This window comes from Arachis ipaensis, chromosome B1 (genome assembly GCF_059453495.1).
Source record: "Arachis ipaensis isolate K30076 ecotype BB chromosome B1, ASM5945349v1, whole genome shotgun sequence".
Taxonomy (NCBI): domain Eukaryota; kingdom Viridiplantae; phylum Streptophyta; class Magnoliopsida; order Fabales; family Fabaceae; genus Arachis; species Arachis ipaensis.
Window position 1 is genome coordinate 129,181,136 of NC_142436.1, and position 72,089 is coordinate 129,253,224.

The 72,089-nt window shown below is 35.8% G+C and overlaps 4 protein-coding genes across 5 annotated transcripts; 2 read left to right on the forward strand and 2 right to left on the reverse strand.

The window, feature by feature from the left end:
• Positions 1 to 36,257: 36,257 nt before the first annotated feature.
• On the forward strand, positions 36,258 to 42,600 carry LOC107611315 (U11/U12 small nuclear ribonucleoprotein 65 kDa protein-like). Its single transcript, XM_021111248.2, has 11 exons — positions 36,258 to 36,549; positions 37,663 to 37,734; positions 38,476 to 38,703; positions 39,451 to 39,532; positions 39,672 to 39,845; positions 40,054 to 40,215; positions 40,299 to 40,427; positions 41,289 to 41,376; positions 41,599 to 41,657; positions 41,792 to 41,857; positions 42,044 to 42,600. The coding sequence occupies exons 1-11, from the start codon at positions 36,398 to 36,400 to the stop codon at positions 42,125 to 42,127; spliced, it is 1,296 nt and encodes a 431-aa protein (XP_020966907.1). The 5' UTR covers positions 36,258 to 36,397; the 3' UTR covers positions 42,128 to 42,600.
• Positions 42,601 to 43,784: 1,184 nt separating this feature from the next.
• LOC107634036 (SUN domain-containing protein 1) lies at positions 43,785 to 48,508 on the reverse strand. 2 transcript variants are annotated; one of them, XM_021123888.2, is made up of 3 exons: positions 47,282 to 48,478; positions 47,093 to 47,154; positions 43,791 to 44,380 (listed from the first exon to the last, which is right to left on the reverse strand). In XM_021123888.2, the coding sequence occupies exons 1-3, from the start codon at positions 48,353 to 48,355 to the stop codon at positions 44,128 to 44,130; spliced, it is 1,389 nt and encodes a 462-aa protein (XP_020979547.1). In that variant the 5' UTR covers positions 48,356 to 48,478; the 3' UTR covers positions 43,791 to 44,127. The 2 variants fall into 2 exon arrangements, with proteins under 2 accessions (XP_016193109.1, XP_020979547.1); XM_016337623.3 differs by lacking the exon at positions 47,093 to 47,154 and having other exon boundaries at positions 43,785 to 44,380; positions 47,282 to 48,508.
• Positions 48,509 to 51,564: 3,056 nt separating this feature from the next.
• Positions 51,565 to 52,581, forward strand: LOC107611323 (uncharacterized). Its single transcript, XM_016313265.1, has 2 exons — positions 51,565 to 51,874; positions 52,232 to 52,581. The coding sequence occupies exons 1-2, from the start codon at positions 51,565 to 51,567 to the stop codon at positions 52,579 to 52,581; spliced, it is 660 nt and encodes a 219-aa protein (XP_016168751.1).
• Positions 52,582 to 64,780: 12,199 nt separating this feature from the next.
• LOC148578354 (uncharacterized) lies at positions 64,781 to 65,518 on the reverse strand. The gene is made up of 2 exons (XM_088503017.1): positions 65,450 to 65,518; positions 64,781 to 65,248 (listed from the first exon to the last, which is right to left on the reverse strand). The coding sequence occupies exons 1-2, from the start codon at positions 65,516 to 65,518 to the stop codon at positions 64,781 to 64,783; spliced, it is 537 nt and encodes a 178-aa protein (XP_088359143.1).
• Between the last annotated feature and the right edge of the window lie 6,571 nt (positions 65,519 to 72,089).

Consider the following 72,089-nt stretch of genomic DNA (forward strand, 5'->3'; position numbering starts at 1 on the left):
CGCCTCCGTCATCCGCGACGGTGTCCCCCAAACATCAGTGGTGACCCAAGAAAAAAGGTCAGGGACACCCCCCGCCGGGGCCACCGGAGCCCTCACACCCTCCGTCCGTCGGCGAGCCATACCTAAAATATCGACGAGCACCACCGTCAGCCAAACCTCACGGCAGAAAACGACGGCGGATATAAAACCAAAAACAAACACCGCCACCGCACACCACCAATCATACGGTGGCACTCGCCCCAGCCCTTTTCTAAAAACCCAACAGAACTATCTAACCACCATACAAACGCCACAAAACTACTCTAAAATTACACTTAGCAAAAACAAAAAACTGCAAAAAACAAAGCAAAAGAAGCAAAAAAAGAAACGAGAGAAATGCTAACCTGATAAATCAAAGGAAGAAAATCCGAAGGAAAGATGCCGCAGAAGAAGACCAACCGAAACCACAGAAAGCGAAAATGGAGAATGGGAAATGCTCTGGTTAGAAAAAGAGGCAATAGAGAAGTAAAAGCAGAACGATGGAACTGAAGGAGGAAAACCAAAACGGTTTTTGAAAAAAATAAAACGACGAAAATACCCTTAGAAAGCAAAGCAAACGCAAGGGCAAAGAAGAAAAAGCACAAGCCTGCAATAAATACCCCCTCGAAAAAGGTAACGCCTCGAAGAACGCAACAGACGCGACTAATACGGAAGAGTCACGTCAGACCTAAACGGTCAGACGAATCTTCCACGATACGAAGACCGAGGCACCGACCTCATCTCAAAGAAATCAGACGGGCACCCGAGGAAAAATCGAGCCCATAACAAACGTCTCCCAGCGACAGACCGACCTCGCTTGCTTTCCCGCTGCGGGGGCAACTGTTACGGATCCGACCCACGGATCCCGCATACCCGGTTACCCGGGGACAACCCGCTTCAACCCGAAGGCCCAAAAACCGGCCCTTCTAAGCCTCTAACCAACTTTCGAACCCAAATATCTCTCTTATCTTAGCCAAATAAGATAAGATAAGATATTCACCATCGCCTATAAATAAGAGGACCCAGGTCCCTCCAGGTATTCATTCATTCCTCATACCTCATACCTCTCAGATCCATTCTGACTTGAGCGTCGGAGTGTCTTTGCAGGTACCACCCCCCATCGCTCCAGTCAAGCAATCCGGTTCCAGCCTTGCCCGCGGATTCCCGATCCATCCTCCAAACCGTACCAAAGACATCTCGTACAGTTTCTAAATTAGTATAATTATGTATTATTCATTAAATATTAATTATAATATAATTATAATAAAAAAAATTTTATAAAATAATTTAGAATAGAGAATAGGAAAGTTCATTTTGGAGGGAAAACGGAGTCACAAGAGATCGACACCTCACATTCATTCGTTAGGAAAAACCCAGTTTTAGTATATTATAAGTAGATAAGTAGATAAATAGATAAGTAGATATTGTAATGTGTGTTGGCACAATTTTCTAATAGGTATTCTATTAATAGAGCTTTTATTATATATTGATAATGTAACACCCTACCATACAGAGTCTTATGCTTAAGTCATAATTCAGAGATGGCAAGGTATTACGACCTCTAAAACAAAAATTTAGTACGTATAGTGTTATGAATGATTGATTATAACTAGGAGCCTTTGAAGAAAAAGGGGTAAACAAAAACCGTAACTCGAAAACGCAACACTCCGAATGATAACGTAACGAGCAAAGGATAAGCTAGCGCAAGATCATATATATAAAGAGTGTCAAAAACGGGAATATCAAGACTCAAAACCCGGTTGCGAAGATAACCGGTCCGAGCATAGCAATATATACATATAATAAAATAAGGAAAACCCCAAGGAAAACCCAAAGGGACATAAATACCGAAAACCTAATCTCCAAAATCCCCTCTAGAAGGAGTAATCACAGTTTGTATTATTTAATGGAGATAAAAGTATCTAAACAAAATATATATCCCAAAACAGAGTCCCGAGAACAAAGGATCTTCGCTAATCCAGAAGTCTCCAGCATGCCTCAACGAGAAGCCTCGCGTCCTGCATCTGAAAACCACAAAATCCGCATGGGTGAGAACCAGAGGTCCCCAGTACGGTAACAGCTTCCACATATATAATACATAATAATAGAGGAAAGCCGAAGGCAATCCTAGAACTTCCTTCAGATAATATCAAAGCTTATAAACAAGCTAAACCGTAAGTGGCAACTGACTAAAGATTCTTCAGTCTAACTAATACTTCCCTTTCCAATTCCTTCAGACCTCCCAACCACCAGCAGGAGTATAATATAGCAAACACAGTTATATCAGACAAGAGATTTACAAATAGGAACAGATAAGGCATTTAGGCAATTAGCAAGTAATATGCAGTCAAATAGGCAATCTCAAACAATTCATGTAGTATGCTTATGATGCATGCCTGTCCCTAGTGGCTGATGATATCATCTGTCGGTTATAGAGCCAACCCGACAAGTCCTGGTAGCTAGCCATTGGACTGTCCCTCTGTCGTGCATCCCCAACTCGAGTTATACTCATCATAAACTTGATCATAATCATGATCCATATCCATCACCCTCACTGGTGAATATTTATCCATCACCATCACTGGTGAATATTTATGGGGGCGAGCTCATCCGGGCCTTTCACAGTGCCCGGCCACACTTACGACATAGGGTCAAAAGAGCTTCGAGTCTCAACCTGGAGCACATGGTGGCTAGCCATTGCTACTACCCAGGGAAACCCTCATCTCCAATGGTGGAAGTGCAAACCTTCACAATTCAATCAACATCATATATGCATTTATACTTGGCCATAAACATGGCTCCGCCGTAACACGGCAATAATCTAGCCATCCGGCTCACGGTTAAATCCATAACCAGCCAATTCATTAACAATTACGGCCCTTCGGCCCATGGCACAACAAGCACTTCCACCGCCATTCTCCGCATCTCACATAATCATCTTTGATCCTCAATGATCATTCATTTTTCCCTTGCTTCACTCGCAAGTTACCACATTCACTAGCCCTTTTTCTCATGCTAGGCATATCATAATGATTTAAGACATAAGTGGTGAGATCGGAGGCTTAGAAGTATGAAATTTGGCTTTTAAAACTCAAAAATCAACTTTGGGATGAAAACAGGTCCACGCGTACGCGCACTCCACGCGCACGCGTGGATGGCGCTTTCTCGAAGAACGGCGCGTACGCACCAAGTGCGCCTATGCGCGAGGGGTCATTCTGCTAAAAATTTTCTAAGTTAAAAGCTGCAGAATTTATAGATTCAAACCCCAATCTTCCGACGGACATAACTTCCTCATTTTAAATCGTTTTTCACTCGTTCTTCGAACGGCATGGACATCCCGGATCCAATTTCATTTCTAAACAGATTTGGCACAAATCAGAGATCCGTAGTCCAAGTTATGTCCCATCAAAGTATGCCCAAAAACCATGTTTTCATACAAAACCACAAGGTGCCATTTTCAAAACAAGCCACTTTCAACTCTTTTCAAAATCAATCAAACATGCCAATTTTAATCCTTCTCTTTGAAATCATTCAAAATGTACCAAAATCAACAACAAGCCATCCTCAACTCACACATTGACACTTTACCAAGGTTTCCAAAACCACATCCAACCATTTTAACACTTCTCAATCAAATGGCTAAAGGACAAACACAATATCATGTCATACATCCTTCCTCATCCCAATTTCCAATAATACCATTTCCAATTAACCATCATTATACATAATCAACATCATACTCACCATCAACATGGTACCACCCATCAATTCAACCTCAATCATCCATCAAGCATATATCACAACACGCATTTCTCATATTTCACACAATCAAGGCATCAATATTCATAATCACATATATGAACACATCATATATTTCAACCATTCAACAACACCAACAATTCAATGCCTATCTTAGGGCCTCTAGCCTAAGTATTTCCTACCACATTACATATTAGATACGGGAAACTAAAACCATACCTTAGCCGATTCCCCAAGCTCAACCGGAGCACTTCCAAACCACTTGTCCACAAGCTCTCAAGGTATCAACACCTCCAAGAACAGATTTTATCACACAAAACCCTCTTCCAAGCTTTCCAAAATCACCAATCAAGCTCCAATATTCACATATACACAACCTAAGCCACAATCATCATACCCATACACAACATCTCAATACCCAAACATCATAGAACAACAAATTATACTAGGGTTGAGAATCTTACCACACCCAAGGTCCAAGGAGACAAGATTAACCTTCTCCTTCAAGAGAGTTGGGTCCTATAACATCAAAGAACCCAAAATCTCAACATTTTTGCTCATGAAACTCGAAATCAAGGGCTGGAATTTCGAACAGTAAAACGTGGCTTACCTCAAGATTGATTGTATGGGTTTTGTAGAGCTCTCCGCGGTGAACGCGTGGCCGCAAACGGAGCGGCAATCGGAGCTCTAGATCAAAAGTTATGGTGGTTTGAAGATTAAGTGAGAGAAAGAACTTGAGAGAGTGTTCTTCCCTCCATAGCCTCCATTTTCAGCGTGTTTAGTGTGTTGTGAGGAGAGAGAGTGCTGAAAACTAGGGTTTTGGTTTAGTTATGTTGGGCCAAGGGCCCATTTTGGGTCCGGTTGGTCCGGTTTGGCCCGTTCGGTCCAATCTTGGTCCGATTTCTATAAAATTGGTACCGAAATTCTCGTCTCAATTTCCTCTATCACATTTAGCCATAAAAATAACATTTTTGGCTTTCTAGAATAAATTCTCATTTATGGGTTAATTAGCCATTAATTAACCGGGTCTTACATTCTACCCACCTAATTGGGAATTTTGCCCACAAAATTCAAATTCAATTACCTGAGAATAAGTGCGGATAATCCGTTCGTATCTCCGACTCAAGTTCCCAAGTGTGTTCTTCAACACCGCCTCGACTCCAAGCCACTTTAACTAATGAAACCTCTTTTCCACGCAATCGTTTGATACTAGTATCGTCAATTCTAACTGGAGCCACTGGAAGCGTCAAATCTTCCCTTAACTGAACCGATTCGGGTTCTAACACATGGCTAGCATCAGGGGTGTACTTCCGAAGCTGCGACACGTGAAACACGTCGTGCAGGTTCGAAGGATGAGGTGGTAGAGCCACGCGATACGCCACCGGCCCAATCCTCTCCAGGATCTGAAATGGATCAATGTATCGAGGATTCAACTTCTTTGCTTTAATCGCTCTACCTATTCCTGTGGTCGGAGTAACCTTAAGGAAAACATGATCTCCTTCCTCAAATTCCAAGGGCTTCCGCCTCTGATCGGCGTAACTCTTTTGGCGACTCTGCGCCGTAAGCATCCTATCTCAGATTTTCTTAACTTGTTCAGTAGTCTCAGCTATCATTTCCGGCCCCAACAAGCCTTTCTCTCCAGTTTCATACCAACATAGCGGAGATTGACATTTTCTCCCATACAATGCCTCATACGGAGCCATTCCGATGCTCATATGGTAACTATTATTGTATGCAAACTCCACTAACAGCATATACCAATCCCAACTTGCCGGTTGATCCAAAACACAAGCTCTCAACATATCCTCTAGTGTTTGGATCGTCTTCTCAGATTGACCATCTGTTTGAGGATGGTAAGCTGTACTCAAGCTTAATCGGGTTCCAAAAGCTTTCTGAAATGCACCCCAGAATCTCGAAGTGAAATGAGGATCTCTATCAGAGATTATAGTAGCAGGTACACCATGGAGTCTCACAATCTCCTTTATGTATAACCGAGCTAGCTCCTCAAGGGTGTAAGTCATCCGAATGGGCAAAAAGTGAGCTGACTTTGTCAGTCGGTCCACAATCACCCAGATAGCATCAAAACCAGTCCTTGGCAATCCCGACACAAAGTCCATTGCAATACTTTCCCACTTCCATTGCGGAATCTCTAAAGGTTGCAACATCCCGGAAGGTCTTTGATGTTCAATCTTTACCTTTTGACAAGTTAAGCACTTTGAAACATATTCCGCCATATCATTCTTCATACCCAGCCACCAAAACATCGCCTTTAAATCATGGTACATCTTAGTACTTCCCGGGTGAATGGAGAATCCGCTTTTGTGTGCCTCCTTTAAGATATCTTGCCTCAAAGTACCAACATCCGGCACAATGATCCTACCCTTGAATCTCCATAACCCATCTTTTTCTTCCGACACTCTCCACTATTTTCCTTGCTCGATAGCCGGTAACACCTTCCATAACGCTTCATCATTTTCATGAGCCTTTAGGAGTTCGGACTTAAAGTCACTTGAGATTTCTAATCGGCTTAAACACAAGGTTCCAGATACTTCTCGAGCACCAATTTTTAGACTCTCGAATCCCTTGAGCAACTTCTCCTCTTGAAGCATCATTCAAGACGCATATAACGACTTCCGACTTAACGCATCCGCCACTACATTTGCCTTTCCCGGATGGTAATTCAACTCAAAGTCGTAGTCCTTCAATAATTCCATCCACCTCCTTTGCCTCATATTAAGCTCTTTCTGATCAAAGAGGTATTTCAAACTCTTGTGATCGGAAAAGACTTGGAACTTAACCCCATAGAGATAATGCCTCCACACCTTCAAGGCAAATACGACCGCAGCGAGTTCCAGATCGTGCGTAGGGTAACTAACTTCATGAGGTCTCAACTGTCGTGAGGCATACGCCACCACATTATGATGCTGCATCAGCACGCACCCTAGACCCTTCAACGATGCATCACAGTACACCTCAAAAGACTCGTTCGGCTCAGGTAACACTAACACAGGTGCAGTGGTCAACTTTTTCTTCAATGCCTGAAAGCTCTCCTCGCACTCAGGAGTCCAAACAAACATAGTGTCTTTGCGAGTTAACTTTGTCAACGGCAAAGCTAATTGCGAAAAGCCTTTGATGAACCTTCGGTAATAGCCAGCTAAACCCAGAAAACTCCTTATTTCAGTTACTGTGGTTGGTTGCTTCCATTCCATCACAGCCTCCACCTTAGTTGGATCTACGGCTATTCCCCTCTTACTCACCACGTGACCCAAAAACTTTACCTCATCCTTCCAAAACTCACACTTAGACAATTTCGCATAGAGTTTCTTCTCCTTTAAAATTTGCAACACGGTCCGCAAGTGTTCCGCATGCTCTTCTTCGGTCTTGGAGTAAATCAGTATGTCGTCAATGAAGACAACAACGAATTTATCCAGAAACGGACGGAATACTCTATTCATGTAATCCATAAACACTGCAGGAGCATTCGTCAACCCAAAAGACATCATAGTATACTCGTAATGACCATAACGAGTCCTGAAAGCGGTCTTAGGGATATCCTCACCCCTTACCCTTATTTGGTGATAACCGGATCGCAAATCGATCTTAGAGAAAACCCCAGCTCCTTGTAACTGATCCATGAGATCATCAATCCTTGGCAATGGGTACTTATTCTTTATAGTGACCTTGTTCAGCTACCTGTAATCCACACAGAGCCGCATACTTCCATCTTTTTTTTTCTTTACCAGTAACACTGGAGCACCCCACGGGGAAACACTTGGTCGGATAAAGTTCTTACCCAACAATTCCTCTAACTGAGACTTTAGCTCGGCCATCTCTAACGGTGACATCCTATAAGGAGCACTTGAGATTGGTCCCGCCCCAGGCACCAACTCAATAGCAAACTCGACCTCTCGGTTAGGTGGAAATTCCTCAATATCATCGGGAAACACTTCCGGAAACTCACACACTACCGGAATCTGATCCAACTTTTGATCATCACCCGAAACACCAGCGGTTAACAACAGGATACCCTGACATTCGATTCCAGAACAGTTCACCATCATCGAATTCAAGTAATAATTATTCACCACGACCGGCCCTTCTGTATCTTCCGGCATAAAGTACACCGACTTTGTAGAACAATCAAGCAGGACATGGTTCTCAGATAACCAGTCCAATCCCAAGATAAGATCAAGACCGATCATCGGTAAGCAGATTAAATTATGGACAAAATCACGCTGCTTGAACCTGAACGAAACTTTCGGGCATCCTAGCCTAGTTACCATGGCCTCATAGGTAGCATTATACACTTTTAAGTCATAACCTAAGGTTACGATCTTCAATCCTAACTCATGGGCTTTCTCAAATGCAATAAATGAATGTGATGCTCCCGAATCAAATAAAGCATTTAAAGTTTGACCATCCATTTCACAGTTACCTCGAATGAGTGTCTCAGATCCCTCTGCACCCACAGCTGAGGTGGTGAACATCCGACCAGTCTGTTGTGCTTTTCCAGCACCTTGCTTTTGCTTCTCCGGACAACTTGTGGCTTTATGCCCCGCTTTTCCACAATTGTAGCACAAACCCCATCCGGCTTTGCATGGTGCTCCCGGATGGTGACTTCCACACCTAGTACAAGCTTGATCATTCTGAGGCTGCTTCCCAAACCTTTTCCATTGGGAGTGGTTGTTGTTGGGCCTCCTAAAAGAACCTCCCCTCTTGAAGGGCGGACCTCTAGGTGCAAAGCTCTTCCCTCGATTTTGTGAAAATGATCCTTTGTGACTCCCTTTCTCAGTGGCTGCCCTCTTCACACACTCTTCAGCAACCCTACACTTGTTCACCAACTCGGAGAAAGTCCTAATCTCCATTGACCCCACCGAACCGAAAATATCACTCCGGAGTCCTCCTTCGTACTTAACACACTTCCATTCCTCATATTCCACCGGAGTCCCTTGACACATACGAGAGAATCTGAACAGCTCCTCAAACTTGTCAGTATACTCAGATACGAACATAGTACCCTGCTTCAGCTGCAACAATTCAAGCTCCTTGGCCGTCCTAGCAGAAGTCGGAAAGTACTTCTTATAGAACTCCTCTTGGAAGACATTCCAGGTGATATAATCATCACCCTGCTGCAGGAGGCGTCGGATTCCTTGCCACCAATGCGACGCTTCCCCAGTGAGCAAATAGGTAGCGAACTCTACACGCTGCCCTTCAGGTACCACCTGCGCTTGCAGTGCTCGTTCCATGGCTTGAAACCACGTATCGGCTTTAGTCGGGCTAGTAGTTCCCTTGAACTTAGGGGGATTAACCTTCAAAAAGTTTGCCAGTGTCATCGGGCCCTGAACTCTACCTCCGTCATTACCATGGTTGTTCATCTGTTGACCAAGAGCCTCAGCAGTGGCTTGCATAGTAGCAGTCATGTTCTCCAACGCAGTCATAAAGTTCACCGGGTCATTAGGATTAGTCTCCGGCGCACGAGCATTAGTACGACCTCTCTCACGACCTCTACCGCGTCCACGAGGCGCCATTTGGTTCCTATACACACCAAACAATCGATATTAAGTTGATCAGTCTCAATATCGGAAGTTCAGTGCTTCAAAGTCCCAAATGCATGCTCATGAACGTTTATGCCAATTATATCAAGCAGATATACTAGTAGCACATAACACACACACAGAGAATGCACAGAAGCATAGTCAGTCCATTCCTCAGGCTCTACAGGAACGAACTGCTCTGATACCATAATGTAACACCCTACCATACAGAGTCTTATGCTTAAGTCATAATTCAGAGATGGCAAGGTATTACGACCTCTAAAACAAAAATTTAGTACGTATAGTGTTATGAATGATTGATTATAACTAGGAGCCTTTGAAGAAAAAGGGGTAAACAAAAACCGTAACTCGAAAACGCAACACTCCGAATGATAACGTAACGAGCAAAGGATAAGCTAGCGCAAGATCATATATATAAAGAGTGTCAAAAACGGGAATATCAAGACTCAAAACCCGGTTGCGAAGATAACCGGTCCGAGCATAGCAATATATACATATAATAAAATAAGGAAAACCCCAAGGAAAACCCAAAGGGACATAAATACCGAAAACCTAATCTCCAAAATCCCCTCTAGAAGGAGTAATCACAGTTTGTATTATTTAATGGAGATAAAAGTATCTAAACAAAATATATATCCCAAAACAGAGTCCCGAGAACAAAGGATCTTCGCTAATCCAGAAGTCTCCAGCATGCCTCAACGAGAAGCCTCGCGTCCTGCATCTGAAAACCACAAAATCCGCATGGGTGAGAACCAGAGGTCCCCAGTACGGTAACAGCTTCCACATATATAATACATAATAATAGAGGAAAGCCGAAGGCAATCCTAGAACTTCCTTCAGATAATATCAAAGCTTATAAACAAGCTAAACCGTAAGTGGCAACTGACTAAAGATTCTTCAGTCTAACTAATACTTCCCTTTCCAATTCCTTCAGACCTCCCAACCACCAGCAGGAGTATAATATAGCAAACACAGTTATATCAGACAAGAGATTTACAAATAGGAACAGATAAGGCATTTAGGCAATTAGCAAGTAATATGCAGTCAAATAGGCAATCTCAAACAATTCATGTAGTATGCTTATGATGCATGCCTGTCCCTAGTGGCTGATGATATCATCTGTCGGTTATAGAGCCAACCCGACAAGTCCTGGTAGCTAGCCATTGGACTGTCCCTCTGTCGTGCATCCCCAACTCGAGTTATACTCATCATAAACTTGATCATAATCATGATCCATATCCATCACCCTCACTGGTGAATATTTATCCATCACCATCACTGGTGAATATTTATGGGGGCGAGCTCATCCGGGCCTTTCACAGTGCCCGGCCACACTTACGACATAGGGTCAAAAGAGCTTCGAGTCTCAACCTGGAGCACATGGTGGCTAGCCATTGCTACTACCCAGGGAAACCCTCATCTCCAATGGTGGAAGTGCAAACCTTCACAATTCAATCAACATCATATATGCATTTATACTTGGCCATAAACATGGCTCCGCCGTAACACGGCAATAATCTAGCCATCCGGCTCACGGTTAAATCCATAACCAGCCAATTCATTAACAATTACGGCCCTTCGGCCCATGGCACAACAAGCACTTCCACCGCCATTCTCCGCATCTCACATAATCATCTTTGATCCTCAATGATCATTCATTTTTCCCTTGCTTCACTCGCAAGTTACCACATTCACTAGCCCTTTTTCTCATGCTAGGCATATCATAATGATTTAAGACATAAGTGGTGAGATCGGAGGCTTAGAAGTATGAAATTTGGCTTTTAAAACTCAAAAATCAACTTTGGGATGAAAACAGGTCCACGCGTACGCGCACTCCACGCGCACGCGTGGATGGCGCTTTCTCGAAGAACGGCGCGTACGCACCAAGTGCGCCTATGCGCGAGGGGTCATTCTGCTAAAAATTTTCTAAGTTAAAAGCTGCAGAATTTATAGATTCAAACCCCAATCTTCCGACGGACATAACTTCCTCATTTTAAATCGTTTTTCACTCGTTCTTCGAACGGCATGGACATCCCGGATCCAATTTCATTTCTAAACAGATTTGGCACAAATCAGAGATCCGTAGTCCAAGTTATGTCCCATCAAAGTATGCCCAAAAACCATGTTTTCATACAAAACCACAAGGTGCCATTTTCAAAACAAGCCACTTTCAACTCTTTTCAAAATCAATCAAACATGCCAATTTTAATCCTTCTCTTTGAAATCATTCAAAATGTACCAAAATCAACAACAAGCCATCCTCAACTCACACATTGACACTTTACCAAGGTTTCCAAAACCACATCCAACCATTTTAACACTTCTCAATCAAATGGCTAAAGGACAAACACAATATCATGTCATACATCCTTCCTCATCCCAATTTCCAATAATACCATTTCCAATTAACCATCATTATACATAATCAACATCATACTCACCATCAACATGGTACCACCCATCAATTCAACCTCAATCATCCATCAAGCATATATCACAACACGCATTTCTCATATTTCACACAATCAAGGCATCAATATTCATAATCACATATATGAACACATCATATATTTCAACCATTCAACAACACCAACAATTCAATGCCTATCTTAGGGCCTCTAGCCTAAGTATTTCCTACCACATTACATATTAGATACGGGAAACTAAAACCATACCTTAGCCGATTCCCCAAGCTCAACCGGAGCACTTCCAAACCACTTGTCCACAAGCTCTCAAGGTATCAACACCTCCAAGAACAGATTTTATCACACAAAACCCTCTTCCAAGCTTTCCAAAATCACCAATCAAGCTCCAATATTCACATATACACAACCTAAGCCACAATCATCATACCCATACACAACATCTCAATACCCAAACATCATAGAACAACAAATTATACTAGGGTTGAGAATCTTACCACACCCAAGGTCCAAAGAGACAAGATTAACCTTCTCCTTCAAGAGAGTTGGGTCCTATAACATCAAAGAACCCAAAATCTCAACATTTTTGCTCATGAAACTCGAAATCAAGGGCTGGAATTTCGAATAGTAAAACGTGGCTTACCTCAAGATTGATTGTATGGGTTTTGTAGAGCTCTCCGCGGTGAACGCGTGGCCGCAAACGGAGCGGCAATCGGAGCTCTAGATCAAAAGTTATGGTGGTTTGAAGATTAAGTGAGAGAAAGAACTTGAGAGAGTGTTCTTCCCTCCATAGCCTCCATTTTCAGCGTGTTTAGTGTGTTGTGAGGAGAGAGAGTGCTGAAAACTAGGGTTTTGGTTTAGTTATGTTGGGCCAAGGGCCCATTTTGGGTCCGGTTGGTCCGGTTTGGCCCGTTCGGTCCAATCTTGGTCCGATTTCTATAAAATTGGTACCGAAATTCTCGTCTCAATTTCCTCTATCACATTTAGCCATAAAAATAACATTTTTGGCTTTCTAGAATAAATTCTCATTTATGGGTTAATTAGCCATTAATTAACCGGGTCTTACAGATAACATCATCAAACAATTAATGCCAACAAATTATATTTTTTTAAAAAGTTAATATTTAAAAAATTAACACTAACATAAAATTATACTTTAAAATAAAAACCATAAAATAATCATAAAATATTAACCTCCCATCTTTACTTATTAAGCAAGTTTTTTTTAATTAGAGTTTTATTAGTGTTAATTTTTTTATTGAAATAAAATAAAAAATTATTGTTTTCCATAACAATTTTTTTATTTTTATCTTTTAAGATTTATTTTATTTTAGAATTTCATAAACTCATTATAGTACCACCTAAATCGTAGTGGTATATTTTTATTTTTATTTAATTTAATTTAATAAAAATAAACGTATTCATATTATTATATTTATATGATTAATTATATTTATTCGATTTAAAAAAATAACTATTTAAAATTATTAATTATAAATTAAAAAATTTATATAGTCATATTATTTTTAATACGATTACGTTCACAATACTTCCTAATAGGTTGGTGGATTAATCGTGTATAAAATTTTTAATTATTTAATTAATTAATACTCCGTATATTTTTATTTTTAAATTAGTTTTTTGCAGTTAAAATTTTTATTATTTTCTTTATATTTATTTTACCTCTTCTGCTTTAAATTAAAAAATTCTTTATATTTATTTTAAAATATCATATTTAAGTCCATAACGTTTTAAAATTGGCTCAATGTTGTCCTGCCGTCAAGGATCATTTAACAGAATTGACGACGAGACAAAATTGAAATTATTTTGAAAAGTTAGGGACGTAAATAGGACGAAGTTTGTAAGTTTAACCTTAAAATGAATACTAAATAATGTATTTGGATCTATTAAAACCAAATACAAATTTCTTCTTTTAAATTAATAAAACAGCCTTGATTGTATAACTAATATTTTTGTCATTTTAAAATGATCTAAAAGTATATCGTAATCTTTTTTAAATTAAATTTGAATTTTAACATTATAATTTAATTAAACAACAATAATCTTAAAAGGATATTTTAATCTTTTCAAGATTAATCTTAAATAGTATATTTTTATTTTTTTTTAATATTTAGGACAATTTTCTAATTTTTAAAGCATTTGAAAAGACCATTACTACTAAATAAATATTTTAGACTTTTAAATTTTAATGTTACTCTTTAAAAAGAGTACTTTTATCTTTTTAAATTCAATATAAATTTTTTATTTTTAAAATAATTAAATAACTTTAATCTTAAAAGAGTATTTTACTATTTTTGTCTTTTAAAAGTTATTACAAACTTATTTTACTTTTTTTGAAATTAAATTAAATTTTCAGCTACTTTTAAATGATATTTTAGTCTTTTCATATTAATTCTAAAAAAATTTTTTTTTTTCATTTTTTTTATAATTTTATGTTAATCTAATATCAAATTAAAGTAAAATAATATAATCTGATTTAATAATGGCCCAGATTTTTTTTATCGCACAAAAAGATGAAAAATCCCGTAGCTCAAATGGATTTGTTTTTAGTATACTAGCCCAGTAGTCCAACACAAAAATAAATGCAAATAATAATGATAAAAACAAATAAAATACAACTTTATTACTTACTTTATTTATAGAGTTTCATACTCCAAAAGTTGTAAGGAGCATTTAATCGGGTCCCTACCTTAAATAGGTTATTCGAATCTCTAATAAAAGTTATAAAACAATTATCTTTTTAAGACTTTAGGTTTAGACAATGAGAGAGCATAAGTTTAGACAGTGAGTAGCCTGTCCATGGTTTGGTTAATTTAAAAATCAAACTAGTTTTTTGGTTAATCAAAAATATAGTATTGGTTAATTAATTAAATTGGTTTTATATGATAAAATTGGTTATTAACCAGTTAGTGAAATTTAAAATCGATTTTTAACCGGTTATTAAAATAAAAATAAATTTTTAAAAAAATAACCGGTTTTATATAAAAAAAATAGTTTTTGTATCAAAAAATCGGTTTTTGTACCAAAAAATCAGTTTTTATACTAAAAAAATTAGTTTTTACATGTAAAAATCCAAATTTTTATACAAAAAACCGGTTTTTGTACCAAAAAATAGTTTTTTATACTAAAAAATTAGTTTTTATACCATAAAATTGGTTTTTACATGTAAAAATAGATTTTTACACAAAAATTAATATTTTTACATATATAAACCCAAATTTTTAAACCTTTTTTAATTGAATTTTTTAATCTAATTTTTTTCTTTCTAAATGATACAAGTAACATTTGTAAATAATGAAGTCCCTTCCATTGCTTTCGTTAATTTTTCTTTCTTATTTCTTTTCAGTATTTTTTATAAATAATTTTTTCTAATATAAATAATTTTCTTTCTAAATGATACGAGTAACTTTTTCTTATCTCCTTCTTTCCATCTCTCTCCTTTTCTCCTCTTCTCTCTTCCTTCTCTCTCTTTCTTTCTCCCCTTCCCCTTTTTCTCCCCTCCCCTCCCCTCTCTTTCTCTTCCCCTCTCTCTCTCTCCTTTTCTCTTTCTTTTCTCTCTCTTTCTCTCTCTCCCATTTTTCTCTCTCCTCCTCTCTTTCTTTTCTCTCTTTCCCTCTCCTCTCTATCTATCTCTCTCTCTCTCCCCTTCCCCTCTTTCTCCCCCTCCCCTTTCTTTCTCTCTATCCTTCTCTCCCTCTCCCTCCCCATGCTCTTTCTCTCCCCCCTCCTTTCCCTCTCTCCTTCTCTCTCCCCTCCTCTCTTTTCTCTCTCCTTCTTTTTTTCTGTCTCTCTCTCCTTCTCTCTCCCCATCCTCTCTCTCCCCTCTCTCTTTCTCCCTCTTTGTCCTCTTTCTCTTCTTCTTTCTCTCTCTTCTTCTCTCTCTCTCTCTCTCCTATCCTTCTTCTCTCTTCTTATCTCTCTCTTTTTTTTTCTCCTCCTCTATCTTCGCCTCCTCTCTCTTCTCTCTTGCTTTAGAGAGAAGAGGAGAAAAGAGATAGAAGATGGATATAGATTGAGAGAAGGTTGAGAAAGAAAGAGAAAAGAGAGAGTAAGAAAAGAAAGAGGAGAAGGAGAGAAAAAGGAAGAGAGGAAGAAGAGGAGAGAGAAAGAAAAAAAGGAAAGAGAGATGAGCGAGAGAGAGAGAAAGAGAGAAAAGAAAAAAAAGAGAGAGAAAAAGAGAGGGGAGGTAAAGGAGAGAGAGAGGAAGGAGAGGGGAGAGAGAGAAGGAAAAAGAGAAGAGAAAGGAGAGAGATATGGGAGAGAGAGAGAGAAGGAGAGGATATGAGAGAGATAGGAGGGGAGAGAGAGAAGGAGGAGAGATATAAAAAGGGGAGAGATGATTAGAGAGAGAAAAGGGAGGAGAGAGAGGAAGAGAGAGAAGGGAGGGGGAGAAAGAGGGCAAGGAGAGAGAGAATGAGAGAAAGAGAGAGGGAGAGAGAGAAAGAGGGAAGGGGAGAGAGAGGGAAAGAAGAATAGAGAGACAAGGGAGAGAGAAAGAAAGACGAGGTGGAGAGAGAGAGAGAGAGAGAGAGAGAGAGAGAGAGAGAGAAAGAGAGAAGGGAGGGAGAGAGAGAAAGAGAGAGGAAGGAGGAGAGGGAGGGAGAGAGAAAGGGAGAGAAAGAGAGAGAGAGAGAGAGAGAGAGAGAGAGAGAGAGAGAGAGAGAGAAAGAGTATGTAATTTGGTTTTGAAATTAGCTTTTGATTTTAATTTAGTTTTGGTTTTGGTTAACCGGTTAAAAACTAGTTTTTTTTTTTAATTTGGTTTTGGTTAACCAATTCTAAAAAATATGGATATCATTTTTAAATTATTTTATTAAACTGGTTAACCAAAATGTGGTTATTGTTTTTTAACCGGTTAACCACATTTTAGTTTTTTTATGAACACCCCTACTATTCAAGGGGGCCTAAGGTGGCCATGGTCCCCCCATTTCTTTTTTTATAAAAAAGTAGTATTATTAGTTTATTATTATTATAATATATATATATATATATTATAGATTAAGTATGTTTTAATATATTACATACTAAAAAAATTACATGTTAATAACTTAATATGTATAAATTATAATGTGTATTATAATATATTAGTAGCAAATAGAAAATAAGTTTAAAAAATAATAAAAGCTTATGAATATATAAATAATTGAAAAGTTATTGAAATATATAGGTTTGGATTAATGTAAAAAATCAACAACTATAAAAAAAATTTTATTTTGATTTTTTCTATGACAACAATAACAATTGAATAGACTTTTTAAACAATAAAAATTATTAAAACAAGATAAAAAAACAAATTTTTAGTAGATTATTATATGATTGTATATATTGAAAAAGAGAATACTTCAAAATTTATTCCAAATAATAAATTGATAATTTTAGTTATATGAAATATCGCTGAACAAATTTAAAAATACCAAAACTTAAAGTATGTAGTTGAATGTTAATTTTTATATAATATAATTATTAAATTTGACCTGTATACTATAAATTATATTTTGTTGACTTTTTGTTATATTATATTTTAATTTATTTTATATTTAATTTGATCCCCTCTTATAAAAGCTTAATTTCACTTAACAACAGTAAGACAGGTAATTAATTTTACAATCCAAAAGCTTTTACAAAAGAATATACAAAATTTAAGTTTTTTAATACATTTATAATGTATTTGTTAAAGAAAAAGATTAAACTTTGATTAATAATAACTTAAAACACATTAGTTAAATTCTTAACTTTTTATTTGACTTCATTTTTTGTTGTACATTATGCACATCATTTTTCCACCTTATATTGTTATAGGTAGATGCATTCTTTCACGATGAGAATAAATATCACTTCTTGTTTGGAACACCAAAACAAAAACCTAAAGTTAGGTACTTGGACATTACTTTACTGTTTTGTATATCGTATTCAAATACAATATACAAAGAACAATTTTTAATGTCTCTGTTCTATTGTTTCTGTTTTAATGTTATATTCTGTTCTGTCTCTAAAAACAAAAGCTACTAATAGAATTTTAAATATTTATATAATAATAATAATAATTGCACTAACCAATAATTACAAACAATAATCACAAACAACAATAACGTAGCCACTGGACTAATACCTAGCTTCTGTTTTAAGTTTTGTCTTGGTGTTCCAAACAAGAAATAATATTTATTCTCACTTAGCTTCTGTTTTAGGTTTTTGTCTTAGTGTTTCAAACAAGAAGTGATATTTATTCTCATAATGGAAGAATGCATCTACCTATAACAATATAAGGTAGAAAAATTATGTGCATAATGTACAACAAAAAATGAATTCAAATAAAAAACTAAGAATTTAACTAATGTGTTTTAAGTTATTATTAATCAAATTAAAGTTTAATCTTTTTCTTTAACAAATACATTATAAATGTATTAAAAAACTTAAATTTTGTATATTCTTTTGTAAAAGTTTTTGGATTGTAAAATTAATCACTGTGTCTTACTGTTGTTAAGTGAAATTTATATTGACTAGTATTTGTCACTTTCAAGATATGGATTGATGATTAAAACGTGAATAAAAGATTATATATGTCAATTTGGTATTTGAAATATCATACGTTACAAATTAATTCTTTAAAAAAATACAATAATAAATAAAGTTAATCTTTTTATCCGTTAAATAATGATGCATCACAAAATAATTTACGTCATGTGTCGTCAACTAATTGATAAAGAATTAATCTGGTTCAATGTTGTATTTCTAAGGATCAATCTAAAATATTTAATTTTTCAAAGACCAAATTAAATACAGATGATATTTTAGAAATTATTTTATCTATATACTCTCCAAATTTGATTTAGTTAATAATGCAACAAATATTTTTCATGACATAATTCATTTTATTATTTTGGTATATCTATCTACTTTTTCTTATCCTATACAGCAAGGTTGCGAAAACAGGACCGGTCATTGAAACGGTCAGGTGACAAGTTTAATGGTTTAATAGTTCAACCGAGATTGAACTGAAATTGAACCGGTTTTATTAAATATATAATAAAATTATTAATAAAACTCCAACTCTCCAGTATGTGAATTTCTGTAATTTCTGTAAGTCAATAAGTTTTTGCAAAACATCCAAAACATGTACCCAATCTAAGAATCATAAACATAATTCAACCAAATCATATGAAGCTATATAGCAAATTTAATACAGAATTGTGGCAATGCTTTTATTTTGAATCAATAACATCAAAACAACAATTCACCAAAACAAATATAACAGGTTGGATTTAAAAATCAATCTCAGTCGACTTAATAAATTAAACAATTGAATTTGTGACTCAATCTCAGCAGAATTGACTCAATATGAACAAACTGAATTCAAATAAAAATTCAAACATTAATATCTCAAAATTCAGCAGCATCATCAATAATACATCATATGCATGTTCAGAATAAATTTCAAATTTCAGAGGGATAGAGTCAGGAAAACAGAATCAGGGAGTGTTAGAGACTGAGACTTGAGACCTGAGAGGGTTGAAGGCTTGAATCAGAGAAGAAGAAACTTGAGAACTGAGAACTGAGATCTGAGACCTGAGAGGGTTGAAGCAGAGACTAAGACATGAGACACGATGAAAGGTAGTCGCTTTGACTTCGAGACTCCACACGAAGAAGAGAAGCAACGACGATGAGACACGATTCGGAGCATAGAAGCAGAAACAACGCCAACGAGGAAGGGCGAAGGAGGAACGACGAGGAGGGGAGAGCGACGACGACCCACGGCGAGGAGCAGCGAAGCGGCGCGACCCACGGCGACAAAGCGAGCTCGGACAGAGAGGGCGACAAGTAGAGAAGGGGTCGGCGATGAGTTTAAGCTCTGAAATGGGATGGTGGGTGGTGGCTATTCTTGGAATTCGAAGAGAGGAGAGGATTATGGGTGGGACTAGGGTTTTCTGGTGGGTATGAGTGAGAGAGAGACAGAAACGGGTGGGGTGGGGATTGGGGCCTTTCTTTTGGTTCAGCTTTACGTTCGTTTGGCCTTTTTTTTTTTCACCTTCAAAACGACGCCGTTTAGTAGTTTAATTTTCAAACCAGAAACCGCTAAAAAATCGGACGGTTCTCCCGATTCATCGGTTAACCGCCGGTTTGATCGGTTTTCTCACCGGTTTTTTACTAGGCGGTTTCTGACCTTACCCGGATTGGTTAGGTGATCGGTTCCTGGTTTTTTCGGTTGAACCGGTCGGTCCGGTTTGGTTTTCAAAACCATGCTATACAGTAATTTGTAGGGCCTAAACGATTTTTTTGGTGACTTAAAAGAAAATAAACAAAAACTAAGAAAGAAAAAAAAACAAGAAACTGCTTAAGAAAGGCAGTCCTGCTGAATACTACTCTCAAACTCCTTCCAAGGCAATGGAAGCTCCACTTGGGGAGAAATAGTCCTCATTGCAGTCTTTGCCATGATGTCTGCTACTGTATTTGCGTCTCTCAAGATCAACCGAAGATCAGCACGCCATTTCCAAGACATGATATCTCAAATTTTTAACACCAAAGGATCAATAAAACCAGAGCAATCTTGTAAATTATTGACAATAGTAAAAGCCTCCACACAGTCTGTCTCACATATATGTCTCTTTGTCCCGAGTCCCATGCTAAAAGAAAGCCTCTCCAAATAGCAAACAACTCTCCTTGCAAAATGATACGACTCTCAATTGTTCCCAGACAGCCTCGTTGCCGCCTTCCCTTCCAATCTCTTCTAACACAAGCAAAACCAACTCGAGCACCACTGCCAGGATAGCTAGCATCACAATTAATCTTAAAGGTACCCATTGAGGGGGGAATCCAAGAGCCACTAATGGTTGAGGGGATAGATAGTCGTTGCAACTCAAAAATATTTCAGAGCTCCTTTTCTAAGGACAAAGCCATACCAATCACCTTGTCTGTGGTCCAATGCTCGTGAGGATGAAAGATCTCGTTATTTCTCGAACACCAAATCCACCAGAGACCAGAAAAGAATCTAAAGGGGCGCTGTTTGCTATTATGTAAGAACCAACTCATCAAATCCACTGGTTGATCGGAGATCCCTAAAGCTTGCCAAACAAGTTGGGCTTTTGGACAATCCCGAATACAATGTAAAACCGATTCCTGACCTGAGAAACATCGTGGACAGCTATTCGTGTGCGAAATGCCCCTCCTAAAACGAAATGCAGCAGTAGGAAGAGCCTCCCGAAGACATAGCCAGGCCAAAAATTTGTGCTTTTCCGGAACATGTTGACGCCAAAGCCAAAGCCAAAGCCAATTACTCCTATCCTCCCAACTAAACATCTTCTTACTGAGACACAAATAACCACTATGAGCATCATAAACCTTTGAAGCCGCACCAGTCCAACACCAACCGACCTCTTAACCAGCTTGAACATCTGGGTTGTAAGAGTTAATGTTGCTCTGCAGAGACTGATTCAGAGGAGAATAGATATTCTCAAGGTTTCACTGTCCAGATGACCAAAGGTCCAAGATCCTGAGATCCGAATCAGAAATGTGAACATAATCCATCTCCTGACACAGTCGCCCCTCTCTTCTCCATTTAGAAAACCAAAAGTTCTGTTTCAAATCCCCAATGCACCAACTAAAACCTTCTTTCAGGATATCCCAAGCTCGACATATACTCTTCCAAACATAAGATCCCCTTCTTCGAGACCGACTAAAATAATCATCCTTAAAAGAATGGTATTTCTCCGTCAACAGTTGAACTCATAACTTGTCGGGATGGTGAAAAAGTTGCCAAACTAGTTTTCCAAGAAGAGCAATATTGGCACAAAAAGGATCTCTAATTCCCAGACCTCCAAACTTCTTAGGAGTGACCAACACTTTCCAGTTAACTAGATTCAGGCCTCTACCATCAGCTTGACCCTTCCATAGAAAGTTTCGCATCATGGATTCTATCTTATTAGTTATCCCTTTAGGGAAGAGAGATACTTGCATGCGATAAGTAGGAATCGCAGTCACTATCGAGTTGAGCAAACAGAGTCTGCCTGCCTTATTAAGCAATCTTCCTTTCCAGCTGGCTAGCCTTCCCCGAATCTTGTCCAAAACATCGTTGAAAGTTGCGCGTGTCACCCAGAGTGATTAAGGTTCACCCCTAAACGATTAATTTGAATATATAGGGCCTAAACCATAAGAGCCATATTATTATTTCCCAGCAGCTGCATGATTGGACCACAGCATGACTTTATTGTACCGAAATTGATGTCTCGTACTAAAACACACATTTACATTATCAATCGAACTGATAAAAAGAAGTTGCAGAAAAAAAGTGCTCTTTTGCTTTCACGTGGAAGGATTTTCCACCGGATAATAATAATAATAATAATAATGAGCAGGTATAACTTTGCTGACTTATGTCTACTTGAGATTTGAAGTTAACGGAACTTGGATCCATAAAAGTAATAGATTTAGAATAAGAAGTGAATAAAATGAAAAATTCTTACATGGAAACAAGCTGAAGTTAGGGTGGATTATATTTGCATCATTACAAAGTGTAAAAATTAAACAAGAGTTTGTGTAACATCTTTTGTTTTGGTTGGTACAGGTTAAATCAATCAAGAGGAATGCAGAGAATGTTACTCAATTGAGAATGGTTGGAAAGGGTCATGGTATGCACATAACCTATATAGATAGCTCCACTCACTTTTAAATTGCTTCTAAACATTTTCATACCAAACATTCTAAGAAGAAAGAAAAAGTCTAATGTAAAATATGCTATGGTGTTGGCCTGTTGGGTTTCTGACTGAAAATATGACTTCGTTTTTGGTGCTTGCAGGTGTGTGGCACTTTGATCAAGTTCTTCTCCATGAAGAAGCTCATGTATAACCTTGAACAGCCTGCTCTCTACAACTTGGCACTGTCTAAACTTAAAAGAGCATTGCAACTTTTATTTTTTTAATCAATGTCTTTGTTGCCATCACAATATAGAACTAGAAATTCCATCAGTGTATTACCTATTAGGGGTAGTTATTTTATTAAAGGAAAAAGATAGTTATTTTTCTTAACGGAAAAAGAAAAGAAATGATAAAAACTAAAGACAATTCCAAATGCTGAAGCCAAAACCACATTATGTTGCAAGAAATTCATATCTAATATCATTCTTCTATCACGATCGAAAAGTTGAAAGGAACAAATATGTTCTTTACACCAAGTCTTGAACAACTTAGATTCAACATAAACACCAAAGAAAAACCAAGTGCATTAAATGAGTCCATTCATGCATTGCACATCCTAAATGAAACAAGGAAAAAAAAAATACTTCAAAACACTACATTGGAAGTGAATTAGCAACGTAACTACTGCCAACAAACTACCCTTTGAGAGCCCTGACAACGGAGAAACAACGTAACTGGCAGCCTTGGAGGCATACCTATTCCAAATTGATAGGATGTTAGAAGCCATATACTTGTCTGTGAAAATCTTTTCAATTTTTCCAGAAACCAAAATAGAAGGTACATATCCTCCTCCAGGAAAAAAAAAAAAAGAATCAGTTAGAAAATTGGAAGATATAGAAGGTACTCTAATGATGGCTTCAAAAGAAAAAATTGAGATATTACAATTTGAAAATTCATAATAAAAGCATTTCAAATTGGGGAACAATTAAATAAAAAAATAGTTCTAAATGTCAAAAGAGTAGCTATTGGTTTAATTGTTCCCAAACGGAAAATTCTTTCCTTTTTATTGATAAGATAAGAATTCAATTAGGATGAGAAACCTAAATCATATCATTTTCCCAAAATAAAACTAAAGGCTGGCCATCAAATTACACTAATTACAAAAATCACACCAATACTATAATAATTAAAATCACAGAAATCAAAGGGAGAAAATTATCGGAAGGGAGAAGCTGACGATGTTGATGAAGAACGAGGAAGACGGCGACGCTCTATGGAACCAGGAAGACGGCGACACTCTCTAGAGTGCACAACACGGCGACGCTCTCCGGAACGCACAACACGGCGACGCTCTCTGACGCGACGACGTTCTCCTCGGCTGGGTGAGGTGCTCGCGAAAGCTGTGGAGACCTTGGCAAGACGTCGTTCTTCTTTGTCTTCGGGGAGAAGAGACAGATTGAAGAGAAGAGAGGGAGATATAAACACAGAGGAGAGATATGAAGGTTGGGGAGTTAAACCCCAAAATGGTTCCTGAGATTGGCGTCGTGCACTAAAATCGTCCCTGAGATCCCAATTGCACCAATTACGTCCCTGAGATTGAGAAAAGTGCACCATATTAGTCCCCGACCCATTTTTCCTTCACGACGTGATGACATGGCTGGATGACGTGGATGGTAAGTGACACGTGTCACTCCATGATTTGGCCACGTGTAATGATGATGTGGTGATCAGTGACACGTGGCATGCTGACGTGGATAGTTGTGCCACGTGTCACAATGTTATTTGGCCACGTGTCCATTTGTGCCACGTGTCACAACCGTATTCGTCCACGTGTCATCCATTATGTCATCGTTGTAGATGCACCAAATTAGTCCCCCACTTTGCATTAATTGACTCATTTTAGTCCCTGGAATTGAATGTCGTGCACCAAACTAGTCCCTTCACCAATTTTTTCTCATTTTTTTTAAATCTAAAATTTTCAATATCTTAGATGCACTAATTTCAATTCTATTTTTTCATATATCATTTAAATACAAGTGCTTTCATAAAAATTTTTAAGATTTTAGTTTTAATTATATAATTTTTTTAATAATTTAACATTGATAATTTTTGTAATATATATGTTATTATAAAAAAATAATTATATGATTGATTGGATACTTTTTGTTTTCATAAAAAATATGTGCTTTTAACAAGAAATCAATAATTAAAAAATATATATTTTTTATTCTTATGAAATATACATTTTTGTTATGTGTAAATGAGCTAGATTGAAGGTACTTCAAGCACTCTCACTATCATCTCCGACCTCTGCAGTATAAACGAAAGAGGTCGGAGATAGTAATGAGGGAAACTTGAAATGCCTTCACGTCAACTCCAAGACGTCAGTTAGAGGTATCCGCAAGAGAAAAAAATATTTTATAAAAGTACTGAAAGAGGTTGGAGATAGTAGTGAAGGTGCTTGAAATACCTTCAGGTAAACTCCAAGTCGACGGTTAGGATATTCGCAAGAGAAAAAATATTTTATAAAAGCATTTTTATTTGAATAACATGTGAAAAAATAGAATTGAAATTAATGCATTCAAAAATATTGAGAATTTTGAATTTATAGAAAAAAAATGAGAAAAAATTGGTGAAGGGACTAGTTTAGTGCACGACATTCAATTTCAGGGACTAAAATGAGTCACTTAATGCAAAGTGAGGGACTAATTTGGTGCATCTACAACGATGACCTATGGATGACACGTGGACGAATACTGTTGTAACACGTGGCACAAATGGACACGTGTCCAAATAACATTGTGACACGTGGCACAACTATCCACGTCAGCATGCCACGTGTCACTGATCACCACATCATCATATCATTACACGTGGCCAAATCATGGAGTGACACGTGTCACTTACCATCCACATCATCTAGCCATGTCATCACGTCGTGAAGGAAAAATGGGTCAGGGACTAATATGGTGCACTTTTCTCAATCTCAGGGACGTAATTGGTGCAATTAGAATCTTAGGGACGATTTTAGTGCACGACGCCAATCTCAGGGACCATTTTGGAGTTTAACTCGAAGGTTGGGTGATAAAGTGAGCAAAACAAAGAATAAAGTAATTTTTTTTAGTATTTTTTAGATTTGTTTAATTTTTGTATGAATGATTGATTAGTGTTTATGAAGAGATACATAATTTTGTTAATTGTGTTTTTGTTTTTTTCTTTAGATTATTTAAATTTTGAAACGGTAAAATTAAATAATTTGATTAATCTAAAAGAGTAATTTTTGCCTAACATATAAAAAAAGATATTTAAGTCTTTTTGTAAAAATAAAATAAAAATTATTTTTTATTTTTATTAAATTATAAAGATATTTTAGTAAAATTAGTGATATGATATATATTTTTAAAAAAGAAATTTGATGCTGACGTGAAAAATAAATTTCACATATTTTATTATTATTTGTCCATATTTTTTATGTATCAGTACATATAAATTTATCATTGTATCGAAATAAACACCTATATATTATCAATCCTATGTGAAACCTCCATTTCATACTCATTAGTTATTATGAGATTATATATCAATAATGAAAGTCAATAAGTGAAGTTGAATTATTGTTTAGACATACACTATAACAAATATTGTCTAAATTCTAATTAAGGCACAATTTTTTGGTTCTTCTTTTTTAAAACCTAAGTGAAATAAAAAAAAAAAAGAGAAAAGGATAAATAGGTCCCTGACCATTGAAAAATACCTTTAAGTTCCTGACCTTCACAAAACTTGGACGGATTAGTCCCTCCATCCATATGCCTCCGTTAGGGACTGATCCGTCCAAAAAAAAATTATAAAAGATTAGTTATAAATTTTATTTTTTTTTTCATTATTTTATGGTAGGGGTGGCAAAGCGGGTCGGTCCGCTCCAACCCGCCCCGCCAATTAAAGTGGGTTCAAAATGCTAGCTCGTCCCACTTTATGGCGAATTAGCAGGCCAACCGGTTAGCCTACTTGACTCTTTTTTTTTTAAAAAAAAATAAAATTCATTAAAAATAATAAAAAGTAATAATTAAAAATTAAATACAAATAAAAAATAGTCAAATTATAATATAAATTTGCTTACCATCTTTTTTTTTATTTTTAACTTCAATAAAATGATTTAAAATAATATTTATCAATAGAACCATCGTTATTTTAAAAAATAAGTAACATAATTTAAGCATATATACGAAATTGTAAAATAAAATAAATAAAGTTAATAGCTAAAAGAAGAATGAAAAAAAGTGTTTGAAAGTTATATAATTATTAATTTTGTAATAGTAATCACTCTTTTATTTAATAAAAAAAATAAAAATCTTTGTCCCGCTGGGTCAACCCGTCACGCCGCCAAAACCCGCAAATTTGGCAGTTTTTTTTTAAATTTGACGGGTTCCAAAATCTAACTCGAACTGCCTTTTTTAGCGGGTTCGACGGTTCGACCCGTTTTGCCACCCCTAATTTATGGTATTGTCTTCAACAACAAAAAGAATTAGCATTATTTATTCACTCTTTGTAATTTCTAAATGAAAATATAATAACCACTGCAATTTTTGACGCCTTATTCTAAAAAGTTTTTTTTTTAATTTCTTTTTCGTCATATATTCCAAACAATAGCAAAGAAGTTTATCAACTACTTCTTACGAAAATCCTTTTTTATTGTCATTTTTGTCCAACTTTTAAAGTTTTCATTTATAATACCTGGTATAACTCAAAAACGACCACTATCACAAGCCTAAATATATCACAGCGGTCAAGAATACTCAAAATCAACAAATAAGTAGTGAACACTTTCAACATCCTTACCACACAACACACACAAATATACTAAACTTACTCAAACGGTCTTTAGTATTAACTCTATTGACTAATACAAATCAAGTAAAAACTTCACTCGAAATGGAACCACCCCCTTTCAAATAGCTTTAGCAAAACTATAGCAGGATATATCCTTCAATAATCTTTCTTTCTACAAAACCTGCACAAAAGAAATTAGTAATAAAAAAATTATTTTTATCAAACTTTCACATAAGTGTCTTCTCTTTCTTTTGTTAATTTGGCAACTTGTAGAACACCATGTATAGTTGACTCATTAGATCTAATTTCTATTGATAAAGATCTCGTCTTTCCAAACTCACTCTAACCCATCCCAAAGCTCAGATTCTCGTATGGTGGATCCTTTTTGGTTTGATACCGAAAAAAGTCCTGGAAAAAAAGACTTTAGAATTGTTGGGCCAACTGTGGGGAGCTCTCAACCACCGGAGAGACTTCAGGGAGGAATCAAGCGAGAGAACATAAGATGAGATGACACCACATCCAACACAAAACCTTAAGGTAAGTTAATGGGTCTCTCATCTTATAAACTCGTCACTCTTCCTTCCTTTCTTTGATGTGGGACTAACTTCAACACTCCTCACACTTGCAATATTAACAAGAATATCACAATGTAATCAATTATCTTCCCAAAATCTAATCATCCTCCCATCTCATAATTTTGTATATAGGCCATTAATCATCTTTTCTTTCACTTGTTGCTCCTTGATGATCTGCAGTTAACATATATCTTTTCATGGACTACCGTCAGTAAAAAGCATCTAAGTGTAAAACATTCAATTCAAATCCAGGTTATTACATGAGCAAACAATTCTTTTTTAAAACGGACAATCTTTTTTAAAAAACCTATACCACCATTTAAATAAGAGAGTCGTATTCCAAACAACTGCATCACCCACTCCAATTCTCCTAACTTCTTAGGTGCCCATACCATTTTTTACTTAACTTGAGCAATTTTAAGTTTACCATCCTCTTTTCTCTAGAAAAATCTTCTATGTAAAAAAATTTACTTCTTTCTAACCGTCTTTGACATCTTGTTTAATTCGACATTGTTTATATCAATATCTTTAGACATAATAATTACCATCCTCCTCCTTATTTTTATGCACAGAAGATTGTTTATATCTATATGTTTAAATATTATTGTCTAAAAAATGTTATTTAAAATTATAATTAAAGACAACAATTATAAATATTGGTATATATTCTTAGTTATCTCTTCAAAAATTAACTCGTTCAAGATTTGAATTGCATACATACACAAAATAAAAAATTTTGAGCATCTAATATTTGTTTAAATAAATGAATAACTCGATCAACTCAAATTGACCATTGATATCTATATTAAAAAAAATATTATATATTTTCTCAAACATGGCCTAAAATATCATTGTCAAAAGTCAAAATGGTTGTGAAAGTCCAATATAATTTTTTTCCTTGACCTTAATAGTTTGATAATATATGATTCTTGTATTGAGGAGTAAAACTGAAAATATATTATGAATTTAGAATAAATATTTATTCCGACTCTATTTATTTTCACGAAAGACTATATAGCCTCAAATTAAAAATGAACGACTAAATAACTTTTTAATTATTTATCCTTTTGTAACCCAAAAATGACGTTATCCTTTGTAAAGAGTAAAGACTATCCAATCTCTTAAAATGACTTCGTGGCCGAGAGATCCCTTCTTCGCAAGTAAAAAGTTATTTTGGAGGCTAATAAAATCCTACACAAAACCAAAAGAAATGTAATAGGCTTTTTCTTTTATTTTTTGTCTTTATTTTATTTTTTCTTGAATAAAGTTTCTTTTATTTAAAATGCAACAGCGTACATACAATAGATTGATCTAATTAGTCTTATCACCTTTGGACTTTTGAAAACAGAATCCATAAAAAAACATCACAACAGAATAATCTAACGACACCAATCCAAAGGAAAATAAAATAATTCAATGACCAACGCTAGTATATTGGGATTTGTTGGCCTCCAAAAGAGCTGTGCGAATTCAAATATTGGATTAAACTCATAAAGTAGAATATAGAGCTCATAATAGGTATAGTGTAAGTGAGAGAGTGAGCGTGTGTGTTACAAAAGAATTAAAAAAAAAAAAATCTCTCTTACTTGTCAAATCCACCCAACATTTTACTAGTTCTATGATAAATTCAAATATGATTTTTAGATTGAAAAGAGTAAATTTTATCAACTTAATTTACACATATTCTTTGTAAATATATGTTTTTATAATTTTTTTTAATTATACTTAATTGATTGAAACATATTTTTTAGGCTTTTAAATTTGTCAAATTAATTTCACTTTTATTTCATTCGATGTCTTGATATATTTATTGAAGTTATTCGAGGTTTAGAAGGTAAGGATGACTTGGGAAGATGGATAAAAAACATACAAAAGCGGAGATTTTGCGAAAAAAACAAAGAAAAAAAATCCTGTGTTGTGCGCACACACCAGTTTAATCGCGTGTCTTATTTAAAATGACACGGGACTCGCGATGCGATTTGGGGTGGTCATTTTGGCCAATTTCAGATCACTTTGGAACCAGTATGAATCAAGATTTGAGGAAGGATTAAACAAAGCTCATCATATACTCATTTTTACAATGTTTTTAGGTTTTTAGTTGGATTATAGAGAGAGAAGCTTCAAATTCTCTTGTTCTAGATTTTAGTTTTGTTTAATTATAGTTTTTCTTATAATTTCTTGTTTTGTTACTCTAACTTTCTTAGAATTTTTTGTTACTTCCTCTATTATGCTATTTTAGTTTATGAAGTTTTATTCTTATGCCTTCCAAGTATTTAATAAAATGTTTTACTTAGTTATAGAATAGATTTTACATTCTTGGCTTGGGTTGGGAACTTAGGTAATCTTGAGTTACTAATGTTCAAGTTGATTGATAATTTAGAAATGTTAATTAATTTTATTTTTATTAATGCTAATCTTTTACTAATTTCAATTAGTAAGTTGGTTACAACTTATGGTTATGGTTAATTAAGTCTAATTGACTTTCCTCAATTTATAGAGGTTGACAAATTGAGTTTGCTCTTTGTAATTATTATATTGTGGTTAGTAATAAGAATAGTGACCCTTAACCCTCATCCCTTGCTAAGATCTTTTAGCATTTGAATTTACTTCTCCTCTAGTTAATTGTCTTTATTAATTTTTTTCTATTTAAATTTTTGTCAATTACAAACAAACTCACGATTCCCTCATAGCCAATGATCATGCATAATATTGTGATTCCAATAAAAAATAATTCAGGTCTAAACTCTCAGTTATTGATTTGAATTATAACATTTTTAAACTAAATGTGCATAATATTGTGATTCCAATAAAAAATAACTCAGGTCTAAACTCTCAGTTATTGATTTGAATTGTAACATTTTTAAACTAAACTATAACATTGTTAATTATCGGTTTAGAACTACAACGAACTTTAGCTTTACAACTTGAAGATTTTTAAACTGATATTTAGCACCCATTATGCTACAATTGTGAAAGAAATTATAATATCACCAAGGTTGACAAAATAAGGATATACTTATTTTAATTTCCTGCATTGTCTTATTCTCATGTTCTACAACTAGTCATTATTAGTAACCGTTTTCTTTTCTCTCCATACGAGTTTTTCTTTTTATTTGTGAAAATACCACCACCATAGTCCTCAATCGGCCTTATAACTGAAGTAGAGTCATCAGAAGGAGCCCGAAATAAACAAGACCCCTCTGAGCAAGAGAGGGACCTTTTGCAAAAAAGTGTCAAGAAGGTACGTAAAAGAGATGAAGGCTTTATTGGAACAAAAGCACTTGTACCAAAGTTTGAAGACTGGATGTAGCATGAAGAAAGTGGAGCAAATAACAAGACCTATGCAACACATAGTGATAGGAAAAGACTAAGAGTTTGAAGATGATCCTTCGAGTTCTGATGAAGATGGTATAAACAATGATGAAAAAACTATACCTGAAATAGAGAAATCAAATAAGGGAATGGAAGAACCTAAAAGAAAGAATAACAAGTCAGAGATAATAGTCGAAGATATGGAAAAAGGGCTCTTCAACATTGTTATCGATGAGGAAGCTAAAAAGGAACTATAGAAGCTTTGGTGGAGATCCCTCACAATCAAGCTATTAGGGAGGAAAATAGGCTACACAACCATGAAGAGAAGAATATAAAACATGTGGAAAAATGTTAAGGAAGTGGCCGTGACGAAAGGTGACTTGACAAATTCTTAGATTAGTGAACGGTTTTTCCAGATCGACTTGGTGCTTGCTAACTTTGAGAGCATGTCGGCTCTTGCATTCTTTTCTTTGAGGATGTGCAAATAGACACCTCGGTAGTCAGCTCCTTAACCTTGGATAAGTACTGTTGTAGTAAGGGATCCTGTATTTGGCAGTCCCCATTTATTTAAGAACTAACTACTTAGGAGTCACTGCAAACATCTAGTATTTTTGTGCCGACTACCTTAGCCAGTGTTAATCTGGTCAAGAAAGCTTCGTATTCTACCTAATTGTTGGAGGTTGGGAATTCGTATCGAATTGACTGTTCGATAGTAATCCTGTTTTCATTTACTAATATTATTGCCACTCCGCCAGAACTGTTGTTCGACAAGCCGTCAACATGGAGTTTCCATAGTTCGGTAGCTTCACTTCATGGGTCATTTCGACGATGAAATCCATCATGGCTTGAACCTTGATTGCGTTTCTGGGCTCAAACCGTATTTTATAATGGGAAAGCTCAACCGACCAAGAAAGAATTCACCTTGCTAAGTCTAGCTTCTGAAGTACTTGCTTAACGGCCTAGTCTATTTGGACTACGATAGGGTAGCTCTAGAAGTATTGTCAGAGCCGTCGGGACGCTGTGAGTAGTGCATAGGCGAGTTACTATGCATCTTGGCGTTCTGGAGAACTTTACTTATGAATTATATTGTCCCTTGTGTTTTTTGTTCGTCTTCTCGGATTAACGCTTCTTCTGTTATAGAGAGGTAAAGGTACAATGTTTCTCTCGCTTTGGGCTTTGAGAGTACGAGAGGTTCTGCTAACACTTTTTTGAAGTGTTGGAAGCCTTTTCGCATTCGGTTTCCCACTTAAAACTTATACCTTTTTCATAAGTTTGAAGAAGGGGATAGCCTTCTGAGCCGAGGCTCCGAGAGGAAGCGCGAGAGAACGGCTAGTCGTCCAGTTAGCCTTTAGACGTCCTTGAGACTTGTGGGACTTCTCTTCTCGAGGATGGCCCGACACTTTTCCAGGTTTGCCTCCACTCCTCGTTGTGTGATCATGAAACCCAGGAATTTCTCTACCTCCATTAAGGCGCATCTGGTGTTTCCTCAAGGTACCCAATATAAGTTTGAGATCATCAATAAGCTCTTTGCTCGTTTCTGTTTTGGCTAGCATGTCGTCAATGTAAACCTCCAATTTTGTTCCTAAGAGGTCTTTGAAGATATTCATGACGAGTCTTTGGTAGGTAGCACCTATATTTTTTCCCAAAGGGCATGACTGTATAGCAATATGTACATTCGAGGGTTACGAACACCATTTTTTTCCGCCCGGTTTGTGCATGGGTATCTGGTTGTACCCTGAGTATGCGTCCATGAAACTGAGGTACTGGTGTCCTGAGGCGAGGTCTACCAACCCATTGATATTTGGCACGGGAGAGGCGTCTTTTGGACAAGCTTTGTTCAAGTCCGTGTAGTCGACGCACATTTGCCACTTGCTGTTTGCTTTCTTTACCAACATAACGTTTGCTAGCCAGGTCGTGGAGATTCTTGTTCTCGAGTCTAGTAGGAAGTGGAAGAGTCCAGTTGAGGGGAGCAGTGGAGAGAACTTTGAGGAGGAGGTGTCTGTTCCTTCTGTGATTATTTGACTTTTTAAGGTCTGCACTCGTTGGTGTAGCTCTTGAATTATTCAGTTCGCTTGTTCTCCCAGGCCATCGATTGCTCTAGCCTCGCCATATCGGTGGTCGTCAGCTCAAGGCTGTTGCTTATTGTGGGGTTGGCTGTGCATGGACGATGTTGATTATTCTCCCGTGGGTTGGAGGGTAGTTGTCGTTTCGCAGTTCATGTGCTGGGGTGGGATGTAACACCCCATTGCCCTAAGCCTTACCTCATGCCGTAAAGCAAATGATGACAAAGTGCTATGACAGTTCTAAAGCTCATACGGTAATATATATATATATAAAATAAAATACTAGAAACCCGATGAAGAAATATAGCTCAAAACAGAGATACAAAAGCGTGAAGCATTCACACGATAACTAAAGCGCAAAGGATAAGATACACAAAATAAAGATACAAGATCACAAGGTGTGTGTATATATATATATAAATAATAACCAAAAGAGTACTAGCTGCAGCCTATGAAATTTAGGCCGACTAGTTAATATAGACACAACAGAGTTTTTGAAATAAAACAACAACATCCTAGCTTTCAAAGTAAGCTTCTAAGGCAACAAGATACAATAAACAAAAGTGAGAGAATTTACATAAAAAAAACCAAAATGTAAAAGATAAAAGCGAATCCTCCACTCTGTCACCATCCCACAAACTCACCAAGGTGGGTTGTGACCTGCATCTGATAAACAACAACATATGGTATGAGAACCGGAGGTTCTCAGTATGGTAACAATGCCCAATATATAAGATATAAGGTTTCGGGACACCAAAGGCAATCTTTTAACTTCACATCAAGCATAAGATTCAAACTTAAAGTAAACCTAAACCATAAAAAGGTTATCTATCTTAAGGGATTTGTAACTAATATAAACACCGCTGTCCCACAGCCTTCGCTAGCCTAACCTCCATGCGATCTCATCGCCACCGTCTACCAAGCCTCCTCGATCCCAGTAGAAAGCACAAGTAATTGCAAACAAGTAAAACACAGGTAATATACATATATAGCAAGTAATTCATGAAGCAAGTAAGCATGTTATACATCTAGGCAAAAGATGCAATTAGGCAAAGCAAACAAACAAATAGAAGATGCACATGATGAATGTCTGTCCTATTGGCCGTGATATCACTTGTCGGTTCAACTGCCAACCCGACACATCCCCTTGGGATGTCACCTTTTGGTCACGAATAAAAATGGTACCCCATGGATATAGTGTCTGGCTCATTGTCCATGGATATAATGACTAACACACTCTTGTGACTTGAAAGGATGCGAGCGGGATACTCAACCTCAGATCTCACATCTCAACGTAAGTGGGATTAACCACCGTCCTTGCCAGGAGAATAGCGACTCATCAATCTCAATATATCAATAGTATAGAATTAGTCACAGTGATCACTACTCATAGCACAAGTTTAGTAATACTTATCTCATCAATCTCATCGGCCTCAATCATTCACTTGTCTCAATACACCATCATCTCAACACTCCACCAGTTCACTCAAGTTATTCCACCCATAGTTCATCCCAAGCCTAAGTCAATGTCTCTAAACTCGTAACAAAAATATCTAATCTTAAGTCATCTAATTTATTCTCATTAGTCTCAAAGTCTAATTACCAGTCAGGAGTCTTAAACAATAATTAAAGAAGTTTAGAAAACTAAAGAACCAGTTAAAATTGCAAGAAAACAAGTTTTCAGCTAATTAAACCTTCACTTCAAGAGCCAATAGTAACCGTCCTTGGTATAATAAGTTTTTGAAGGAGTTGAATGCTAGAACTATCCAGGATTGATTCCAAAATGAGAAGTAATACCAAAAATAAAACTCTTAACAATAGAGATTAAAGGAGTCGCTAAACCCTCTAATTACCAAGTAGAATTAACACAAATATCTTTAAGATGGAGGTATAAGTTAGAAATATGAATATAGGGTAGACCAATCTTACCAATAGGACTTCAAGAGTCATGCCAAACTGATTGGTTAAGGGAGCCAAAACACTAAAAAAATCCTTCTTTCAAATGGTTAAAAGCCGCAACAATATTGCGCAAATAGTTAGAGACATTTTCAGGATTTTAAAATCCAAACCGTAACAATGCCTTAGATACTTGCCCACCAAAAGTTGAATCCAAAGCTTATCTTTGCAATTAAGAATTTGTCAAATCAATTTACCAATTAAAGCCAGATTCACACAATGAGCATCTTTAAAGCTAAGACCCCTAGCTTTTTTTAGGAACAATTAAAGTTTTCCATTTCACAAGAGAAAGGCCTCTTCCATTACTTTGGCCCTTCTATAAGAATTGACGAGTAATGGAGTTGATTTTCTCACAAGTATAAGCAAGAAATAAAGAAATTTGCATCTAATAGATGAGAATAAATAAAATAACTGACTTTATCAAATAAATCTTTCCTCCTTTATTTAATAATCTATCTTTCCAACTCGTCAACCGCCTTTGAATCTTTTTAATAACATCTTAAGCCCCTCGTTTAGAGATACAAGAGTGACTCAAATTTATACCAAGATACTTTTTCAGATTCTGAGTGAAACGAATACTAAACATACAAGTAAATATTTGTTTACGAACAGAAAAAACATTTTTAAAACAAAGTGCTTTAGATTTTTGGAGGTTTACCTTCATTTTAGAGGCTCTATAAAAAGTATGAGAACATTCATCACCAACTCAACTTGAGACTTTCTAATCTTACAAAAGAGAAATAAATCGTTTGCAACACATTTGATGTGATATTTTTGATCCGTCTCTAGACACAGAAATAAGAGTCCAATCCCTTTTAAACACTTTGTAAGCAATCAAACAAACAAGCTAATCTCTCTATGCATAAAACGAAAAGGTAGAGACACATTAGTAGCCTTACATATTCAAAATAATAAATTATCACATATTACATGTTTTAATAAATATCATATTTTATTTTATTTAAATTAAAAATCCATACAAAATCACGCTTTATCAAATAATTGAAAAATAAAGTCAGCAAAAAAAAAATAATTGAAAAATAAAAAAGAAATTGGAGGATCATTAGTCATTACTTCATTAGTGCAATGCTGCTACGTTTCTCTTCTCCCCTTCTCTGCTCTCTAAGCCAGAGCTGGTGCCGCCGGCGTCGCTGCTTCGTTCTCTCTCGATCACTACTCCGCTGAGTCCGTTCAACTCCTGCGCCGCCTCCATTCTCCATTTGAAGCTGGTAATCCCCTCTTAAACATTTCTTGGGTAGCCACATGTATCACTCTGCAGATTCAAAGCCTCCAGCTATGGATTCACCAGTGACCCTTTTGATTAAGCACCTTCTCGAAGCTATACCTCATGACACCCTTTCTCGCCTCTTATCTCATTATGGTGCTTCCTCTCTTCGTCCTTGCTCTACTGGAAGGTAATTTAACTGCCACTGCTTTTATATATTTATTTAAAGCTTCTCCATCTTATAATTCACTAATATCACTCTTTGGCAATAAGTTTGTAATGCAAGGATTTGTGCCATCATTAGGTTCCATTGATTTGCATTGGCGAGTTTTGACCCTTTGTTTTGCCACCAGTCTATTCTTTGTAAGACATGGAAGAACATAGTGATAGGTTATGGGGATATGGTGTTGCATGTTAGGTGTTTGACGAAATGCTTTACATTTCTTTTATTGTTGTTTCATGGTTTTCGAGCATACATGTTGTAAATTAGGATGGTTTTGGTTTTGGGTTATTTCCATGTCCATTGGAGATCTTAATAGAATGAGAAAACATAAATGTTATTTTATCCTTCATGAAATGGTAGGGTGAACAAGAAGGAAAGGAACGAATTAGTGGAGTTGGTGCTTTTCTAAGTTCCATGGTGTTTTATCGTCATGTCAGGCATTAGCCATTTAGTGGGCCATTTGTTGTGTTTATATTTTTAAGGAAAGAATTAGTGAATTACTTTGGATGATGCATTTGGTTATTCATGGCCTATGAAATAAGGTGATAAGTAGAAATGCTTTTTGGCATAATGAACAAAAACAAAGTAACTAAATTTAAAGGTTTTAAACTAGAAAATAAATAAACTGTAGGCAGTAGGCTACAACGTGAACTTAATATAATTTTTCAATTTTATTAAAGAAAGAACTTTTGGGAGACTGACAAATCTCCCGATTTTCGAATTTAGATTGTGGCTGTGAGAGATCTTCCTAGAACAATTTGTTTTTTATGCTACTATGTTGTATATTAGCCTCAGCTTTTTAGCAGCTTTTATTAATTCTATTGCACAGCGGCTTATAGTTCGCTGATACTTAATTACTTGAACCATGCCATTTTGTTGATGGTGGTGTTTCATGTCCTTGTGAAACTTTTTTACAGTAACATCATTAGATCTATACCTAATCCACCTTGTGGAAAAAGGCTTTGTTGTTGTTTGTGGTGCCTCACAAAAAAATCTCACTGTTATTTAATCAATTGATAATATTTGTTCCAATTTATTTTTGTTCATGAATGTTAATCATAATTGTTTTGTATAATTCAGGTTGAGGAATTGTGCTTTCGTAGATTTCAAAAATGAAATGTCGGCATCTCAAGCACAACGTCAACTACATGGGTATTTTAATTTCTTTGAACCATTTGTTACGTTTCTTTTGGTTCAATTTTTTAAATGAATCAATTGCATATTAGAAGAGATGGCCTTAGAGTAGATTAATTTTGTTTTGCATTTTCTTAATTCTATATTCTTATTTGTATTATTCAAAACAATATAAAAATAGAGGTTGATGTAAATCATAAACCAGCTATGAAAATAAGCTTAGTGTGCCAAAGATGAGAGTGCTTTGATAGAAAATAGTCATACTCGAATTAATAGAATAAGGAACGAAACCACGAGAGAAAGTCAGGGTGTCACCTATTATTGAAAAGATGGTGGAATATTGTCTTAGGTGGTATAAACATGTGGAGAGAAGACTAGCAGAACCTTTGGTTAGGAGGATAGATCAATGGTTCTGGGCAGAGAGACACCTAAGAATATTCTAAGTGAGGTGATCAGGAGAAATTTAAGCCCAAATGAGCTTATTTCAAACACTATAAATGATAGGGTGCAAAGGCATTGTGGACCTATGTAGCCGACCCCACCTACCTAGTGGGACAAGGCTTTGTTGTTGTTTCTTAATTCTATATTTCTACTTCATATTCATTTATCCTGATATCCTTTTTCAATTGATTCCTGATTTTCAACTTTATGAGTAAAATACTTGCCCTGAAATTGGTTAATATAAATATAACGTTGTAAAGTTTATTAGAAACTGTATTCTTTGTATGATTGTGACTTCACTTTCATGGGGTTGGTTAGGTTGAGGCTTCTTGGTAAAGTCTTGTCAGCAGAGAGAGCTAATAATCCAATGGAAAGTGGCGAAAAAGGCAGTGTAGCTCAGCTGGGAAAGGAGTCTAAAGCGTCTGTGGTTAAAGATACAACTGTAACCAAAGCTATTGATGAAGATACAAAATCAGGATGTTTCCCTGTTGCTGAGCCAATTGCTGAAAGACTTGGTGTTGACTATCCATTTCCACCTCACCTTGAGTACGCTTCTGACATTGCAGTCTTTTGTATTTGTTGCTTTTTATTGCTTTAGGATTCCCCTTGGCACTTAAATATGGCAGATAGGTCAAGAAGATTAAATAAAAAACAGATTAATGAAAAGACAGTAAAAAAATCATAGTAGATTAAAAGTCTGATTCTACTTATATGTTGTTGAGGCTGTAAGAGTATAGAATCATGAAATTTTTCAATGAGAATTTCTTCAATCAAGTCTATATTTTGTATGTTCATTTAATCTCTCTCCCTCTTGCTTTTCATCTTTTTCAAGTCTCCCTTAACATCATGTTGTGTTTGGTGTTTACTTATTGCATGCAATTCAAGAATAACATATTAGGCGAAGCAGAATGCCACTGCAACCTGCAATATCTTACAATTTGTATATTTGTTCTTCTATTTCACATGATGAAAAAAGATATAGATTATTATCTGGTGATACATTGTAGCCATTTATTGCCCTAATGTTCAGTTTACAATGGAAACTTCAAATGATAACCACTGATAACTAACTTTGACAACTGTTATTTTAATCTATATTTTAGTATTTTAGTGCTTTGCTGCTGAATACATGAATAACTATGAATGATAATTATGTGTACTTATAGTATGTTGTCATGTATCCTACTTTTTAGTCGTAGAAAGTATGATGCATGGTTTTGGAACCATCTTTGCAGTGTGGTCTATAAAAATTTGGTTTGGTTTTGGTATACTCTAATCAAATTAGTTTAACAGGTACGCTTACCCTCCGCCGGATGGAAATATATTGACCAACATTGTTAATGCTCTGATTGCTGTTCCCCGATTTTACACTCAGGTTGTTCCAGTATTAGCTGAGGATGTAAAAATTCATTGGTTTCTTTCTCCAGCTCCCGTGGAATTATTTTTTTCATTTTATTTTATTTTTCTGCTGAGTAGCAAATTGTGATCACAAGTTTTCTACCTATCTAATATAGGTTCTACACTTAATGAACAAAATGAACATTCCAGCTCCATTTCGTATGGCATTGCCAACACCGCCATTACCTCCAGCCGTGCCAACACCACCACCTCCCCCTCCTCGGGTACCTTTGAAGCCTCAGTCTGCAGATCTGTCAAGTGGTGAATCAGAGATGGAATCTTCAGAAGAGGTATCATCACCATTGCTTCATTAGCATCTAATCCACTGCGATGTATATGTGCAATGGAAAATGCTTAAATGCTTCAAATTCGTGTAAAGCATTTATTTCATGCACATCTTTTTTAATACCAACAAGGGTGTGAGTGTGTGTGTGTGCGTGTTTTTTTCCATTCATTATTCTTAAGTTACCATAGGAAAGTAACAAAAAAGAATTTTAGGAGGTAGAGCCAACAACAGAAAAGCCTAAGAAGCGTGCCAGGCGTGAGACAATTATTGGCCCTGCCATTGATAAAGATGTAGCTCATGAGGATGTTGGAGTAAAACCAGCCACCTTAGTCCCAAAAGAAATCCCAGTAATCAAGAAGAACCCTGTTTTGCAGGTATTTGTTTACTTTCCATCTGATTGGTTCTTGTAGCATATTATTGTAGCTTACAGTTGTTGCTTTTCTTGATGATTTTGCAGATCAATATTGCTCCCAAAGAAATTAAGGATGAGCGAAAAAATGATGACAGAAGCCAAGATTTACAGGAGCCAGAAAAAGAGAGTCCAGATCCACATAAATTCTTGACTCCAGAAGAATTAGAGAGTATTGTTTAAGGTTTGTACTTTGAATGTAGCTAAATATCTACACTTTTTATTGCCAAGTCTCGTCCTTCTAGGTGTCGAAGTGCTACATTCCAAATATAGTATCTGCCTGTTGGGTTGAAAACGATTTTCATCAATGCCATAAATATAATGATTTAACATAAGTTCAATGAATGTAGTGGTACCTACACTGTTCTGGCAAATTTTATCAAATAAACAAAATATATTTCACTTAAAAATCTATTGTTTTTATATTACATTAATTTTCTCAAGGAATTTCATGCGTATCATATTGCAGTATCTTGTATCTATTGTCATTATATCAGCCTCCATTGAGTAATGTCTAGCAATTTTTTTTTGATAAATTGTTTCTAGTAGAAGGCTATTTGTAGACAGACTTGCATATCTTATCAGATTATCATATTAACTGATCATGTTTTCCAGTTTTCCATTAGCATTTGAAACTGTCTTGCCTCTATTATGGAAATTGGTAACTACTTTGAGAGATCAAGTGTTGAAATAAAGAATTGTGAGTAGCTTAAAATATCCCCGTCTTGATCTTATTGAAGCTACCTTTATAAGTTTTCCTGTATACAATCTCAAATTTGTTTCAAGTGACAATTCTTTGTTCGCCCACTTGTTTCATCAGTTTGTGGTTAATCTAAAGGAACTTGACAACTGCTAATTGTTCAATGCATCTAATCTGTAATATGGTCTGACATTTCTTTATTGCTTTTTTCTCAACAAAAATTTCTTTTGCTATGTGCATGATTTTCTAGTGGTCACGTACTTGGATGTTATGAAAACATTGTAGTGCAAAATTGCATGTGTAATGGATTTGTGTTTTTGAATTGATGGATGGTGCAGAACTATACCACTGGAAATCCGGCTCCTGTGTTGTATATTAAGAATTTGGCAAAAGATGTGGTTGGTGAAGATTTTTTTTTAATATTTGGTAAGCTGCTACACTTTTAGCTGTTTCAGGTTTGGTTTTATCGGTACATGATTTGTGCTTAGACTAGTACATACACTTCTAAAAAAATAATAATTACCTTAATGAACATCTTAGTAGCCTAAAATAAATAATAACTTTACCAAATATGTGACATAATGAGTTCATTATAACATAATCGTTCGGATGTCAATTGAGTTCTGCATATGTCTTTTGCTATGGCAGGGTGCTTGTTTGGAAGTATTGAGACTGCCAAGTCTTGCCTTCATGTAAAACTGATGCAGGTAAGACCTTGATTGGCTTTTAAAACCGTATATGAATTTCAATTTGGTGTTGATGCCATACGAGGAGACTTCCAAAACAAATATTCGCTGGTAGCAAAGCATGACTAAAATTAATGACTAGTTCTGAGTTTCAGGAAGGAAGGATGAGAGGTCAAGCATTTTTAACATTCCCATCAATTGAGCTGGCTCATCAGGGACTGGTATATTTCTCACAGCAGACTCGCTTTCCTGTGTTTTAATTTCTGATATGTGCAAGATGATTTCGTTTTCTGATTTTCCATTACGATATTTTTTATTCATTTGTCATATAGTTCTTCCAGAATTTGCTAAACCATGAGATGGGGTGATCTTATTAAATGGTTTATGTCACATACCTTTGGTTTCAGAATCTAGTGAATGGATATGTATTTAAAGGCAAGCCAATGATAATCCAGTTTGGTCGGAATCCTGGTGCCACTAAAGGAACTTGATTCTGTGGGCACAGGAGGGATGCACCACTAGTTTTGTGATCTCAGATCTGAGAATCGCATGAGGTCGTTTACTCATTTCCCCTTGTCTAAATGTAAAACGATAGATGGCTAATGCTGCAACTTTATGTCGACCGGGAGATGACTCCGCTTTGAACTACGTAGCTCCAGACGACATTTTGGAATGTTTGTGATATAGCATTAATCTTGATGCTGCCATTTGCATTTCCCATGGAAGGGCGATTCCGGGTTGTAAAAAGTTTACTTGTATGATGAATGATGTTAAGTTCCCCAAGATAGGTTTGTAATTTGGATTAAGGTTACTATATTTAAGCATTGATGGTATTGCTTGCTGCTATAGAATCCATTCTACAAAGGATAAGCCAAGTAGAATTGTTGTTTCTATAAGCCATCGTTAATTCGTTACTGGTACAGGAGACAACTGAGGAAACACTCAATAGATTCTAGATTCTGCACTTTGTGTGAGGATCATGTGGTTGGTTAAATTTAGCATACAAAACATGATGCTTATAGAGCTGCCTCTTTAAATCTTTGCTTCTTATAGATGGATAAATGGACCCATAACATTGTGGGAAAAGCACAGTGAGCAGAATATATTAAACCAAAATTGGGGAATAGTTTAGTCTTTGATGAATTCAGTTCTTCATTTCTCCCTGATATCTTGTCTCCCTCTAAATAGCATTGATTTCTTGATGTTTTGATTGTTGAAATGTTTATAATGTCACATATCACAAGACCACCTTCGTAAATTTAAGAAATGCAAATGATTATTGCTTTCTTGTGATTTAGTATATAAGTATAAATTATGTCATGAATTTTTTGATAAATTTACAAATAACCTGCACTTATTTATTCTCACTACATAGCTATTACAAATGTAATTTATATTATCGGTGGAAGTCTGTGTCTCTAAAGTAACTAAAAATAATTAAAATATATGAATTGCGAACATTTTTGTTTGTGTATAATTTTGTTTAAATGAATGATTGATATTTTATTAGGGTACTAAAAATGTCCTCGAAATATTCTCGCTTTCATTTTTTTATATCAATAAAAATATCCTTCAATAATTGAAAAACGTGGATGAAGACATTTTCTATTAACGTGAATGCCTGTGGCAAATAGAGAAGGCATATGTGACAATTGAAAGGATGACATGGTCAGCACACTCTATCCTAATTTAAAACACTAATTTTTAAAATTTTAATTAAAACAAATCCCAATTTCAAAATGATTCATGATGGTGATCCCCAAATCTTTTAGATCGCCAATACCACTCATTCTGAATTTCCAGAACCTTCTTTTTAAATTATTTTTTTACCGATACAAAAAATGGAAGTTACTTTTGTCAACGACAAAATATTTAGGAGCATTATTTCGAAATATTTAGGAGCATTATTTTGAAAGCATTTTTAGTGGTTAACCCTTTTTCTTATAAAACCATGTATATATCATCTAAGTTATATAAAACTTTTTGTCAAATGCAACTTGGTTACGAAAGCCAAGGTAGTTATCACTCCTGTCAATAATGGTGTGTCCTCACTAAAAACAATGGGTTTAGTTTACCAACCAGAGAAAAGAAAGCAAGATTTATCTACGGACATGTTGAATGTACAAAATGTATAGAAACACATCCACATTAGCAAAGAAGTGGCTTAACTTAGATGGCTAATTTGGCTCATCGTTGAACGAAAGGTTAAATAAGACACATTAACGAAAGTTCGCGATACTCAATCAGCCATCTACCTAACTCAGGGATCTTACACTACATACAAAATCAATCTGAAGCAGAAACACTGTAAGGACCATTAGTGCCTGTTCTAACAATAACAGAGTCCTTCCTAATCTCTATCTGAACAAATAATACTTGAACATTAACAAAATTACACGGGCATTTGATCAAATTCCAAGCAAATAAGATATGCATTATAATGATTGTGTAGCCATCATTGAAACTATTTCGGGCTCGTGACCATGAACCCTCAAGCGATATATACAAGTGTGTGAAGGGCTTCCATGGTTTGAGGTAAAATCGAGCCGTACTGTGTCGACAACAACAGAACTTGCTGAGTCCAGCAACTTGAAAGTTTGAGCATTGCTCTTGTCAAGGTCATATGTGAATTCTGATAGGAGAAACATCCTCTCTGGATGAATAACGGAATCCATATTACGCCCCTGTAGCCAACCGGAGATCCTGCAGTCTTTCGGAGCACTTGATCTGTCATATGCAACGCTCTGTTGAAACGAAAAATATTAGTACCAAAAATTAATGGCATTAAAAGGATGTGGAAAAATTAATGAAATATAAATATTGTAGCAAAAACTTGTGTATGAAGACAACAGAAAAACAGATCACATAAACTAATTGCCCATTGCAAAAAAAATTAAATAAAAAATAAAATAAAATGATAAAAAATTCAACTATGTTGACTGTAAAAGCATGGCAGTTAGTAGGTAATATCAGCCGACTTCACCCATTGGGATAAGGCTTTGTTGTTGTTGTTAGTTGGTAATATGCTTAAATAATAGAAGTTGAGCTCTACCTAGCAATTATAAATTACGATCTAACAGTAAATGCTCGATACTGCACACTGAATTCAGCAATTTTAATGCTATAGCAGATATTCTCTCCAATTGGGATAAAAAAAATGTAACTGCCACTTGCAAAATGTAAAAGATCAGGACAACTCAAATACGATACCAACAGACAAACAACACTACATAAATTGAGATGGAAATCAATTGAGGTGGAAGATCTCCGAGATTTCATTGACCAGATATGATTTAACCAGAAAAAATGATAGACTGATAAAGTGATAGTGCATCTATAACTTATTCTAATTTATAAGAGTGCTCCATCTATGTGCATCTATCTCTGAAATGACAAGGCAGGCCAGGTTGATAGCAAACATGAGAAGATCCTAACCCATAGTTGAACTACTAAAATCTATATATTAATAGTTTGACTCAAATAGCAAGGCATGGTATATTCCACACAACAATGAAGCCCTTGTCTTAAGGTATGCCAGAGTATCCTATATGCTTATAATCAAAATCAGTAAAATCCAAATCTACCTTGATAGTTCTGCTTAGAAGTTTCCTTGGACTTCTTTATGCATGACAAAACTACCAAGATTCTACCATCCTTCCCATAATATGTGCAACAACAATTTTCACAAAAATATTCATATATGTAAAAATCGAAACAGAGTACATAACCATTTCAAAAATCATTAAATCTGCTTCTTCCCCCTCTTTTGCATGTTTTATTGACTATTTGCAACCAAAAAAAAAAAAAAAAAAAAAATCCTGAAGCACAGATTAATCCTCTTCAGATAAAATACAACTTAATTCAATTGTTACTGCTCTAGCTAGGAGATGTTATAGTTGGTCCTTCAAATTAGTTTCATTATTTATATCCAATATCGACAGGAATTGGTACAACCTGTGGTAAACGCTTGATAGAAATGATGATGGGTACTCTAAGAGAGGACAAACTACCACTTAAAATTGATTACTTTCGCTTCTAGAAAAAACAACGAAGCACAATTAATTAATAAAGACCATGTGCTAGTAAGACTATTAAAAAAGGATCTTGTTAACAAGTGCTCTGGGCACTAGTTAAGGATACTTTAAGAAGAAAGTATTTCCAGAAAATAAAAAGTAAATGTTAATATTTTAAGTTTTCTATGTATTTAATTCATTGGGAAAACCAAGACTTTCTTCTTTTACTTTCTTAACCAATGTTCTTAGGACACTCCTTACCTAAATCCTAAAAAAGAACTACCAATCTAGCACTGGAAAATGCACTGGTTTTGCAAACACTCACCAAATAATGCGAACCTTCATCAAATGAATTTACAATGAAAACTCTTTGTCATACATACTGTGAACAAAAAACAATGTCCCGTTCACAGCTCACAGAAGAAATGAATAGACACCAAATGAGCAAGAAATCAGACATTTAACTTCTAGTTAAAATGTTAATTTGTCATAATTATGAAGCATGTAGTGACTTTTACAGAAAAGATGAACTATTTAGTCACACTCAGCCATCTAAAGCTACTTTAGTACAACAAAAATGCAAAATAATATGATGGATGACAAAGTTTGAAGTAATTTTTTATTCAAAATTAAGTACCTTCAAGCAATTACATAAAGGGAAAACCACTGCATTACTAAAGGTCTCACAGACTTACTCTCATACAACTGTAAATAGTTCAATATCATTCATGTAACATAACTACATCAACAAGACAACCTTGCACACATTGCACATTGAAAAATCCAAAGAAGCACTAAGATATCACGATTTGCCTTTGACATACAGAACTCTTTCAAAGGGAATATAAAAAGTATAAAAACCTTATATTAACATGAGGTAAATAGCATTTCAATTGCTTCTTCAATCATATACTAGATTAAGAAACATCAAGTGTGCATCTCAAAGGCTATTATGATGATATTTACATTATTGTCATGTTTAATACAAAAGTACAAGGATAAAAACTCCATATTCTGCAGACAACTACTTTTAATTCAGCAAACTACCATAGCCTATAACTGACAGGAAGGCCAAAACTTATCTTGCCTAGACTAAATTCCACTGGCACATTCTGCAAATTTATGAACTGACTAAAATAAAAAAAAGCAGGCATGTGTATAAATATGGGAAGACCATATGCATATGAACAATCACAATGCATCAATGCCCAAAACAAACATCCAAATTGCCCCAAAATTTTAATAAACCAAGGAACACTAAGAGTTGGCTAGTTGTGCGGAAAGAAAAGGAAAGACTTTGAAGGGGAAGGAAGGGGAAGTAAAGGGAGGGTTTGAGATTTTTTCACCCTAAATAATAGAAAGAAAGAGTTTGGAGTACTTCCTATATATGTTTACAATTTGTTAGGAATAAAATAATAAATTTAATTGAAATAAAATGAAAACCTCAAATTTGGTAGCCTGAAAATGAGGTTTTTGAGTGATTGAAAAAAACCTCCAAAACTCCGCTGCAAATAATAATAAGACTAGTGCATTAACCCTCGAAAACCACATTACCGAATACACCTACGAGAACACAACATATTAACTGATCGGCACAATGCATGTAGGAAATATCAGAACAAAGAAAGTCACCTTTGCAACATGCTCCAATGTGATGGCCTCAGGGACGATGGCAGTCCTCAACCTGATCTGAACAAACCCGCTACTGTCTTTCAATGGAAAGCACTGCCCCGGTTCGCCAAAGCTCGGTTTCAACATCTTTTCGGCATTGGGGTGAACACCATTCTTAGCAGACAACGAGAACCAGTTCCCTCTCCCTCCAACATCAAACGGCTCCGAATGCTTCACGACGGCGGCGCCACCACTCGCCAATGCATAGTCCACCATCCCAATCCCATCAGCAGCATGCTTATCAATCCCTTCCTCAATCATCTTCCTCGCGAATTCCTTCACTTCATCTATATCCAAACCCCCACTTGCCTTCACTTTCTTCAAACCCTCAACAACCTTATCAAGCTCTCCCTTTTGAATCCAATCTTTTGCCTTCAATGTAGCCAAATTCCCTTCCAATTTCTTACTCGCCGCTTCAAGTTTCTCCAATCTCTCCAATCTCTTCAACTCCTTCTCCAAAGCAGCGCCCTTCTCCTCAATTTTCTTGTCCACAACATCCACCCGCTTCTGTACCATCCTCAGCAGATCGTCAATGTCGGCGATCCTGCCCTCGAATTCTGCCAAGGCGTAACCGCCAGCTACGCCAGCACCGTCTCCGGAAACCATGCCAGCGTTGCCGGGCTTCGCCACGAGCATTCGAATCAACTGAAACAAGCACCAAACAACAATCCAAAGCCCGATATTCTTGCCCATGACGCTCAGCACCGTCAGCCACCGCGGCTTCTTAGCCTTCGGGACGAGTTTCCGGGTTCGCCGTTGCGGCGCGGCGGTGGAATCGCCGCCTCCAGCGGAGGCCTTCTTCGCTGGGACCAAATCGTTTGAAGTTCCGCGGAGAACGGCACCGGCACGGATCGATTGGTGGCTGAGGTCGCGGCCTTCTCGGACGGAGGAAGGTTGCCTTCCTTCCCCGGCAGTCCCGGCGGGTGAGACGGCGACATCAGTGGGGAGCATTTCGATGGCGGTGGTGGCCTTCTTGACCGCGCGCTGACGCGCTTCTGGGTTCGTGGCCATAATAGAGACCGAAGATGCCGACATTTGAAACCCTAATTTATGATTTGCGAACGAAGAAGAAGGTGATGAATTGAGAATTTTGAGTGAGAGCGAGAGTGCGCGAGATCGGAAAGCAAATGGGCAAACACCAGAGTTTCTATTTTTCTTTAAAACGAAGTTCTATGTTATTTTGTATTTTTGTTTGACACGGTGGAAATTCAATTCAACTACAGTCAATTTTAAGTGAAGTCTTCTAACTGACACTAATTACAAAGTAGTTTTAATCAAATTTAAATTAGGCATAAATTATGGGGTATATTATGTCAAAAATATGACTATCAGTGATAATAATAAAGTGCCGAAGTAAAAAGTATAAAAATATTTATCAATAACAATAACAAAGTGTCAAGAGACAATAAGAACGGAAATGGTTATTAATTTAAGTTTGAAAATTCGTAAAAATATTATAGAATAACTATCAATTGACATTAGGTTAATTTATAAATAGAGCTTTGGATAAACATTACAATTAGTCCCTGACCTTTTAAACTGTGGACACATTCGTCCCTTACAATCTAAAAATACAAAAACGCCCCTCACTATTCAAAATATGTGACGGATTGATCCTTCCGTATAAAATGCTCTGCTAGACGTAACAAAGAGGGGTGATGTGTCGCTGAGTTGGCGTGTGTTGGGCCTATGTGTCAACACAGTACCGTTGAGGAAGCTAGGTGTGGCCGTTTTGGAAAAAGTCTTGGACAAATAGGTCCTTATGAGATAAAACGGCAACGTTTTGAGAACATTGGCTGTAATCCTTGAGTTTCAACATAATTCCAAAGAAGCCATAGCACACATATATATGATCTTTTCCCTAAAAAATAAAGATTGATCTTCTTCCCTTCGTCATTTTTGTGAAACATTGCACCGGTGAAGCTTCGTTGGTGGAGTTTTGATTGTTATCTGTACCGGTAAGTACCCTTATTATGACACTGAATGGGACTGTTACTTTCAAAAGTTATTTGCTATGCATGTCGTGGGTTGGGGTTTAGGTGTAATGTAGTATTGGGAGGGGCATGGAAGATGGGTTGTGTGGGATTTGGGTGAAAGGTAGTTATGTATTTGCTAATGCTTAGTGCTAATCGTTGAGTCAAACAATGCTGCAGATGGTAGATATTTTCGTGGTTCCTGTTTTTCATCACGGGGCTACTTTCAAAGGGCCCCGACTAGTGAATTAGTTTACCTGGATAGTAAGGTTGAGAGGTTCCCACCGATGGACCTGGATTTTGTAAATTTTGGTGACTTGATAACACTGTTCAAAGGACTGGGATATCAATCATACAAGGAGGCATACTGGTATGATCCAAAGAGCAAGGATATAGAGTCAGGGCTGCATGTTCTGAGGGGAGATGCAGGCATCAACCAGGTGCGCCAGGCAAAGATGAGAAACAAAGATACTAATGAGTGCTACATATTTTTTGATCATCCTATTGATGACCCGGAGCCTGTAGATTGTGCTGGTAAGGAAAACGATGAGGTAGAGGAAGATGGTGTTCGTGTCGAGGTGGATGAATTGGATCAATCGTCGATGGAGCACGATAGTTACGAGAGTGCAGAGGATGAGGCGTATGCACATCCACCTCCCAGTAACGAAAGTAACAGTAAGAGTGGGGAAGATGTTGTCAGTGGGTCTGTGTCTGGCAGAGGAAAAAGGAAACAAGTGCCTCATTCATTTAAGAGAACCCCTCAGCCAAGTAAGAAACCCAAGAAGCAAGCTCGACGCGTGTCTCAAAGAACAAGGTCTGCTGCAAGAAAGAAAGGGCCTGCCCATGAGCCCGAGGCAGGTGGGCTTGGTGGACAGCCCAATGGATCTAGGCCTGCAGGGGAGCCCAATAGATCTAGGCCTGCAAAGGAGCCCAATAGAGCTAGAGGACCAAGGCTAGCACTGGTAGACTACATGAGTGATGTAGACACGGATGGCGATGATATTGTATGGGAGTATGAATCTGAGGAGCTGCATACACCCGTTTCTTCTGAGGATGAGGGAAACAAACGTCAGTGGCCTGAGTTCAATGACCAATATAGTTTTGAAGAGGGAAGATTTGAGTTTGGAACAAGGTTTGCAACAATTGAGAGGTTCAAAGAGGTTATAAAGGATACCTTCATTGCTGAAGGTCGGGAGTTGGTTTGGATCAAGAATGACAGGGAAAGAGTTAGGGTTGGGTGCAAGGACGAAGAGTGTGGTTGGATTGCCCACTTGTCATACAATCGGCAATTACAATGCTTCCAAGTCAAGACTTATAGAAACGAGCACACTTGTACAAGGGACCTTGGAAGCAATGCCGCTTATCAACACTGGATCAGTAACAAGGTGGAGAAGAGGATGGCAACGCACCCGTATATGACAACTCATGAAGCTATTAATTTTCTAAGAGAGGACTTTGACCTTACTGCACACCCAAAGATGGTGTATAGAGCTGTGAAGGAGGCAAGGGAGAGGAGGATGGGTAACGAAAGGTAACAGTACGGAAAATTGAGGGATTACTTATTAGAGATACATAGAAGTAACCCTGGGTCTTCTGCATTGCTAGACCTAATTCCTCAGCCTCAAGCACCCCCTATGTTTGACAAGTTGTATGTTTGTTTTGAGACCTACAAACGGGGATTCAAGAGTGGCTGCAGACCATTGATCCATCTAGATGGAGTATTTCTTAAAACATACCATGGGGGACAACTACTTTCTGCTATTGCACAGGATGCTAACAACCAGTTCTACGTGGTTGCATACGCAGTTGCAAGATCCGAAAACAAAGAATCATGGAAGTGGTTCCTAACATTATTACAAGAGGATATTGGTGATGTTGGCAACCATGGTTGGAATTTTATGTCAGATCAACAGAAGGTTAGTTCCCTTTTTGTCATTCCCAGTTTCTTTTCTCAGTCATTTACTGGATTATATATTTTTGTAAACATGGCTTGATGCCTTCATTGTAGTTAGGGACTGCTACCTGCACTGAAAAAGGTAATGCTTAGTGCACATGTCAGAAACTGTGTGATGCATATGTGGAAGAATTTCATAAACCGATTCAAGGATCTGTACATAAGAGAAATAGTGTGGGACTGTGCAAGATGCACCACCATCTCTGAATTCAAGACAACCATAGAAAGACTGAAAGAAGTGAACAAGGATGCTTGGGCCTACCTTATGAAATTTGAACCTGTTACACGGTCCCAAGGTCAACAACCTAACAAATAACATGTGCGAGTCGTTTAACGCAAAGGTGGTGAAGTACAGATGCAAGCCCATACTCACAATGTGCGAGGAATTACAGTGCTATGTGATGCGGCGAATGGTTCAACACAAGAAACTTCTGGGGACTCATGAAGGAAAACTGGCGCCAGTGCAAGAGAAAAGGCTACAGAGGCTTATCAAACCAAGCAACAAATGGACAGCAGAGTGGATTGGTGATAACGAGCGCAAACGGTTTGAAGTCACTTACAAGGGATCCAAAGTTGATGTGGATCTGATCAAACACAGTTGCTCGTGTAACAAATGGCAACTCACTGGTTAGTCAAGTTCATGAATTTCAATTTTAACATGCTATGCATTTTCTTAATTTAAGCATGCTGTGAATCATAGTTGCTGTGAATTTCAATTTTAATCATAGCTGATGTTAACCATGCTGTGAGATTAACCATGCTGTGAATTTCTATTATAATCATTATGTGAATTTTTTGGGATTAACCATGCTGTCAATTTGGACATGCTTGGTGTGAATCTAATTAACATGTTGTGAATCTGCTGATATTAACCATGCTGTGAATTTCAAGATATTAGCCATGCTGTGAATTTCTATTAATTCTTCATATTTTAATCATTTTTATGCCATTCTGTTGTTGTGAAACTACTGTCCTGCCGTGAAGGGATACCATGCATTCATGCTATAGCAGCAATAAAAAAACGGCATGATAAGCCCGATGATTATGTCCATCCATGGCTATGTATGGAGTCCATTAGAAAGACATACGAGCACTTCATCCAGCCAGTAACTAGTGAGGAATACTGGACAAGGTCTGAGTTTACTAAGCCTGCTCCACCTGTGTTAAAAAGGCCAATTGAACGTCCCAAGGTGCATAACAGACAGAAAGATCCAGCTGAGGCTGTTATTAATGGTGACAAGTTGAAGAGGAGTTTCTATGTCACATGTAGCAAGTGTGGTGAGAGAGGACACAACTACAAGACGTGCAAAGGGGCCCCATCCAACCCAAACTAGAAGCCAAAGACGAAAAAACCAAGGACAAAGCACAAGGACTCTCAATCACTAGTGGTTCTGCCTTTGTCCCATTCAGCCCCCGAGGAAGAGGTAGTCCTTACTTACTCAGGGATGTAATTGTCCTCCCGATAATAAACTCAGAGATTTAAGTGTCTATTATAGTTTTATTTAAGGTGTTATATGTCTGTATTTTATTGCTTCATGGTTTTAAATATCTTATTATATAATGTGCTTCATTGGGTGTGTTTACACTAAGTGGATACATTTTATAAAATGCCTCATCTCAGAGTGTGGAAAAAGAGTCCCCCTGCTGCTACGAACCCTCCTTATGTTGAACAAAATTCTGCTAATCAATCAGTTGCTAATGAACTATGGATTTTGGTGGTATTTCATTGTTGTTGATTGCTAGTTTCATTGCATTCACACTTGTTTCGACCTTCATGCAGGGTAATTCGAATGCAAACGCTGCACCATTCAGGACCCCAGCCCAGTCTTCATCTCGCCCTGCACCAAGACCATTTAGGCCTAAGCAAACAGTTAGGAGGAAGCCTTTGACAAATAAATCCTCGAAGCCTGTGCCACCTCCCCAGAGTGAACATCATCTCCCTTCTCCACAACAACCGACTACATTAGGAGCATCTCCACAAACTTTGGCAGCAGCAGGCAAAGCAACCCAACGACTGTTTAAGTTCATCCCCACTCCAGGACTAAATAAGCCAAGTAGTTAATGCTACATGTTTAGACTTTAGTCATGACATCAACATCTTTTTGGAAAATACTGTTGTTTTACAAAGCAACTCTTTTTGGAAACAATGTGATTATGTATAGCTTGCAGGCTTAACTTATGCCTTACTTTGGTAGTAGACATGTTATTGACTTCTTTTGTAATACATTAACAACTCTTTCATGAGATTAATTTATGCTTTACATATATAATCATATCTCTAAATAATTTTGCCATTAACTTGCTTAGGGCAATCACTTTGCTGAATATATCATAATTTAGCTTACAACATTTTTGTTCAAACAGCATACAACAAAATGGAAACTCATTCCATACTACATTACATCATTTTTTTACCTACTTTTCAGCCAAGTTTGGCAATAACAGAAGCAAAAATTACAAAAACCACTGCAAGAATAACCAAATACAGATTAACATTCTTCTTCCTCTCTAGATGCAACACCTTCTTCTCCAAATCAACCAGTTTCTGTTCCACTACCTTCTTCCCCAGATACACTTTCAGATCATCAACCTCGTTCTTTGTAACAAACTTCTCAAGGACTCTTATTGTTGAAACATGGTCATCCAGCCATAAGAAGAACTTGCAGTGACTGGGATTTTTCAGCTGCATGTTCATCATTCCAAAACAAACAAAACATAACCAACTCCCGTATAATCAAACAGACCAAATAAAATCACTAACATACCTTAAAGAATGGACATCCAAAGAACAATCTATTGGGGTTCGTCATTGTCCTCGATTTGTACAATATGGTGTACACCCCGTATTTACACGTCGAAGCAATCTCGTCCTTCTCCTCTGCAGCTTCCATGCATTTCACGGTTGACGGCAGTAGAACGCGTCGTGTGCTGGATGAAGTCTTTTAACTGACACTAATTAAAAAGTAGTTTTAATCAAATTTCAGGTGAAGTCTTTTAACTGACATGGTGGAAATTCAATTCAACTACAGTCAATTTCAGGTGAAGTCTATTAACTGACACTAATTAAAAAGTAGTTTTAATCAAATTTGAATTAGGCGTGAATTATGGGGTATATTATGTCAAAGATGTAACCATCAGTGATAATAATAAAGCGCCGAAGTAGAAAGTATAAAAATAGTTATCAATAACAATAACAAAGTGTCAAGAGACAATAAGATTGGAAATGGTTACTAATTTAAGTTTGAAAACTCGCAAAGATATTATAGAAGTAACTATCAATTGACATTAGGTTAGTTTATAAATAGAGTTTTGGATAAACATTGCAATTAGTTCAATTTTTTGGGAAAACACTTAAAAACCCAAAAATACTCTCAATCTTCCTAGCATCACAGGGTAGAATTGAAAATTTTAAATAATTCCTCTAAAGTCTAAATTCAAACTTGTACTTTACTTTTTATTTTTAATTAAAGTTCTTTACTTTTATTTGTTCTTTTTCATTTTCTTCTTCCTTTCTCTTTTAATTTCTGTATTTTACTTTACTTCTGACACCTTGCATGTTTTCTTTTTATCTTTAATTTTACTTTTGAAACTATAATTGAGACCTTAAAACACCCACAAGAGGAGTCGTTTCCGCTCTTTGAATTAAGATTGTGAAACAAAACTCGAAAATTATTAATTTATTTATTGTTACCAATGAAAAAAAATCGAGTAAAACACCCGCAAAGGAATGATACCTCTTGGTCCAACTTGAGGAGTTTTGATCGTCCTTCTTTGCTAACTCTTTATCTTTAGTGGGTGTTGGTTCTAGGGTTTGGTGGGGCTTTCTCAACTGTGTTGTTTCTTTCACATTGATGTACTTTTCAGCATGTTCTTGCATATCTATCATGGAGATCGGATGACGCTTGGAAATTGATTGTGAGAAGGGTTCCTCCCATAAGCCATTTACGAGTCCCATAAAGGCTGCCTCTGTCGGCAGGCTCAATATCTCCAAACATACTTTATTGAACCTTTCCATATACGCTCTCAATGATTATCCTGACTCCTGTTTTACTCCTAACAAAGTCAGGGTGTGCTTCACCTTGACTTTATAAATGAAAAATAAGTCAAAAGAACTCTTAACCAACTTATATCAAGTTACCGACCTTTAAGTAAATTATCGAAACATTCTTAGGCCACCTTGGTCAAGGTGGTCGGGAAAGCCTTGCACCGTGTTGGGTCAGTGGATCCAACTAAATACATCTGGAGTATAAAGTTACTCAAGTGATGGCGAGAGTCGGTTTATCCGTTATATAGCGTTATTTCCAAGGTTTTAAAGTCTTTTGGGACTTAAACTCGCATAGTATCCTCTAAGAACGAATCTTCGCTGCTATAGTAGCAGTCAAATTTGTGGTTGTCATTTTGAGCTTTTTTATTTCAAAGCTCGGCTTCCAACCTCTAGAGCTTCTCGTTTGCCTCCCCTTGCTATTGCAGTTCCTGTAAGAACTGTTACTCTGCTTTCCTCTATCTCGCTAACTCTACTTTCAGGTGTTCGAGATGACCAAGATGGCCATGCACCAACCCCTTATCTCCATTGCGCTCTTGCTATCTAGGTCTCCTTTGGGTGGAGGATTATGGATTTGAGAGACCACTATAGGTGCAGTGTGTGGTTGCAATATTGAGTGAGCATGATTCTCACGGTATCTCTTTTAGTGTGAGACCTAGAATCCGAAGTCGTATGACTGTCTTCAAGGTTATTTTCTATCATGTCACGGGTTGATCTTTTGGATCCTAGTAACGGTGCCAATGTTCTGAATTACATGAAATGAAAATGTCAAAGTTGGGTTTGAATGATATGATTCAAGATCTTGCAATGATCTCCCTGTCCACTTCTTGGACAACGATTGTAGGTACCTACAAGAAATTTCGATGCCTAAGTTAAAAATGCATAAATGTAAGGTGTGTGTAGAATTGGGTTGATATTATTTGAGTTATGATTGTATTTATAGAGGGAGTATATAGTATGACTTAGTTATATTTGGACATAACTCCACTGGTATTGAGCAGTTATTCTCCTTGTTACATGGTCAGTTACTACAACGTGGGAAGCAAGGCCTCTGCATGTATCATAATTAAAATAGTGGAGAAAGGGTCTGAGCTTGCTCCCCAAGTCGGATAAAATTGCAGGTTACGAGACTTAGGTTGGGTCCGTTTAGACGTGGTGACTCGACCGATTTGGTGGACTAAGACCTTTTTTTGTTGCCCGCAGTATCCCCCAATTCGACGAGTTAAGGACTAATCTATCACGGATTTAAACTCCATTTAAAGGCTTACCATTGGCCAATGGGTTTTGAAAATACTATCGCACCTTTCAGCTGATCCATTAGATCGTCTATCCGAAGAAGTGGGTACTTGTTCTTAACTGTAACCTTGTTCAGCTGTTGGTGGTCTATGCACAATCTCATTCCTCTATCCTTCTTTACTAGTAACACTGGGGCTCCCCAAGTTGACACACTTAGACGAACAAAACCTTTCTCCAATAAATTTTTCAACTACTTCTTCAGTTCTGCCAGTTCCAATGGAGACATACGGCAGGGTGCTACCGAAATTGGTCCAGCTCTAGGTACCAAGTCGATGCCAAACTCAATCTCTCTTCGAGGAGAAAACTCTGGTATGTCTTCTGGAAACATGTCGGAGAAAACTCGCACCACTCGGATTCGCTCCAGGTTTAATTCGTCAACACTCGAGCTAGCCGCTAATAGAACGTAACCTTCACATTCATTCCCGTTATAAGTAACTCACAGAATCTAGGTATAAAGTATGAAAAACTACTGATCCAATACATATATTATCAGAAGAAAAGATAACAGTTTTATCAAAACAGTCAAGAAGAATATGATTCTTAGATAACCAATCAAATCCTAAGATAATGTCTTAACCAAACAAAGGTAAACAGACTAGGTCATGTAAGAAAGGTCTACTTTTAATACTAAAGGCTACCTGTCGACAAACAAGGTTGGTCAACGCTTTATGTGAGGTGGGTATATTTACAACTAGGTCAAAATTCAGTTTAGAGAAAACTAATCCCAACTCATGCGCAACAATTAAAATAAAAGAATGCAACTTGCTTAACCGAACTAGTGAATTAACCACTAAACCAACCTAAATTGATTGGACTAAAATCTTTTTGACTAATTGGGTTGGAGCAAGTAGACCAGCCTAATCCCTTAGATCTACCTTTTTTTTTTGGGTATACTAACAGGGCCGAAGCATAAAAAAAGAGAATAAACGTAAAATTAGTATGGAGTACTAATAAGCCCCTTTACATCTTCAGCAACATGCATCTCCACGTAAGTTGGGGCTTTATCTAAAAAAGTAAAACCAATAGGGTACTTTAATAAATCATTGGGCCCTTTGTTGTTTTGAGTTTATACAGAAATATAAATATTAAAAAATAAAAAATTAAAATTTATTTAGTTAATAAAAAGTGTTTAAGAAGGAGTCTGTAAAAATATAAAATTTGAAAAATACTTTCACAAGAATCTTAAAATATGGTTTGGATCGGTTAAAAATGCAATTATTTTATGATTTAGTTTTTGATAACATCAGAACCATTACTACCCCAATATATTTATTACTTTAAAAAATTTTATGTCAACTATATTATATCGATAACAAAAATCAACCACTAATAAATCATTCTATGAGAATATATATTTGATGTTCATAGAAATAATTGATTATATTGTTATAAAAAGAGTTTATTATACCTATTTGACAAATTTTGTTATACTACTATAATAGATTTAATTATTCTTATGATTCGGGACTTTATGTATTAGCTAATATGTATGAATACACATGAGGTATATAGATCGTTGCCATTATTGTATCTAAAATATTTAGAGTAATACTCCAAATAGGTCCACAAAAAATTTATTATCCGACAGTTTTGTCCTCCACAAAATTTAACTAAAATTTTGACCCTGAGATTTTTAGATATCCCCCAGATACGTCCCCAAAACCGTTTGATCCAGTTAAAGTGGTGACGTGTCAGGTTAACTGTGACATGTCACCTTTAGGACATTTTGGTCCCCATTCACGCTGGACAAAACGATGTCGTATTGAAACCAGGGGCAAAACGACGTCGTTTTGGGAGGACAAATTCGTCCCCACTTAGACAGAGAATGCAAACGGCGCCATTTTCATGTTGGGGACCTATTTGCCTTATAATAGTATTTTAGGGGACCTATTTGACCTATAATTCGTGAAGTTAAAAGAAGCTATATGTACTTCAACGCAAACCTTAAAAACACATTGACATTAGTCTGTTCATTTTTCAAAATGGTAACATAAACCTGAGAACACAAACATGTTAACCACACAAATATTTGACTTCAATAGCAACACAAACCAAATCAAGTCAAAAGAAGGTTTATATTCTTTAACATAAACTAAACGAAACAATTCTAAACAACATAACGTCTTCTTCCTCCAACATAACAAAAGGTGGTAACATAACTAAGACAACAACTTTCACACTAATTCTTAGAAGCATCATTTCTTGAAAGACTGGTTCAACCCTCGTGTTGGAATGAATTTGAACAACTTAGATACTGTGCCACTGGTTGCAGCTGATATTGTCTCAGCACTAACACTCCCTGAATTCTTTGCCCTAATTACTGTCTCCTTTGGACGTCTAAAAGAAAGCTGAGCTTGGAATAAACAGTATTGTTATCACCATGTTTCAGAACATGGTGATAACAATACTGTTTATTCCAAGCTCAGCTTTCTTTTAGACGTCCAAAGGAGACAGTAATTAGGACCGAGAATTCGGAGAGTGTTAGTGCTGAGACAATATCAGCTGCAACCAGTGGCATAGTATCTAAGTTGTTCAAATTCATTCCAACACGAGGGTTGAACCAGTCTTTCAAGAAATGATGCTTCTAAGAATTAGTGTGAAAGTTGTTGTCTTAGTTATGTTACCACCTTTTGTTATGTTGAAGGAAGAAGACGTTATGTTATTTAGAATGGTTTCGTTTAGTTTGTGTTGAAGAAAATAAACCTTTTTTTGACTTGATTTGGTTTGTGTTGCTATTGAAGCCAAATATTTGTGTGGTTAACATGTTTGGGTTCTCAGGTTTATGTTACCATTTTGATAAATGAACAGACCAATGTCAATATATTTTTAAGGTTGCGTTGAAGTAAATATAGCTTCTTTTAACATCACTAATTATAGGTCAAATAGGTCCCCTAAGATACTATTATAAGGCAAATAGGCCCCCACATGAAAACGGCGCCGTTTGCATTCTCTGTCTAAGTGGGGATGAATTTGTCCTCCCCGAAACGACGTCGTTTTGTCCCTGGTTCCAATACGACGTCGTTTTGTTCAGCGTGGATGGAGACCAAAATGTCCTAAAGGTGACATGTCATAGTTAACCTGACACGTCACCACTTTAACCGGATCAAACAGTTTTGGGGACGTATTTGGAGATATCTGAGAACCTCAAAGTTGAAATTTTAGTTAAATTTTGTGAGAGACAAAACTATCGGATGGTAAATTTCTTGGACCTATTTGAGATATTACTCAAATATTTAAATTTATATAGGAAGTTTTCCTTCATAAACCGCTGTGAGCCTGTGAAAAAAGACTGGCCACGTTGACTCTTCGTTCGACACAAGCCTCAAGCAATGCTGTCCATTGATAGGAAGGGTTGTATAACGTATGACTAGTGTCTACTGTCTAATGTTATCTATATCTCTTTTAATTCTAAAGATTTCTGGTGTCGGTACCCTGGACCATAAGTAGAATGTTATACTTTAACCAGCTATGACAGATTTTCGGTAACCTTAGCCGAACTCGGGTGACTGAAGGAAGCAGAAGACTTAAAGAAGGGCCGGGTGTGGCTTTATAGATGTTGATTGAGAAATCCATCTCGGAGTTGAAAGGGTTGGTGTGGCCAGAAGTGAGAACTCCTTGAAGAGCTTCTTCACTCATCCATAGCAGCCACTGCCTTGCTTCCTTGACCGTCTTCCAAAGCTTGAATTCTCGGCATCAATGCAATAACTCCTGCCCGGCTTGGCACACTCAACCGCTAATCCAAAGGAGGAATTCGGAACTAGCTGGGCGCTTAGGTTAGCTGATCTTTTGGTCGAGGTTTCCCTCGGTGCCTCTTCCTGGCTATTCATTTTAATGGATTCAAATCCATTTAATATAACAATTGTTAGATATGAGTTTCTCTTGAAACTTTGTTAAATTCGTTAAGTTTTAGTATTATATGTAATATGTAACTACGAAAGATATTGAATATTATGAGATATCATTCTTTTTGTTTAATTTATTTTTATTTTACCATTAGTGTAATATTAAACAAAATAAATAAAGTTTAATTATCCGGTTGCTCTTTATAATTTTTTTAAATTTATAATTAAAATCTTATTTTTTTGTAATTAAGTTCCTGTATTATTTTTAATTTTTAATAGTTTAATTATTTTGTTGGTTCTATAGTTTACCAAATTTTTAATTAGATCTTTATATTTTTTTTTAATTGGATTTCAACACTGTTTTTAATTTTACGATTAGGTCTTTTTCATGTTTAAAAATATTAAAATTAACAGAATATTTTTCCTAAAAAATATGTAATCAAAGATTAAATTAAGTTTTTAATTGTGGATATATTCAGTTTGCAGATAAATATTCAGTTAACTCTAATATTTACTAAGAAGGACTTAATTATAAAATTAAAAGTAGTATAGAGATCTAATTAAAAGGGAAAAAAAGTATAGGGATCTAATTATAAATTTGATGAAATTATAGAAACTAAGAGAGTAACTAAATTGCCAACAAGCTATAACTTAAATAGCATAATCTCTTCATATTCACCTAAAAGGTTGCGGGTTCAAGTTTTTCTATTTTCAGTAAAAAAAAAAAGTAATGAAACCTTTTATAATTAGCTTATTTTTCTGTCAAAAATATTAAAATTAACAGAATATTTTTTTAAAAAAATATATGGTTAAAGATTTAATTAGATTTTTAATTATGAGTATTTTTAATTTATGTAAAAATTCATTAATTCTAACACTTTTTATACTAACACAGACTTAATTATAAAATTAAAAATATTATAAGGACTCAATTAAAAAAATATAAGAATTAATTAAAAATTTGATAAAATTAAAAAATCTAACAGAATAATTAAACTAATAAATAATAAAAATATTTTTATTATAATTAAAGTATTAAATAATGATTAATAACTTTTTATAAGTAATTAGTTTTTAGTTCTTTAATTAGTGTGCATTTAGTTAAGAACAAAAGGGAGAAGTTTTTAAGTATTAACCATACCAAAACTATTGAAGATTTATGCTCACAATTAAGCCATCAAAGTAAACGAAATATATTTTTTGAATTTGTTATGTGAAATACATAATACACACCTGTTTTAATTTTAACTTTTTGTTTATGATGTTGGAGTAGTAATATTTTTTTTTTTGAAGTATAGACTGATGGAGTGTTATTTTTAAATATAAAACTGTTTAACTAGAGAAATATAAATTGGACCATCCAATTTGTTAGAGATAACAAAATCAGATCGTCCGATTTATAGAAGTACAGAAATCATACTGTTTGATTTATAAAAGATATAAAAATCGAATCGTTCGATTTATATTAAAAAAATAAAAAAATTTAAAGTATAGAAATTAGACTTTTTAATTTGTTTATCTTCCATAATTTTAAAAAATACAAAAAATTATAATGCTAAAATTATCGTTACTTCTACTTCCATATAAAAAAAAAAGAGCCTTTAATTTTGTATAATAATCTATAATTAAAAAACATGTTCTTGAAGTTTCCATGGTCATGAATCCTACGAGATAAGTGTTTTCACTTTTCACACTGTACTACAACGGCTTTCGTTTTCCATTAAAAAACAAAAAACAAAAAACAAAAAACAAAGAACAAAAACAAAACCAACGTTTTCCATTAAAAAACAAAAAACAAAAAACAAAAAACAAAAAACAAAGAACAAAAACAAAACCAAAGAGAGAAAGTAAATTGAAAGGTTTCAAGTGTGAATATTCCTTTCCTCTAGTAGATATTATTGGTTTTTTTATTAAAATAAAATAAAAAAATTATTATTTTTTTAAATATAATTTTTAAATTTTAATTTTTTAAATATGATTTTTTTTTGTATTTGGACAAATTCCCGTGTATCCCGATAAATTCTATAAAAATTAGCAAGTTCGCTTTAACCCTCCACAAATTCTATAAATTTTATAGAGTTCATTTTATATTGGCGAACTTCACTTCAAATATATCATATTGAGTTTGGAAAATTAACAATGATAACTATTATCATCTTCTGCAGAGTACATAAGAGTACACAGGAATAAGTCGTATTTTATTTTTGAGAAATAGTTATTTTTTTAATTTATAATTAAAAAAATTCTTGTTAAATATGGTTTATTCCAGTGTACCTGTGTATTTTTGGAGACGATGATAATGGTTGCCATTGTTAAATATGATTTGTTTTTTTAAATTTATAATTAAAAAAATCTTTGAAGAAGCGATGCTTGTTGTCTGTGTATTTTTGTGTACTCCTATATACTGTCTGAAGATTTATATACTATTTTGGAGACAATGATAAGGATTAAAAACGTGGGTTTTGAAAAATTTGAGTGGAGTTTCCGAGGGAAGGCGAACTTGCTGTAAAAAAAATCGTATTTGAAAAATTAAAATTGAAAAAATGGGATTTAAGAAAATAATAATTTTTTTATTTTATTTTAGAAAAGAACCAGATATTATTTGATCTAGTGTTATGTAAAATTGGATTCGTTTACACGTAACGAACGGATTTTTTATTTTAATAAATAAAATAAATTCAATATTTACTGAATTAAATATTTATAAAAATTATTACCAAAATCTACCATCCTATTTTATCTCGTTTACACAGTAAATGAGATAATTTTGTACGTATCTCGTTTACAGTGTAAACGAGATAAGACACGTCGACGTGACACGTGTATATCTCTTTACAATGTAAACGAGATACATGCAAAATTATATCGTTTACAGTGTAAACGAGATAAGGCTGGGAGACATCTTTAAATAGATGTCGTTTATAGCTTTAGACCGGGCTCCAATTTGAACTTTTCAACCACTTTCTCGTCTCTTTTACCCCTTTCTGACCATATTATCGACAAAATCTGCGATGGCGCGCGCAGCGAAAAATGATAGAGACATCAACAGGCTAAACGAGACTTCACATTACGCCGGGACAGCCGACTTTCAGGTTAGTTCTGTTGTGTTGAATTTTGTGCAATCCCATATAGATATTTTTTTGTATGTATCCATGGTTAGGGTTGTTGCGAAGAACTAGAATATAGTTTGTAGCGTTAGGAATAAGTCACTGGTAAAAATTTGGAACTCTATTTTATTTCACTTGTGTTAGGTTGTTACTGAATAATTATTAGTTTGGAACTCTATTTTATTTGTTATAGTTTCGTCAAATCTATAATTAGAGATTTATTGTTTTTAATGTAGTTATTATATTACTTATAACCTTATGGTTAGGTTTTTTTTATATCAAATGTATGAAAATTAACAGAATAATATTTGTCTCAAAAACATGTAATTAAAGATGTAAATATGTTCGAACTTAGAAATATCTTTACTTTAGAAAGAAATATTGATTTAACTTTAATATTTGTTATACTAAAGATATAATTACAAAACTAAAAAACAGTGTAAGAATCTAATATAAAAAAATATAGAAGCCTATTTAAAAAATTCAATGATAAAGCGAGGACCGTTAAGCGTTGAAGACCCGATAAAAGTTTTAAAATTATTTCTTGATAATTCTGAATATATTTTTTTTCTCTTCAGAGGCCTCGCCTTCTACTGCCCATGGCGAGTGACTCATACCCTTCCTCCACCCGACGCCATCGTCCCGTATCTGGCTGAGGTTGGATTCGGCGACACAGTGCCCCTTAGGAATTTTACTTTCGATAATTCTCTGATTACGGCATTCGTGGAGCGATGGCGTCCGGAGACCCACACGTTTCATCTCCTGTGGGGTGAGGCCACATCACCGTGCAAGACGTAGCGTACCACCTAGGGCTACGCGCACATAGGGACCCAGTTGGGGGTGCCTCCGTGACTTCACTAGGTGATACCACATGGAGGCGTGGCAGTTTGTGGAGCGGCTGCTGGGAGCCCAGCCTCCGGTGGCTCCACAGCAGGCGGTGCAGAGGAGGGAGTCCTTCACGTTGAAGATCATTTGGCTGTGGGACCGTGTTCACCAGATGCCCCTACAGACGACCTAGAGACCCTCCGGTAGTATGCGAGGTGCTACATTATGTTACTAATCGGAGGCTATCTGATGACAGACAAGTCGAACAACTTAGTCCACTTGCGTTAGCTCCCACTACTTGAGGACTTTGGGCGGTGCCGGGCGTTGTCTTGAGGCTGTCATCGGCACTGAGTGCAGCCTTGATGGCTTGTGACCTGTCGGAGATGACCACTAGGTTTTCTTGTGGGGGTCACATGGCGTCTCAGATTAGTAAAGAAAAAGACCATGACTCGGTACTCTCGGACTCCACAATGGCAAAGGCAATAGGCAGAATATTGTTGTTGCCGTCTTGTGCCACTGCAATAAGCAACACCCCGCCGTATTTTCCATACAGATGCGTGCCATCGACGGAAACAAACGGCTTGCGATTCTTGAAGGCCTCAACACATGATGGGAAAGCCCAAAATACTTTATCAAACATGCTACAGTCGCGGACCAAAAGGTGCCTGTCGTAGTACGATACGGCCCGTAGCTCACAGATAGTTCCAGGGAAACAACTCTGCAATGCCTGAAGCAGTTTCGACACCTTGTTGTATGACTCCTCCCAATCCTCGTAGATCTGAGCAATTGCCTTCTGCTTTTCCATCCACACCTTTCTGTAGGAGGGTCTGAAGTGATAGCTCGCTTGGACCGCACTTTGCAGGACAGGGATGCTGATGGAGGGGTTGGACTGTATCAACGGCAGGATGACCTTGCATATGAGTCTGCTATCCAACTATCGATGGTTCTGGGACATGGTGGGTGCTAAACAAGTGTGCGCTCCACCAACCTTCCGGACCTCCCTAACTCAATATAACATCCATGGTTCAAAACGACTTAACATACAACAACCATAAATAACTAAGTACAGTTTAATTAAACTTGAACTCACCAGTATCCGAGGTTCTGTTGAAGAGCAGCACAGAGACTCCATGGACACCCATTTGCAGCTTCTCGGCATTACACATGGTACTTTAATTGGTCCGATTCGATCACCTAGTACTCGACACTCCTGCAAATACTGTAGTTTTTCACACCCTGCAGCACTGTATCCTGGCATTTGAATCTGTGGCCAACACGAAACTCTACCCCATTGTCTAGGTTGTAATCCTCTTCCCCCGTGTTGGACCACGTAGTTCTCTCATGTATGGCATCCAGATCCAACGTATGATAGTGACTTGGTACATCTGATAGCGCCGGAATTGGGTGGGGGGGGGGGGGCAAAACATGGTGCACTGTAGACTCGGCGGGCGTCTCCGGTACAAACTCCTCCTCATCACCCCCTTCAGATGAATCACTATTGGCACTATCGGCCACATAATCCTCGTCGGATTCTTCCTCACCCACCTCCACCTCTTCAACTAGAATGGCGACATGAATGGGTGGTGGCGCGAGAGGTCGGTCGTCATATACGTAAGTCTAGTGTACAGAACCACCACGATCAGCATCTCCTACCTCGGCGGAAAGCTCCATCACTTGTTCCACCATGATTCTCCCATTGATGTCAAACATGAGACGCACATGCTCGTCCCCTAGAAGCCGAAATATTCGAAACCGGAAAACTCCATTACCCATGGGTGCCAGCAACCTATACCCCACCCTTCCGACCTCCCTCATTTCTGTGCCACCGAGGTTGCTCGATATCAAACTCTTCAACTCCGTCAACGTGCCTACATGCTGAGTCCGCAACAGTATCAGATTCTCACACTCAAATATCACCCCATTGTCGCCGTTTCTCATACGACAATTGAGGTAAACACACACAATTATGTATACGCTATTACTGGCCATTATTGCCTTCTTTTTGTGAGAAAAATAGGATAGAAGAAGAAATAAAATGTTTGTGGAGAATGCCAAGGGTTACATATCTTTTTATAGATGGTGAAAATTTGTCTCACTGTATCTTGTTTACACGATAAGAAAAGGTGGTGGATTTTGGTAATAATTTTTATAAATATTTAATTCAGTAAATATTGAATTTATTTTATTTATTAAAATAAAAAATCCCGTAATGAACACTAAGACAGAAATAGATATAAAATTATATTTAGCAGATAAAGTACAAAAAATATTGTATTTAAAGATATTAAATTGATATATTTTATATTTTTTAATAAGAAATGATACTAATAAGAGATATAATTTATTTTTTATTTTTTTATCAAATTTTTATAATTAAATATTTTATCTTTATATTTTTCTTAATTTTTTATAGAAAAAATAAGAATAAATTAAATTTTCATAAATTTTTTTAATTTATCATTAAACAAAATATAAGAAATACTAATTTTGTGTTATGTCCTTTGTGTCTTATTTTTAGTCCTGTCTTATCCTATTATCAAAACCAAACGCAACTTAAGAAACATAGACACAGAGATACAAAATCGTATTTAGTAGGTGAGATATAGACATAAACATTGTGTCATGGGATACTAAATTAGCTATTTTGTGTTTTTTCTAACATAAAGAACATAGAAATACTAAATGGAAACACAACTTATTCTTTTATTTTTTTATTGTCACTATTAAATTTTTATAATTATATTTTTTATCATTTTATTTTTTTATTCTAAATTTTGTGCGAAAAAAAGAAACAAAAGTAAATTAGACTTTTTATTATTTATCTTATCTCATATTATTTTATCACTAGATAAAATATGAAAATATTAATTTTTGTGTCGTATTTTGAGTATCTTGTCTTATCATATTCTCAAAACTTAACGCAGCCTAAGTTCATTGAATCCAAATTGCTTGAGGGTTAAAATAACATTCAAAGATGTTAGATAGTTTTTCGTTAGGGTTGGAAGTGAGTCAAGCCAGCTCATGAGTTAGCTCGAGCTCGACTCGTTAATAGTTCGATAAGCTAAACTCGTGAGCTGGTGAGCCGAGTTTGAGCCTGGAATTGAACTCATAAATTAAATGAATCGCGCTTGAGTTTAGATAAACTCAACTCATTAGCTCCTGTACTGGCTTGATATATATATATATATTGATAACACGTCATCTTAAGCAATTTTTAAAGTTCTTTTTTATTTAATTTCTTAGGTTTTAATCAAATTTATTATGTTTTTTAATAGAATTTAATAAATAATCAAATATTTGGAGTTGAGCTAGTGTTTTTATGTTTTCAGGAGTTTTTGCCTCAAAAACTAACAAGAATCAAAACTTTTTCATAAGAAAAACATAAAGACAGAAAAAGCGTGGTGCAAGGAAGAGAAAGCGTGCCCTAAGGAAATGGACCAAGCTTGGCACGCCTAGCGGACAGCCTCCACGCCTGGCACATGCATGGTCCCCATGCCTGGCAGCTCCCACTCCACGCCCGGTGGATTGATGTCCCTAAAAGTGTGATTTTGGGCTTTTTGTCCAATTTTCTCTACACTATAAGAAAATAAGCTTTCTGCCACACTTTTAAAGCGTGCCGAAAAGTGCTTAAAAGCATGCCGATAGCTTTTTGCCACGCTTTTTGAGCTATCGGACGCTTTTGAAAGGGTCATATCCGCAAGCGTGCCGGTTGCTTTATCGCCACACTTTTGTGGATCTATCGGCACGCTTTCTTTTTTGCCACGTTTATATCTCTTGCCACGCTTCTAAAGCATCTCGGATTGTTTGTTTTGGTTACGCTTTTAAAGCGTGTCGATAGGGTAAGATATGGCTACATTTTTTAAACGTGCTAATAGGTAATGTATGGCTATGCTTGGTAAGCATGGCTATTTATGACTACAGAAAGATACGGGTACGGTTATGAAGCGTGCCAATAGATGAGGATTTGGGTACACTTTTAAAGCATGCCAATTTTCAGGTTATGGCCACATTTATTAAGCGTGCATGTTGAGGCCAATAGTAAGATATAGCCACGCTTTTTAAGCGTGGCCATAAATTAGGTCAAAATTTTTTTCATTTATTTTGTAAAAATTCATATATAATTTTAAAATCATAGACCAATTTTACAATGTATATATCAACCAATCCAACATATATATAAACTTCCCCATAAAAAAAACCTTATATATAAACTTGTCACCACAAATGTAGACTTTGATCACAAAGTACCAAAAATCAAAGTCATAACAAGAAAATAAGAATTACAATTCCAAGTGTCACATATCTATTTTCTTATACTTAGTTACAAAATATCAAATCATGAGTAGTGTGTTCATCCATTATGAGCTCCATTATTTTTACTACTGCCCTGCAGAATTTTAAATAATCTAAAGTTAGTGCATGTTATAAAGGCTACTTTAATTAAGTCCAACAAATCCAATTCCAAATCCAAATTGATTAAAAATAAAAATGACAAGGCCACTTTAATTAGGTCCCGCAATAATGAAAAAAAAAATTAGCAAGCACATAATTGAACCATATATAAAAGCAACTACTTAAACCACCTCATTCCATTTTTTAGGGTTTAAAAAATGACAAATACCTTAAAATGCTATATAGATTTTTTAGGATGAAAGCACTTCAAAAGTTCTCTTAGTAGTGAAGATATACAAGAAATAACTGATAAGTAGACTAAGTTTTTGTCAGCCATATGTCATTAATAATATATAGCAACTACTAATAACGATAACCATATAAAAATAGAACAAAAAATAAAAATAAAAAACAAAAGAAACAGTCCCTATACATAGTCACAGCCATAAGCTAAAATTCAATTGCAAGTCCTTATCAAAAAACATTTTCCAACTACCAATCATCCTGCTTGTTGCAACTGTGGTACTCTTTCCTTTAATTGGAATCATAAACAATCAACAGTACACTACAAGAAAATTCAATAACCAACAATGTATAATCAACCAGCAACATAAATTCAACATGAAAAACGAAATTCTATAATCCAGAATAAGACAATGACCATTGACCACTTGTTTTTCTTTTTTTTTTTTTTATATCAGCATCTTTGTATGACAATAATACGAGGTTAGGACAGTTACTTACATCATCGGTTGGTGGAATGTGAGTTGATTCGGAACCAACAATTAAGGCCCAAGCTTAATTATCCACATCATTAGAAGTTTCAATCACATCCAAAACATTGAAGACTCTAGAAATATAAGAGATTTGGTTGTTAGAATTTAATTTGAATTATTTTTTTGAATTTGAAATTGAAGTCAGTAAGTAGTTATCTTATCTTCCTCAGCATATCTTCTTGTTTTTCTGTCACTTTTTCATGGGTAACTAATCCTCTGTCAAAGGATTAGGAGCTCTATTTATGTTTTTTATGGGTCATTAATCTACGTTTATTTTATTTTAAAGTCTTGCATTAATCTATTTCATTATTCAATTATTCGTTTTTCATTCGGATTAGTAGTATCGAAAGGTATGTTAATTCCTTTTGAATTCTTTTATTATAATTAGAAAATTTGATATTTGAATTAAAACTTGAAAACTCTTTCACATGACTCTTTGAATTCGGTTATTAGGAATAGTGGTTCAATTAATGTGCGACACATGCATGGTTTTTAATCACTCTAATTTTGAATAAATGACATACAATTCGGATTAGAACAACTTTTGAAAATTGTGTTTTTCTTCTAAAGATTTAATTGGATAGGAGTAGTTTGAATATGTGACATAATTCAACTTAAAGACTACTTTTAAATATTATTAAAAAACTAAATCGGTTTTTGTGCTTAATCACTTGAATAATTAATTGACAACTAATTAATGCTTGAGAAATTGAAGAACTAAGGAACTGGAAATCAGTTACTAAAGATTTATCGTGAAAGATCTTTGCAAACTTTACTATAAGTAAACAAGGTTTGATTTCTCTAAAAACATATACATCTCTGAAGCCCTTGACTCTCACCATCATTATCTTCTCTCAATTCAACATTCAAGTTCTCTATCCGTAAGCATTTAAGCATTCAAGGTTCTTAACCTCTCAACAAGACACAATCTTTCTCTCATGAATCTAGGTTCTTTTAATCTAATTATGTATTTAATCTTATATTTGCTTGCTCAATCCTTTAATTCTCGTGGAAACGATATCCACTCACAGTAGTATTACTTGAGCAATCCGGTGCACTTGCCGGTATTCGTGCGCTTTAATTTTCGCTCATATATATATAATTAATACAGATATCCTATATGCATTTAATCTATTAATTATAAGTTGAATGGATGATGAAGTAGAACGTGACAAATCTAATTAAATTGTTCAAGATAAAAGAAAATAAGAGAGACACATTTATATATTAATATTTTTATGTATTTAAAATTTTATAGTCATTAATTTATATATAATTTTGATATAGGACACTCATAAAAAATTTATAATTGATAGATAGATAATATATAAAATTATTTTTTTAATTTTTTAATATATATAATTTATAATTTACTGATATAGAATTATAGATTATGTCCCTATTATTTGAGTCAGCTCGTGAGTTCGAGCTAGCTCGTGAGTTTTTGGTAAGTCTAGCTTGAGCTTAAAAAATAGGTTCGATAGTTAATAAGTAGAACTGTAAACTAAGCTCAATTTTCGTAAATCAAACTTGAGTTTAATCTAACTCGTCTCACTTTCAGCCCTATTCTCCGTCCTATATAAATGTTTACTAAATAATATAAATAGATGAAAAAGCAAATAAAAAGTTTATAAAAGCTGTGCAATCATTTAAGTTGATCGAGTGTTAAAGATATTTTCAACACTACCTTACAAAAATGCACTATAAATTAAAAAGTCAACTACCAAATCGCCATAATAATCAAAACGTCTTTTATAACAATATAATTAAAATTTTGTATGAATATCTGTTGTGTCAAAAATTTGGCGCAGCTAATTGACGTCGGAATAAATTTCACCGTTAAAGTCAAAGATCATATATATATGAAACACATTATGGTTAGAAAAAATAAGAATGAGTTAGACTTGGTGGTCAAGTAGTTACTTTATATTTGGTGCCAAAATTTATTTGAGGTGCAAGGCTACTTAGGATCCAAATTTACTTAAAATTCAAGACACTCGAAATTCAAGACTACTTGAAGTCTAAAGTTATATAATTAGCTTAGAATTTTTTCTTTTTAAACAGGATTAGTTTCAATAAGCTAGTGGAGCTTATCTTTATTCAAACATTTACTCACTCTAAAATTTTTTAGTCACACTAATGCACGAAAATATGAGTCATGAGTCTCCGCAAGTATGGGGAGACTCCATTTTTATTTTAGTCATTTCAATTCTTTTTTTTTCTTTTTCTATAAGTTAAATTCTGTTATTTTTATTCAAATACTTGTTAATTTCTGCACATTTTAATATAAACTTGCAATTTTCAACTCTTTATTTTTTGCACTCGTTCTTTCTTATTTTTTACTTTCTATAATTATTATTTTTTACACTTCTACAGAGCATGATCCTTAAATCCTAATAGCAACCCACAAAGGAGTCATATATACTCCTCGAATTGAAATCATTGATAAAAGCTTGTTCGCACCTCTTGTCGAGGTATAAAAGGCAAAATCCAAGCGAAAAGAATTAGCATGCCCGGTGGGACCTTAGATAAGATTGGCCGTCTAAAGTGGTTGTTGTATGT

What these genes read in the sequence shown, in the direction of transcription:
- LOC148578354 (XM_088503017.1), bottom strand. Translation starts at nt 65,518, where the DNA reads ATGCCGAGAAGCTGCAAATGGGTGTCCATGGAGTCTCTGTGCTGCTCT. An exon ending in CAACAGAACCTCGGATACTG is followed by an intron (nt 65,249 to 65,449) that starts GTGAGTTCAAGT and finishes CCGTTGATACAG; the next exon opens with TCCAACCCCTCCATCAGCAT.
- LOC107634036 (XM_021123888.2), bottom strand. Translation starts at nt 48,355, where the DNA reads ATGTCGGCATCTTCGGTCTCTATTATGGCCACGAACCCAGAAGCGCGT. An exon ending in CATTGGAGCATGTTGCAAAG is followed by an intron (nt 47,155 to 47,281) that starts GTGACTTTCTTT and finishes TATTATTTGCAG; the next exon opens with CGGAGTTTTGGAGGTTTTTT. An exon ending in TTCAGGCTACCAAATTTGAG is followed by an intron (nt 44,381 to 47,092) that starts GTTTTCATTTTA and finishes TCGTTTCAACAG; the next exon opens with AGCGTTGCATATGACAGATC.
- LOC107611323 (XM_016313265.1), top strand. Translation starts at nt 51,565, where the DNA reads ATGTGCGAGTCGTTTAACGCAAAGGTGGTGAAGTACAGATGCAAGCCC. An exon ending in TAACAAATGGCAACTCACTG is followed by an intron (nt 51,875 to 52,231) that starts GTTAGTCAAGTT and finishes CCTGCCGTGAAG; the next exon opens with GGATACCATGCATTCATGCT.
- LOC107611315 (XM_021111248.2), top strand. Translation starts at nt 36,398, where the DNA reads ATGTATCACTCTGCAGATTCAAAGCCTCCAGCTATGGATTCACCAGTG. An exon ending in TTCCCCGATTTTACACTCAG is followed by an intron (nt 39,533 to 39,671) that starts GTTGTTCCAGTA and finishes TATCTAATATAG; the next exon opens with GTTCTACACTTAATGAACAA. An exon ending in AGAAGAACCCTGTTTTGCAG is followed by an intron (nt 40,216 to 40,298) that starts GTATTTGTTTAC and finishes ATGATTTTGCAG; the next exon opens with ATCAATATTGCTCCCAAAGA.